The sequence below is a fragment of the Populus trichocarpa genome, chromosome 2 (genome assembly GCF_000002775.5).
Source record: "Populus trichocarpa isolate Nisqually-1 chromosome 2, P.trichocarpa_v4.1, whole genome shotgun sequence".
In the NCBI taxonomy this organism is placed as follows: Eukaryota; Viridiplantae; Streptophyta; class Magnoliopsida; order Malpighiales; family Salicaceae; genus Populus; species Populus trichocarpa.
In genome coordinates, this window is record NC_037286.2 from 4,857,825 (window position 1) to 4,923,260 (window position 65,436).

General features: G+C 33.0%; 5 protein-coding genes across 24 annotated transcripts in view; 3 read left to right on the forward strand and 2 right to left on the reverse strand.

Moving 5' to 3' along the window:
- Positions 1 to 4,154: 4,154 nt before the first annotated feature.
- LOC7467826 (SKP1-interacting partner 15) lies at positions 4,155 to 5,540 on the forward strand. The gene has a single exon (XM_024596169.2). The coding sequence runs from the start codon at positions 4,156 to 4,158 to the stop codon at positions 5,413 to 5,415; it is 1,260 nt and encodes a 419-aa protein (XP_024451937.1). The 5' UTR covers position 4,155; the 3' UTR covers positions 5,416 to 5,540.
- Positions 5,541 to 17,826: 12,286 nt separating this feature from the next.
- Positions 17,827 to 29,821, forward strand: LOC7466405 (serine/threonine-protein kinase STY46). 3 transcript variants are annotated; one of them, XM_024596144.1, is made up of 16 exons: positions 17,827 to 18,314; positions 18,445 to 18,559; positions 19,465 to 19,577; positions 19,738 to 19,857; positions 20,506 to 20,578; positions 21,423 to 21,533; positions 21,905 to 21,955; positions 23,364 to 23,503; positions 23,597 to 23,704; positions 25,229 to 25,302; positions 27,246 to 27,421; positions 27,901 to 27,996; positions 28,553 to 28,633; positions 28,765 to 28,815; positions 29,260 to 29,400; positions 29,468 to 29,821. In XM_024596144.1, the coding sequence occupies exons 1-16, from the start codon at positions 18,130 to 18,132 to the stop codon at positions 29,504 to 29,506; spliced, it is 1,674 nt and encodes a 557-aa protein (XP_024451912.1). In that variant the 5' UTR covers positions 17,827 to 18,129; the 3' UTR covers positions 29,507 to 29,821. The 3 variants fall into 3 exon arrangements, with proteins under 3 accessions (XP_024451912.1, XP_024451913.1, XP_024451914.1); XM_024596145.1 differs by having other exon boundaries at positions 29,477 to 29,821; XM_024596146.2 differs by lacking the exon at positions 17,827 to 18,314 and having other exon boundaries at positions 18,446 to 18,559; positions 19,407 to 19,577.
- Positions 29,822 to 36,781: 6,960 nt separating this feature from the next.
- On the reverse strand, positions 36,782 to 38,445 carry LOC127905000 (extensin-3). 17 transcript variants are annotated; one of them, XM_052450590.1, is made up of 5 exons: positions 38,085 to 38,445; positions 37,947 to 38,015; positions 37,752 to 37,877; positions 37,307 to 37,682; positions 36,782 to 37,097 (listed from the first exon to the last, which is right to left on the reverse strand). In XM_052450590.1, the coding sequence occupies exons 1-4, from the start codon at positions 38,443 to 38,445 to the stop codon at positions 37,330 to 37,332; spliced, it is 909 nt and encodes a 302-aa protein (XP_052306550.1). In that variant the 3' UTR covers positions 36,782 to 37,097; positions 37,307 to 37,329. The 17 variants fall into 17 exon arrangements, with proteins under 17 accessions (XP_052306550.1, XP_052306546.1, XP_052306545.1 ...); XM_052450586.1 differs by having other exon boundaries at positions 37,307 to 37,919; positions 37,989 to 38,057; positions 38,193 to 38,445; XM_052450585.1 differs by having other exon boundaries at positions 37,307 to 37,877; positions 37,947 to 38,057; positions 38,193 to 38,445.
- Positions 38,446 to 47,039: 8,594 nt separating this feature from the next.
- LOC7466407 (RNA-binding protein 1) lies at positions 47,040 to 49,262 on the reverse strand. 2 transcript variants are annotated; one of them, XM_002302151.4, is made up of 6 exons: positions 49,001 to 49,261; positions 48,605 to 48,732; positions 48,228 to 48,522; positions 48,045 to 48,106; positions 47,864 to 47,945; positions 47,040 to 47,467 (listed from the first exon to the last, which is right to left on the reverse strand). In XM_002302151.4, exons 1-6 carry the CDS (start codon positions 49,080 to 49,082, stop codon positions 47,364 to 47,366), a joined length of 753 nt encoding a protein of 250 aa, XP_002302187.1. In that variant the 5' UTR covers positions 49,083 to 49,261; the 3' UTR covers positions 47,040 to 47,363. The 2 variants fall into 2 exon arrangements, with proteins under 2 accessions (XP_002302187.1, XP_006386322.1); XM_006386260.3 differs by having other exon boundaries at positions 47,304 to 47,467; positions 47,864 to 47,962; positions 49,001 to 49,262.
- Positions 49,263 to 64,288: 15,026 nt separating this feature from the next.
- LOC7467827 (PH, RCC1 and FYVE domains-containing protein 1) overlaps positions 64,289 to 65,436 on the forward strand; it is a 6,917-nt gene continuing 5,769 nt past the window's right edge. The window contains exon 1 of the mRNA XM_002300895.4: positions 64,289 to 64,823. Coding sequence (XP_002300931.3) covers positions 64,776 to 64,823 — 48 coding nt within the window. The 5' untranslated portion in view covers positions 64,289 to 64,775. The remainder of the gene's footprint in view (positions 64,824 to 65,436) is intronic.

Sequence of the window (65,436 nt, forward strand, 5' to 3'; positions counted from 1 at the left end):
TAGATATGAATTGAAATATGTTTTGATTTTGATAAATTGACGTGTATTTTTAAATTAATTTTACTTGATATGAATTAATATATATGTTTTGAATTGATTTCCAATGCATGTCTATATAATATAGTATTTGTTAATAATTTGTCCTCTCATTTAAAAAACTTTGGCTCCGCCACTGCATATCTTCGAGATCTTTCTAGTGCTATTAGTGATATCGTTATCGGAGCTTCGATTTGCCTTAAAGATTTTTTTTTTCTTTTCTCTCCTTTAAAGAACAGTGAAGGATACTTACAACCTGTGAATCACGTATGTTATATATAACTTTTTAAAATATTTTTTATATTGTATTATTTTATTAAAAAAATTTAGCATGCTATAGTCCAGAAATATTTTTTTTTGTTAATCGTTTGTCGTTGAAGGGCAGGAAGGTCCCAAGTGGCTTGTTCGATGTGGAGCGAACAAGGTGGCATTGACAATGTTGTCTCCTTGTTTATCTTCGCATTTTAATTGCTTATGTGTCACATTGCCGACGCCAAAATTATGCGTACTGTAGCGTAGAAGGAGACGCTAGCCAATGAGCATCCAATGGAAAATCTTCTTCGTCTATTATTCTTCTTCCTCCTTTTGCACGGACCAACAACACCTTGATAAGACAGCATTCTCTATGGTGTTTTTCGGAAATTCCCTTCTCTTTTCTAAAGAGTTTCCCCTCTTTTCAGACTAGTTTTTATTTCTCTCCCAAAACAATGTATTGACTAGACAATTAATTGGAAAGACTTGAGCACTAAACAGAGATGGCTTGAATCATGATTGAGTTTCACAAAGACAATATAAACAATGATTAAATATTTTATCTAAAAAATAGATCAAAGTCGAGTAAGAAGAATCTAACTCAATTTGCTTTCTTGTTTTATGATTGTTTTTTTAGGTGTTTTAGATTGATAAATTGATTTATTGATGTTTGTGAGATGTTCTTTAGTTAAAATGGGTTACAAAATAGGTTTCTAGGGGAAAAAAAGTCTATTTTAATTTTTCACTCACCACTGTGATGATCAAAATTTAAGCAGATAGATGACATGTTGCATGATTATTTTATTTTAAAAAAAAATAGGGGTGGATGACATGTTTTCCACCTCTTAAAAAGACAAGAGAAAATATATAATACCTGAACACGCAAACCTAGCACTTTTTTTATAGGCCTAGACACGCTAGTCTATTTTTTAGAGCTTTTTTTGTAATTTTTTTCATATTTTGTTTTGGTGCATAATAAATTCAAGGAAAATAAATTATTATACCTGATTTTGTCCTTGGCATGGATCAAATTTTTTATGGGTTGAGACACGGCACCTATGTTTTTTTAATGCATTTCCCCCTTTAATTTAAAGAAAAAAAAATATAGTTTGACTCTTTCTATCATTGATCTTTTATTAAACTTAGAATAAGAACAATTTCATATTTTTTATATCATTTAGCTTGAAAAAATTGCGTCTGATTGAGCTGGTTAATAATTTTGTATATTAATTCAAGTTGACCAGAGTTGATATAATATAATATATTTTTGTAAATTTCATCTTCAATTCTTTTATAACTCTTCAATTTACTTTCAGATTTAATCTAATTCATGGTCAATTAAAACTCAATCAAGGGCTAGCCAGGAAGGGGATAAGAAAAGAAAAAGAAAAGAGACAATTTATCCAACTGGGTTAACTTATTTTGATCGTATCTTTTACCTGTATTATAAATTTTGCATGTTAACCCGGGTCAATATAATGTCTTTTCATTTCACTCCCTTGATTTTTTTTATTTAATCATTTGGCATTTTGTTGTTTCACTTTTTAATTAGGGTTAGACAAGGTTAAAATGATGTATGCATGATTTTTTTTATTTAATCCTTTAATATTTTATTTTACTATTTTCACATGTCATATTAGTAATTATTGATTTGTTTGGGGTATTTTTGTCTATTCAACATTTTAATTAACAATAAATAACCAAAATACCCCTAAGAGTAAAACAAATAAACAGTTTCAGGTAGGGGTATTTATGTATTTTTCTTTTTTATACATAATAGGATTACACGTGTACACTTGGATCAAAGAAATTTGATTCATTGGAGTCAGGGGTATTATGATCTTTTAACATCGGTTTTTTATTGATTGTTAGTTTGGTTAAGAGTGATAATATAATTTAGCATTAAAATAATATTTTTTATTTGAAAAAGTTATTGGCACATTGGAGCTGTCACACACTTTGGACGACGCAAATGGCGGCTCATGATGGTAAAAACTGGGCTTCCATCATATCATTTTATTCCTTTTCGCCTTCTCTTCCATTACGAGTGGCACATGTTATCCAAATATGACCGGTTTATCGTTGATGACCCTTTTTTTTCTCATTCGTTTTTCTCTCCTACCCTAATAAATACACTATGGTCCTCATTATTATTGATATTTCAGATTTAATCATTTTACATTTGATTTCTGTATTTTTATTATTTTTCTCTTTTGTTAAAGTTTTATTTGTTTTCAATTTAACCCTTGGTTTTTAATTTTTTATATACAATTTTTTCGATTTGGTCCTTCAAATTTTAATTTCTTCTTTTTTTCCTTTGCTCTTTTATCGAAGTTTTCATAGCTTTCAATTTTATTCTTCAAATCAATTTTTTGATTTTTGTTTTTTCAATGATAATACTGATTTCAATCGAGTCCCTCTTCTTTTGATTTCTTTTTGTCTTCTTTGTCTTTTTTATCAAAATTTTTATAGTTTTCAATTCTATTCTTTAAATCAAGTTCATGGTTTTTATTTGCAATAATAGTGGTGGTGGTAATAACAAAAATAGTAATGACAGTGATGGTAATATTAATAATAGTAATAGCAATAATAAAAATAATAGTAATGTTAGTTATGAAAATATTAATGATAAAAATAAAAATAAAAATAAAAATAGCAATGAAAATAATATTATTATTGATGGTCATAGCAATAATAATAGTAATAATAATAATAATAATAATAATAATACCAATGATAATAATAACAACAACAATAATCAAATTAGTATTGTTATTAATAACAATAGCAACAACTAAAATAGTGATGATAATAACAATAATAGTAGCGGTAGCAACATTAATACCACCACCACTACTAATAATAGCGACAGTGGTGGTGATGATAACAGTAATGGTAACAATAACATTGATGATGATAATTTATTATGATGGTGTAATGGTAGCAATTTTGATAATAATAATAATAATGATAGCGATAGTTGTGATAATAATAATAATAATAATAATAATAATAATAATAACAACAATGATAGTAGTAGCAGCAGCAGCAATAATAATAATAATAATAATGCTAATGATAATACTAATAGTGATGATAGTGATGATGATAGTGATGATAGTGATGATAGCAGTGGTTTGCTATAATGATAATAGTAGCGGTGACAATAATAATTGTAATGATAATAATGAAAAATATGGTTATGATATTAGTAATAATGGTATTAACAGCACAATAACAATACTAATGATTTTGATCATCATTATTTGAATTGCTATTTTTCTTAAATCCTTTTGCATGGTTTATTTTTTTTTAATTTCATATTTTAATATTTAATTTATTAAAAATTAAACTTTATGGTTTTTCTAGATTGGATGTTTCAAGTTTATTGACTCAGATCACGTGATGAAAAAGTTAATACATTTTTTTAAGGCTTTATAATTCTTTTTGTATGATTAAAATCCCTAATTATTGTTATTATATATTAATCATAACTGATTTTTTATATTCTTTTATTACCTCATTTTAATATGTAAATATTAATTTTTTGTATAAAAAAATAATTCAATTCCGCTGCGAAACGAAGGCTAGCTGGTATTTAATCCTCAACACGCTTCTTCTTATATGATAATCAAATCTAACCAGCTTCTGTTTAGTTGGTTGGCAAATTCATCAAGCATCAATCTCTATAATTAATCAAATCTCGAACATTTTGAGCTACAAGCCCAAAGCTTGCCTGAACATAGTTTCGGGATCCAACCCGGTTAGATAGATTCGGACTTAAAACTGGATCCATCAAGTACCTGGCCCATTACCAGCTACAGCGTCGACTCTTCTTGACTCTGGAGCAGTCAACAAAGGCATCGCATGTGGCCGGTGGCCTGCCCCAGACTGTACTTTAACAACAAAACAAAACAAAAATCTCCATTCAATCCCCTCTGTCATCTCTTCTTTTTCTCTCCCCCTGTTCTCTGCGTCGCCGGTCCACCTGATACCATGGACGACTCACCAATCAACCGTCTACCACAAGACACACTCCACCAGATTTTCTCATCTCTCCCACTTCGTCAAATCATGATTTGCAGATCCGTCTGTAAGTTCTTCAATCAAATGTTGACCTCACCATCCTTCGTGGACCTAATTTCCACCCAGCCCCCGCTGCGCTTCCTCGCTCTCCGCCCTCCACATCACCACCACCACCTCCACCATCAAAGACAAAACAGTCACGTCTCCTCTGTACCTTACCTCCACGTGTTCGATCCAGACCAGAATCAATGGCTCAGGTTCAGTCTCAGCTTTTTACCTTTCAGGTCACCTCACCCGGTGGCGTCAGCGAGTGGACTCATTTACCTCTGGGGTGAATCACCGACCTCGATCGAGTCGAACAGGTCACTCGTTGTCTGTAACCCCTTGACCCGCCAATTTCAGGTGCTCCCTCAACTTGGCTCGGCCTGGTCACGACACGGATCTGTCCTGGTTGACTCCGTTAACCACCGAGTCATGGTATTAACTGAACTCGCTGCTTTATATTTCTCAAACACAAACAAGACAAACTCGTGGTTAACTTTCTCCGCGAATTTACCATCAAAACCCAGAAGCCCAATTCTAATATCGGACTCTGTTTTCGCTTTATGCGATGTTGGGTCTCCATGGAGATCTCAATGGAAGCTTTTTACATGTATACTGTCGAAACTTAATAACAATTATAACAACTGGGTTTGTTTAGAAAGGCAAGAATGGGGAGATATTTTTGATATTATAAAACGACCACGTTTGGTTCGAGGAAAGGGGAATAAATTGTTGATGATTGGAGGGTTAAAGTCGAATTTCTCGTTGAATACATCGTGTTCGACGATTTTGATATTGAGGCTGGATTTAGAGAGATTGGAATGGGAGGAGGCAGGGAGAATGCCGGTGGACATGTATAGGAGTTTTCAGGAATCGAGTAAGTTGAAGGTTTTTGGTGGCGGGGATAGGGTTTGTTTCTCGGCCAAGAGAATGAGGAAATTGGCTTTGTGGGATGATTGTGATGGTGTTGTTTGGAGGTGGATTGAAGGAGTGCCTGTAGGTGGAGATGGGCTTTGTAGAGGGTTTGTGTTTGAGGCTGGTCGTACTGCATTGCCTTGAACTGGTATGTTTGGTTATTAAATTAGAGTTGGATTTTATTGCCACTATTGTATTTGAGAAACTTATTGGCTTATTTATGCTGTACCATGTATTTGGTTTATCAATGAAATGTTGTTTTTGCTTTATGGTACCAGTTGCGTATGAGATATTCTCTGGTTGTCTTGCTTCTACTCTGTTTCATCGGCTGAAATTAGTTTGTGTCCTTAGGTCTGAGGCCTTTAACGAGTTCAGATTTGATTTTGATACACCTGTGAGCAAGAAATTGCTGTTAAGAGCATTATGCTGATGGGAATTTGATATTGCATTTACTGGAAACGTGAATGCGATTCTTGTGATGGGACTTCTCGTCCCGTTTCATTTCTTGTTCTGGCTAGCTTAATGTTTTCCTATGCTTTCCTTTTGGTTGAGTTATGCTCATTTCGGAGCCCTTTTTCTATATTGTTCATTTATTGTGTTTACTTGATTACATATGGTTCGTGTCTTCATGTTGGGTCTTCAGATACAGGGATTGGCTAAATGATCATTGTGTTTGTAAGTGAACTGTGTGTATTACGTTCACTTCATTTTTATTTACGAGAGGACAGCAATGGGCATGTGAATCCCTGACATCCTTGTTATGACGTAATTGCGGTTGCAAACATACTTCAAGGCAAGAAGATATGTTTCCGGGAGTAAATCTTCTGAATTTTAAATTTCAACGAGTGTAAAGAATGGATCCATGGAAGGTTTGTCGGAGAAGATTTCTGCCTGCAAAAAGTTTTCTTCGGTTGATTCACCTGTTTCTCGAGAACCCTATATGTGGTTGAATCATGGGGAGATGAGGTTCCAATTACAGCCACAGCTGTTTTCAACCTAGGATGATCCTAAGGTCCTTGTTTTCCGAAATTTTAACCAATCCCTCCTGCTACAACTCATAGGAGTTGAACGATCCATCTCTTGTTTCAGTTTAGTGGCATTCACAATGATTCTCGTTTATTGTCCAGCCAGAAATAAGCCCTTTAAATTTATCCCTTTTCTATTTAGAAAAAAAAGAAAAGATTTCTTATATTGGACAAGTGCAATGCATCTGGTTGGTTGTGGATTATGATGGTGGCTATACAACTTGCATTTGTCTTTACTTAGATTATTTATGAACTCAAAGCCTGTACCTAATGCCTAATTATTGACCTTTTGTTTAATTGTTTCCGGGTTAACCCTTTTGGCCGTTGCTTGATACAAGGATGCATCGATGGTTTTTATGTATTTGTTTATTCGTACCTTGGTTTGTTCCTTTCCGATACACATGTTAGAGAACTATTTATTGAGCATTGAAGCCATCAGATGGTGGCTGCTAATATTCCCGTTTAATCTTTTATACAAACTATTGTGTTGAAATATTGATCACTGTGATGGAAACAAAGTTTGCTACAATGGTCAAAGAAACTAAGCGCCGGATAGAGACTTTTTCTAAGATGTTGTATACACTTGAGAACTGGTAACTTTCTGAAAGCTTGTCCAAGATCATCGAGTCCCATTCTTTGTATAAATCCCTCTTCACTCTCTTCAGCTAAAAGAGTAATATAGAGGAAGAGCTCGTCTGTATAAGTTTGTTTTATATGTACGTTGAAATATTACTTTTTAATAATTTTAAAATAAGAAGTATTTTAAAAAATAACTGCCATTACCTATTATAATATCAAACAGACGATTAATCTTTTTTCCAACTGGAACGTGGAATCGATTTCAGAGAGGAGATTAACCTGTCATTGGATTTTATTATATTGCAAATCCAGAAGCTCCTATGGTCTTTTTCTCGGCCGACTTCCTAGTGCATGCCTGGGAATCCATGAGGAAGCAGTTGTTAAAGTCCTTGATTTCCAACATAGACAAACCTTAGAATTTTCATTCTGCACCCAACACCCTCTGCCAAGGAAACCTGCCAATAACTGGGCTTGATTAACATCTGTGGCACTCGAGGGAGTTGGTTTGAAACCCTTTAGCATCGGAAACTTGTCCCTCCCACGACGATCACTTCTCTCTCCCAATCGGAAGAGTCCAAACACCATCCATCCATAATCGTAATCCCCATGTTCTCCTTTTGAAAGAGTGCAAATCCCACACTTTCATAGCTATGTGCGAGTGAATATCAGAAAATGCAGTTTATGATTGTCGATAGTGGAACATATAAGCGAATGACACTAGACATACATGATAAGAATGAACAATTATTTGCCTACTTAATTATTAGTCTAGATTTCAAGGAGCAGTTATTCTGTGAAGCCTATAAATAGGTAATGTCAGTGCTTGTATATAGTTTTTGCAGAGACATTCAACAATCAATGAAAGCATTAAGCTCCTTCCTTTACTTTTTTGACTAATTTTATTTAAATAGAAATTTTACTTCAATTACATATCTTTTCTTAGTTAATTTTTGTGAATCCTACTTTTTTTTCTAATATATGATTAAAAAGAACAGATCGTGGTCGCTTGGTCTGGATTATTGTTTGACACCCAACAAATGCTAATGCTGGAGTATCTCTGCATTTGTAGGAGAGCTCTTTAGTATCACTGAACAGACTCTCGTCAGCTTTACTTAGAAGTACTTCGCTGATTCCTGCGATTATATTTGAAGCAAGATGCCAGTTCGATACTTCAACAGAACAGAAGATCAGTGAAGGTATTGCTACCATTACTTGCCTAAAAGCCATCGAAATGCATGGTGTCATCTATGGAAGTATCCAAGTCCACACTTTCTTGATTCACAGGAATAGTCAATGTGTAGTTGTGAAATCATAATAAGCTTTCGATAAACTGATCATTGGTAAAATCATCTAGCATGTTGTCTAGGTTGTTTTTTACTGTTGGGAAGCTGAAGAAATTTCGAGATTGCATTCTAGTTCATTACTGTTGTTGATAAGAGCAGTTCGCTCATGGTTCATGACATTCATGGCTAGAGACTGATAACCAAATTCACAAGAATGATGGAAAACTTTGGCCGCGAATACTCCATATGCAAATACTTTCGTTCCCAGATTATTAGTTGGAGACAAAGGAAGCTTCATATCACAGCACTCTTCAAAGATCATGTTCTAAAGATAACGTACAACTAAACAAAGTGATTGTTTTGTGATCTTAATTCGTCTAGAAAGGTGGCCCCATCTTAGTCAAGCTTTGATTTGAAGCTGGTCAGAGCAGAGAGCTTGAATTTCCAGTTCAATCACTTCGGATCAATCTTATGTGTTTGTATAATGTAGCGTGCCAACAAGAGATCCCCCAGTTGGAGGAAATTTTCTTGCACAAGGATATAAGAAAATGAAAGAATAGAATTAGTTTTACATGATTTATAAACAATTTATGACAAAAATAGGTTAAAAGTGACTTTAAGTTGAGTGTATTTGATAAAAATCATTTAAAGCAACTTTCTTGAAGAATGCATGTTAGAATTAAATAAAACGACTTAAATGAACTTGAAAAAGTCATGTCAAATAAAATTAATGTGTTTTTGAAGCAGCACTGCAACCATCACTGTTCATGGATTTTTGAATTTCTTTTTTCTTTGAATTATTATTTTTTGTTTTAGATTGTTTTGATGTTAAAAATAAATTTTAAAAAATAAAAAAATTATTCTAATGTATTTTAAAATAAAAAATACTTTGAAAAGTAATATCAATTAATTGGTTGAAAACTATCTTAAACTGGTCGATAGTGCTTTAACTTATTTTATTCTAATTTAAACCCTAAATTTTTTTTAAAAAACTTTTAACAACATAGTTTTCTGTTTATTTTTTAGGGGTGTTAGGGAATATAGTAGCGGTTGCTTTTTAAAATGTTTTTCGCTAAAAAATACATCAAAATAATATATTTTTATTTTTAAAAATTATTCCTGACATGAGCAGATCAAAATAATTTAAAAATAAAAAAATAAAAAAATATATATCTTTTTTAAACACTTTTAAAACAAGTCAACAACAAATGGGTTGAAGACAAAATGAACATGTACGGTCACATCACATGGCTATGTAAAAGGATGTCACGTTGCAATACAACTTGACCGAAGGACACTATTGCTGGCCAAAAAATAAGGTCACCATTGCTCACATGTTCACTACTGGGATGGATCCCTTGAAAGATTCCCGAACCCCTTTTCTTTCTTAGATGTCGTTTTGCAGAATATTGAATAAAAATTGATTGAGACCATCTTATCTTGTGCGCGAATGTTTTAACTCTCGCGAACTTGACCTGTGCTGGCTTGGGAGCATGTAGGCAGCTAGTATCAGCAATCGAATCTCATGCTTCTCTGTAAAGGACAGTCTGCAAGGTTGGCATTGATTTTGAACGGACCTGGACCATTTTTCTGGTGGTGTTCTCTGCAAAGACAGCACAACTAGAAGAAACAATATATAATGTTTTTTTTTAAAAAAATTATTTTTATTATCAGCATATTCGATCTAATAAAATTAATTTAAAACTAAAATATTTTAAAATCATGATAAAAATTAATTTAAAACTAAAATATTTCAAAAACATAATTAAACCGCAATACAAGACGGTAGGTAAAGGCATTATAAGACTTTCTCTCTTTGGTGCATCAGAATTTCCCTACTTTTGTTTCGCTGCTTGGGCAAGCTAAGAATAAGGAATCTTGCATTTTAATTTTTTAATCTTAAGCTAGACAGTGTCCAACACGTATATAGTATACTTTCCCATGGAGATATATATGAACTGTTGAAGATTTAATATAAACTGTTGCTACCATTAAAATTATGTTCTAACCACCACATGCGTTAAATAAGTTATCAGAGATCATGCACTGGACCTTGAAATCCATGCAGTTTTTATTCAGTGCTGTTTAATAATCTAACATTCAAGTAAACTGTGCACATGTCTGTGTAGTGATTACGAGATGCAAAAATAATTTAAGAATATTAGAAAACTAAGCACGTTTATCACAATAAACAAGCAACTTAATCATGTAATTTTTTATACCACTGCTCTTGATTACGCTCTGATTCTTTGTTGTTGCTTTTGAATCTGTTCTTGAGTTGCGTTAGTTCCCTGTTGAGGCATCACTACCGGGACTTCAAGGAATTAAAAGGATAAAAAAATTTAGCCTTCTTGAAAAAACAACAACGAAAAAAGTCTCAGGCTTGGCTCCCGCAAGCTGCACGACTGCGAATTGAAAAGGAAAGGCGCCTGGCTACTGACAAAGGAAAGAAGGCCATGCCTGTGAATTTTATGACAGCAGTTCTATTAAGGGTTGCTTCAGTGTCTGTGTTTTGAGCATGGGGACGATGCCATGCGCTCTAGACCACCCGATCAATGCACCTCTACCTCTGTTAAGGAGTCTAAACCTGCTGGGACTTGTGCTTCTAATCCCAGCAGAACTTCAAACTTTTTCAACACAAAAAGAAGCCGTCAACGTTGTCGACGTACAATTAATAGGTCTCTTTCGGCTACATAGTTATAGTGTATCTGATATCATAAACAGTAATGAAAACCGAACCTAGGATTGAGATTGAAAAACACAGCTAGCTAGGCTTCCTTCTAAACTCTTATGATATTTAAGTATTATAAAATTGGTTTTAAAACATTTTTTAATAGATATATATTTGAAGTCAATTTAAATACAGATTCACTTGTAATTTGGTTTAAAATATTATTGGAAATTGTTTTTCAACACAAATACTTTAACATACATGTTTAAAATTAATTATCAATAAATAAAAAATTGCTTAACAAACTTCTACAAACCCAAATTACTTCAATCAAACATTGAAAGACTATAATAGTTTCTTGTATGCTGTACAGTACGAAGTTGAAAAGTTAATTCTTTAATCATGCACTAGAAATTATGAGCCATTTAGGTTTTGGACTTAAATCATGCACGAATTCTCTACTCGAGTTTGGATTAAAATAATTATTTAATCCAGATAATTGTAAGCTTATGAGTTAATTTGTTAGAATAATCTTTATTTTATTTTTTTTACTAAAAATATCAAGTTATTTAAAGTAATGCTTTTTTATTGTCATTGAAGAGGAGGGATTAATTCTAGAAATTTATAGAATTAATTCTTGCATCAATTTTCGCCCAAAAAAATCGTGTATAAATAGGGTCGGAGAGGGTTGTTGAGAGAGAGATATGAGAAGACCTTTTTTCTATCGAAAACCCTCTGCCTCCTTCTATTTTCCTTCGGTTTTCTAGTGTTTTTTAGTTCACTATCTATTCTAAAGCTTTAGATTATTGTTGTAGAGAAAACTTGAGTATATTTTTCAAATGTATTTGTAGGCCTTGATGGAAAGTATAATCTTTCAAAATAATATTGTTTAAATTATTGTGAGGTTACTTACATTAAGACTATTTGCACGCATTTTTGCTTTAAAAATAAAGGTTTGAATCCTTAACAATAACACAATTTACTTTCGTAGTTCACATATAATTCTTCAACGAGTAAGTAAATCTATTTTGATTATATAATTTAGTGTTTATTTGACATGGAAGGTGTTACTGTTATTTTTTTAAAAAATCAACCTTGATAGAATATAAATCTATCCTGATTGATTGATTATAATTGATTATCTAATTTTAAGGAGTATAACTCAACTAGTAAAGTTATAAATTTACTCTCAAGAGATCACCAGTTCGAGAACCACAAACCTCAGGGCCACTGGATGCTTATATGGTCGTTAACTTCAGGGCCTCGGGGGATTAGTCGAGGTACGCATAAACTGGCCCGAACACCCACGGTTAAAAAAAAAAATTGACAATAATCTATCATGATTAATCAATTACACACGTACTAAATTTAAGTAGAATTTGTTATATGTTTTCATATTAATTCTGCTAGTTAAGAAACATTTACATATTATATATCATCAATTGAGCTAAACAATTTTTGACACAGTTGATAAACTATATTAAGAGCGTGTTTGGAAACGCGGTTTGCACCGTGTTCCCTTAAAATTTAAATTTATTTTTGTTTAAAATTAAATTTTCTTATATTTTCATATCATTTTGATGTGCTGATATAAAAAATATTTTAATATATTTTTAAATAAAAATAATAATTAAATCAACCGCTACTATATTTGAGAACACCTTAGTTATCTCAAACACATGCATTCTAGATTCACTATTTATTAAGTTAATAAGTTAGGAAGAAGTCACCTCCTATGAAGTAAAAGCTACAATGCTGTAGTTCTTTAAGTGCACTTCTTTTCTAACCCATTATTTCCCAGTTTTGTTTGGTATTATGATGCTTTGAAATTGATGCAATGGAACCTAAAGAATAAAATTATAAAAACAAGAAAAATAAGATTTTAAAAAACTATAGAATCTTTTTTTAAAAATTAAATCTGATTTAATGATGGAATCTAAAATTATCTTTAGTTAGGCATATTGTTTGACACGACTACATCTTTTTCAGGATCTAATCTAAATAGACACTTGTTAAATCATTCACGTGATTTTAATATAATAAATTCACATGCAATTGATTAGAACCATCATAGCTGTTGTGCAAAATACTCCTCTTAGATGCTTTTAGCTCCAATTATATATTCTTTCCAACTCATCTTGCATTTTGACTCTGGTGAGTATCTATAACAAACCACCTTGAAGAATTGTTGCCTTTTGAAATGTGTGTAAATCGTGACTGGTAGATGCCTATTTCATCACTTAGAATTCTAAGAAAGATAAATTATTATACAAATGATTAATTCACGAATAAATTTTTGATTTATCAAATTAAAAAAAACTAATTGTTTTTGGGAAGACAGTGTAAACACAAACTCATGGATATTCACTCTAACAATAAAAATGATGATTTTGCTCTTCTCACTGCAAACAATTTTTGCACATATTTTCAGAAGATTTATTAATTATTATCCAATTAAATTAACTAGAAATCAATATTTTTTTTTATTTGACGAGTCGTCACAAAATACCGGGCTTACTTACTTGCGGGTCGCTCATGTGATTCATTCCGGTTGCATTCTAGTGTCATTAGATTTGTTTTATCGATATCTTTTTAGTAATATTACTGGTATTATTATTGAAGTCTTGGTGTGTTTCCAGATAAAAAATTTCTTTTATTTTTTCTTCTTACCTTCTCTCTTCTTATTAAATCCTTGTTTTGTTTTCTAGATGATACTTGAAACTGGGGAATCACTGATATTATCTCCGATTTACTAAATCATATTATTTTCTTAAATATTTTTTGCACGTGTTATTTTATCACCGAATTTTTTATACTGTAGCCCAAAAATATGCCGCATTTTAGGGTGTAAAGGTGGTCCGGACCACGCTAACCGGCGTTCGGACTCGGGCAGTAGAAGTTCTTTCTGATTGACGTATTCTATTTTTGTCGTCTGGTAGCAGACATGCTAAATAAATTAAAATACAATCACACTTGTCAGGAGAAAACAATTGAATAAACACAGTGTTCCTAAGTGCAGACCGGAGTGATTGGATGTTTGAGATTATAATACTCGTTATATTTTAAAATAATATTTTTTTTTAAAAAAATAATTTTAATTTTAATAGTAACATGTTAAAACAATATAAAATTATAAAAAAGAATTAATTTAAAGTAAAAAAATCAGTTTTTTTTAAAACAGTGTTTTCAAAACACGTCCGAAAACAAATAACAACGTCCCTCCCTCTCTCTCCTTTTACTCTTCCTTTTCCTCTTGAAGGGGCTGGGATAATCGAAACTAATGTCTTACCTTTCTTGTGCTATCAGTTTATGTTTTTCTCCTTTTTCATTTCTTAAAGGGAAGACTCACCTTTTTGACATGCATGCATCTTCCTGCGTCGCCATCATAACTAGGCGTTGGGGGTAGCCCCGCCGTCTCCTTCCCCTGTCTTCAGATCTTGAAGATCAGGACAGGACCCACCTGTCACCAAACTCACCCCACCATCCCATGTAATGTGAAATGGACGGCCAGCCCAATGGACTGCCATGGGCGGTGGGGCCTTTGATACACAAGCGGTATATACTTTGTATATATATGATCAATAATTACTCCAAATATTTATGGATATTTTTACATTTATGCACCAAACTAACAACCCAGAATCCAAATACAGACATCATGGATCACAGACACTATGGGACATGAAACAACATATGGCATCTATCAATAATTCAGAAAACAGAAACCATATATGCGGGAACTTAAGTTCTGCTTTAAGATTATTCCAAGCTTTATGTATACAATTTGAACGGCACAGGCACTTTCTTTCCGGTGGTTACTTCTGTTGCAGTGCTTCTCTGCCCTTCCACTTCTTTGCATGTAGCTCTCATTTAGTTTTTATGGGTTGGCCGAGGGGATTGGAAAAAAATAAATTTAAAATCTCGGCGCCTGATCACCAATGAAAGGAGGTGATTGACATACGTGTCAAATGTCATCTATATTCACTCGTTAATTCAGATACATCGGCCAAAGAGATATTATTGATGGTAGTTTTGATTTTTTGTAACCAAGATTATTGTATTTTTGTAGCATATTTGCTTTATATATATATATATATATATATTATAAAAGCAGTGTTTAATTGAGTTATTTATTTATTTATTTTTGAAATCAAACATGTGGCTTTTTAAAAATAATATGTTTTGATTTTGAATCAAGGTAAGATATTTTGTTTTTAACCAAGAATAAACAGTTTATTATTATGAAGTTTAATTTATTACTTGATGAGATTAAAATATAAAAATATTAAAAGAATAATAATTAATTACCAAACAATACTTTATTTTATGCTACCTTTGACTAATATATCATAACAGAAGTTAAAGTATAACACGATATAGAACATATCATTGTTTTTAGAATCACTGCAATAGCTAGAATCGAGTTCATGTTTTAGCTAGATTTTACACGCTAGGATTATCGGATTTGTTAGGATTTTAATGCTGGTAGTTAGACCTGATATATATCTAATAGGTACACTTCTTTAATTATCACACTGATTTGAATGAGTATGCTCATTTAATTAGTAGGCCACTCCCCCATATAATAATGGATGCAATCCTCCATCGTCGATGTCGAAATCTTACCAAATGATGCTATAAACCGGTGCGATGAGTGATGACGGGACGGGGTTAGGTTTTTTGTTTTGATGAAATAATTATATATTTTTATTTTTTTTATTTGATGTTATTATAGTTTTCTAGTTTTTTCCACACAAATAATTGTTATAACTTTATGGTAAGTGCAAATATGAGTGAATAAAGGATTTAACTTGTAACAGTTTTTTTTTCTTTTGTGAAAAATAGAAATCTTTCTTAATTCATTTTATGTTTCGATATTTTTTTCTATTTAGTATTATTATACTTTTCTAGTTTTTTTTCTTTGAAGTGAATAGTTTTCCTAGTTGTTTTTTTATATTTTGTATTAATAGGGTTTTATCGTTTATTTTCATATGAAAAGTTGTGTTTGTCTTTTTACAATTGAAGATTTAGATGGATAAAAATTAAATATTTTAGATGTTTCTTTTTTGGTTTTTGAGAGTTATGACTTTTAACAAATCCTATTATCCTTCGCTCCTATATACATAAATTGCTTTCAAAGCCCAATAATTCCTAGTAATTTTGAATGGAGGTGGTATAAGACATGTATCAATTCCTTGTGGTTAATTTTTGTATATTGTTAAATAATCATAGTTGAAAGAGATCACAGAATATGACGTGTTTATATAAAAAAGGACATAGAGGTTACTGTTCCATAAATAATATGTTGTTTTTGTTTTTGTCTGCTGCTATTATTAAAAATCCTGGTATTAAGATCCTCGATGCGCCAACCCATACAAAAGTGTTGTGCGAGGGATCTATAATGGGACGACATACATGTATATAGTATTAAGGACCCATGATGAGGTGACATACATAAAGATGCTAGAAACCCACCACGAGATGAACCACACATAAAAGGATTTTTATGGTGGATGATAGTTTCCGATTGAGGTATGAACTCGAGGACGAGTTCTTTCAAACCTGGAAAGACAAACGTGTGAGTTTTTTTTTATAGAAAAATAGATTTTTTTAAGTTAATTTTATATTTTTATATTACGTATTATTATAACTTTGTAGTTTTTTTTTATTTGAAGTGAACAATTTTTCTACTTTATTTTCTACATTCAATATTACTATGATTTTATAGCTTTTTTTTTTATATAAAAAGTTGTTATAGCCTTTTGTAAATTGAGAATCGTAACAAACTTCATTACTTCTCAAGATAAAGGTTTTATCTGACATTGTAGTTCAACCATGTTTTTAATTTTTTTTTCTTAGTTTTAAATTATTATTTTTCTGGGTGTTTTTGGATCATTTTTATATGACGATGTCAAAAATAAAAAAATATTATTTTAATATATTACTAAAAAAAAAAAACCCTTCAAAAAGCAAATTCCACCGCACTCAAAAACATTTCTAAAGACGCTCACCAACTATGGAGTTGTTATAGAAGGAGAAGGGAATCATCACAAGAGAAGGCTAAGGGAATAAGGTCAAGGAATAGTGAATAAGAAAGACTTTGAGCTCATCGTTAACTCCTATGCTCAAAGCAGTCGTTTAATGTGTGTGTGTGTGTGTGTGTGTGTGTGTGTATATATATATATATTGCCAGGTGAAATGCTCTATTTATTCGCACAGAACGGCATTAATCTGGGACTGGGAAGACTTCAGAGACGGACAGCATAAACTTACAGTACATTCCATATTCCTTCTGGAAAGATCGCACGGGCGGGGCGGGATTTGAATTGTATATTGTTGTTGCAATAGGAGGGCGACAGACAACTCGGCTATAAAGAAACAGGGCATGTTATCTGACGAATGTAGATTGCATCTTGGATGTGACTCGGACTACTATAAAATTGTGGTATTCTGCAAATCTTTCAAATAAAAATGGCCTGCTGGATGGCTTTGAAATGGTCGAACAAAGATGATCAGCTGGGAGTGGATGAAATATATATATTTTTTAATGAATTGAATCCTAGTCCCACCCAAAACCCAGGAGCAAACCATTTCACTCGCAACAAACACGCATATGACTCCAATGCCATCACTTTCTTTTGCATTCTGTCACGAAATCATGTGTTTGGTAAATTGTAAGATATTCAAGAATTAACTATCTATACTTACTTTCCCAAGAAATTAAAGAGAAAAATATATTTTAATGTAGTTAAAATATTCTTATTATTTCTTGGACTTCAAATTTATTTATTTTGTCTTTGTTTTTAAAATAAAAGTATCGTACAATTTTCCGTGGCCCCGTCCTTTTTTTACCCGGAATGGCTTTTTTCGCGATATACTCAAATCCAACGGCACCATTTCCAAATCCCATAATTACTCTAAACCATCAAGGGCACTCTAGTAATTCAGTAACTTTATCCAGTTCCCTTGACAAATAAAAATGCAGTACAAGCACCGAAGGCTAATAAAAAGTATAAAAATTGAATTGAAAAAACTGGAAAGAAAACCATACAGTCTCCCTGCTCTGTTCTTCCAGACGTCGAGTAGAGTCTCCGTTTTCTGCTACAGATTTTTTCATTGGACGAAACTGTCCTTGGCATGCCTTCAAAACCCCAAATTCATCCATTTCACTTGTCCTTCTAGATTCTACCAACAGTCAAAGATCCTGTCCTCTCCACTCACAAAGAAAATCTCCCCTCTCCATGGAACCAGTTGGAGTTGAAGAAGCTTGCTTATAGCGCCAAAGAAGAAAGAAAATCGAATGGATTTAACGGAAGGAGTTGGAGAGAGCTCTTCACCGCCGAGAAGCTTTGGTAGTTTTAGTAACCACGATGTGCGAAACGACGTGTATAATCGCTTCATAGAGAGTGGTCATGAAGAAGCCGTTTCTAATCCTGAGTTGTTTCGTGAACACATCGACTCTCACTTCAATCGCTTGCCTGCTAGGTTTTCTGAATTCTATTCACTTCATATTTGCTCCTGCTTCTGTTCTCTTTGTGAATCTGTTAATTTTATTCTAGTGAACTTATTGTTGCTGTATTTGCTTGCTTTTTGTTGTTGTTGTTGTTGTTATCAGTTACGGACTGGATGTTAACATGGATAAAGTGGAAGACGTTTTGTTACATCAAAAACTACTTGCTATGGCAAAGGATCCAGAAAGGCGTCCTGTTTACCATATCCGTTTCTTAGAGGTACTGCCTCGATTTTGCTCTTCCCACTATCAATGGCTTTTGATACTTCTTATTTTGTTGAATCACATGGTTAGCTAAGCTCCAATCTGCTTTATAATTTCGACGGAACTTTCATGGAGAATTAGCTGAAAATGAAGCAAGATATGAAATGATGAATAAGGTAGTAGTCATTTTCTTAAATGACATTGCCGAGAGGATTAATGACATTGTACTAGTCATTTGGTAAATTTAGTGGAGTGATTAATGATAGGGATTGAAATCAACTGTACTCGGTGGGATACTTCGGGTTCTAGTTTCTTGGATCGATGTTGTTAACATATATAGTTGTAAAACAACGAATTTGACTCTATGTTCCTGGTGAGAAACTTTTATCAAAAACTGATAGCTTTCTGGTGTGTGTGTGTGTGTATATATATATATATCATCTAAAATTTATCTCACGCCTCATTTCCATTTGTCTAATTTACACAATACGTTTATTACATATCTGACTCTCTTCATGCCTCAAAATGTTGGGACTTTTTTTTTCTTGGTTGGCCATCATCCTGGTTGTTTGGGGGCTAGGGTCAACAGAACACATGGGAGTTTGAACCAAGAAGATATTCCCTCACCTCTTTGAAGCATATGGGCATTAAACTATAAATCACTTGCACACAGAGCTCTACAAGTTAATTGGCTGCTAACTTTTAGCTTAAGATTCTATTTACTAGGATAATATATCTTGTAGCAATTATTAAGGCCATCTTTCTAGTTCCAAATCCTAAAATTGATACTGAATATTAAAGAACTTACTATATATTTAAAATGATTGTATTACTTATGATTTTGTCCTGCTATTTTGTTTCAGTAACACATCTTACATTCTATGCTCTGTCTGCTTATTTTCTGCTTTTGCTTCTGGGAAGAAACTTCGCACTAAAACAGAGGTCAATGGTGAACAACAGTTCATAACTATGACTCCTATCCCAAGGCCAGCGTGTGATACAGATGATGAAGGAGTTGTGCCATCACAGAAGAGGTTTTGCATCCTTGAAGATCTTATTTATGTGCACATATCAATGAGCTTTGAACTTTTATTTTCTAGATTTAGTGAGCATTTAAACCTCATGACCGTACTATATTGCTGGTTTGTCAATGCATTTTTCTTTATTTGTTATTTTTGCCTTTTCTGCAAGTAGAATCAAGGATTGTACGATTGAATTTGAGCCTTGCTCTAAGCTTGAGGATCTGAATTTGGATGTTAGAAAAAGTTCCAAGGACATGGAAGAGAGGTATCATTCAGGGGATGTTTCCAGAAGGTACTTTCTCAATGAAACTTTGTCACCATTTTTTTTTTAACGTTTTTTTTTTAATCCTGAAGAGCAAAATATTTGTTATATTGGATATTTTTTTAAAATTAGGGAATTTCAAGAGTTTGCTTTTAGTGCTGTGGGTTCACTCTGTAGATTAGTATAATTGCCAATATTTGTGCTGTTTTGTTCCCTGTGTTTTTCCTGTAGGAACTAGAACTTTTCCCTCATTACCAACCCATATAATTGAAATGACAAGCCTAAATGGAAGTGGCAGCAATGCTCTATGTTGTTCCATATTGATCAAATTCAAAAAGAGTTGTTATTTTCTTTCTGATCTTATCCTCTATCATAATTGTCTGGGTGTTGTAAAAGGAGTATAGATTTTAATCACAATAATCCTATTTTTTTTTCTTTTTTCTTTGGATGCATTTTTTAAAATTAGTTAAATTAAGATGTCTTTGTTCTATTTGTAAAAGGAAGACAGATTTGTTGCTCGGCCATAGATCTGTTTGCTATATTTATGAAATCAGGCGAAATTAACATGAATTATACCTATATATGCGTGAAAAGGACGAATTATACCTAGATCACTAATGTGTTCTTTATATATTTTTCTATACTGGAATTAAGTTGGTTGCTTGGAACTTATTGCAGGCAAGAAGTTTCACATGTTCCAATTCATGAATTCATATTTTCTACTGTAGACAAGCCTAAGCTTCTTAGTCAGGTATGTTTGGGAAGACTTTTTTTTTAAAAAAAATGTTTTGTTATTCTTATGAGTTACACCAGTCCATTTCCATGATCGGAATCCTTCATTAACTTAAACCACAATTTTTTGACATTTGCATTTGTAGAAGTTGAGCTCAAATATAAGTTTATTAAACTGCATTGCATTTCTTGCAATGAGTTTTGAGTGGATATCAGATTACCTCAGTAAAAGGGTGCAAAAAAAAAGCTTGGAATTTGCTACCATAGTATTTATTTCTCCCATAAAAGTAAAATGAAGCTTGAAGTTAGTTGCATTGGTTTTTTCTCTTCTATATTCACAAAATAACCATAATTTTATGTATGCTATTTGAATTTAATGAAAGGATTATTTTATTGCCCTGGTTTCATTTCCAATTGCAACTTTTAAAAACACTATGGGGCCCCTTTGCTTTTTATTCATCAGCTGTTGGATTCACTGTGTGTAGTATGAATAAGACTTCAACTTGTGCAGCTTGTTGGGATTTGCTATTATTCTTCATTGGGATGGAGAACATGGCATAATTCTTCATATTTACCTGTAGACCCTTAAGTTATGATATTCTCAACATGCCCCTTGCCAGATTTTATGTGAGCTTTGCTAATGCATCATGAAGTCTTATTTTCCAATCTAAAGCATATTAATAAGATGGAAGTTATAACTTATCTAAGCTAATGATGTTCAGAGAATCATATATATGCTCTACTACAAGGTAAAAGCAATGCAAAACTCAGTTGAACCAATGAAACACAAGACTTGGGTTAATTTTGGTGGTTTAAAATTGAAAAATGTGAATTTCTTCTGATGATGTTTTGTTTTCTTCTAGCTTTCTGCTTTGCTTTCTGATATAGGGCTCAACATCCGCGAAGCTCACGTGTTTTCAACTACTGATGGTTACTCTCTGGATGTATTTGTGGTGGATGGATGGCCTTTTGAGGTACTTGATACTCATTAAGATCTTGTGTTCATATTCCCAATATATTTTTTCCTTACTTAGAGAGTCAGTGTGACTCATTATTGCCACTGAAGGATCTTAATAGTATGGGGGCTATCTCTTTACTCCTGTTGGTCGTCTTGAATGTTAATCCATCTCTCATATCTTGCATCATAAATATCATATTGACGTTAGTGATGAATCTCTATGTTTTCCTTTTTGTTTAGAAAATTTGCCAGTTGGTTTCTTAAACAAATGTGCTTATCCCCGGACAGTGGCCTCATATTATATTAAGGAGCATTGTGATTATATCTCTTTATGACAGGAATCTGTGCTGAGTCCAAATGTTGCTGACTTTGCAATGTTGTGGCCAGGATACAGATGGTTTGTATAAGGCTATGGAAGAAGCAATTGCAAGAAGCGAGGTAATTCGTGTCTCAGTATGAACCTTTTGTTTGTTTTTTTGGGTTACAGTTTTGCTTTAATCACACTGCTGCCTATAGAAATATCTTGATAAATTCGTGGCATCATCATTTTAGATTTTTTTTTTCTTGATCATGATCATGATAATTGTTTCGGATTTACTATGCCTTTTCAATGGAAAATAAAAAGATCCTGAAAATTGTATGTGTATTTTATGATCACCTTTTTTTACCTTTACATATTGTACCTAGTGGAAGATATTCCATGCATGCTTGTGGAAGGGAATTTAGCCATCCCTGGTAATGGAGGACACAGAAAATGAAAAGCAAATGAGAGTTGCAATTGATATGTGCTGTGAACAAACATTTAGAAATTTTCTCATCTTGCTGGGTAGTTCCAAGTTGTGCTGCTTTTATTGGGGTTATCTGCTGAATTTTCTAGAAAAAGAATGGCTAATTTAGGGGAGAGTTTGTCTTTTGTGTGTATTCTTCTTTTCATTCCCCAGCTAGCTAATGTTGGCATTGTGGCATAATGGAAAGTGAATGTAGACATGCTAAAAATGTCTCTTATCTGAAAACTGTTGCCTTATAACTAGAATTAACTTGCAGCAATTTGAGTAACCATTACAGGATATAGTATATATCAACTAAGGCTTTGTATATTATTGCAGCATATGTCTCATTTTTTAGCTGCACAAAAATGTTGCAGATCACTTGACCGTTCACTTTCTTGTCAATTCAGTAAATTTGAGTGTCAGATGCGGTTTGTGCATGTGTATCCACTTAATTTTTTTTTTAAGAGATAAAACATATATTCTAATGAGCTTTGCAATGCATGATTGTTGCTTTGTTCCACCAAGCAATCCTTCATAAACAATTTACTTTTGGACCTCGTTGTTCAGACTTGTGGTGTTCCATTAAGAAGATGTAGCAACCCTCTCAATTCTTGAATGCTGACTTCTGATACTTCTTGGTACTGCTGATGCATTTGGTGTTTATGATGGAACTAAATATCTTAGTGTAAAACCCACAATCTGATAGTCAGATGAAGTTGCTGGCTGTTACTGAATGTAGAAGCTGTGCTGATTTACTATATTAAAGGTTAACGTAATTTAGTTTAGAGAAGCTTAGTTTAGAGCTTCTCTTTGCAGTGCTTGTAGGAATATATTTTTTTTAAAAATCATATCAATGGAGTTTTTGAAATTAAATTCCTCTCCATGCCTGACTTATTGAGGAGATCTTGCTCCTCTTCTTGTCTCTAAGCTTTTGCTTTGCTGTCACCATTTGACTACTGTAGACTCCCAAATCTTAAACTTGCCCAATCCTTTTCTATTGCACGGGTTTCTATTCTCTGCATTTGTTTCACTAAACAATGAATAAAATATTCTGACTATTCTCTCTGGAAACACAGGGTTCATGGTCTGGTTCTTCACATCCTCGTTCATCTATAGATAAAGCATTAGCAGCTGGTGCAAAACCTGGAGATTGGGAAATAGATAGAAGGTTATTGAAGATAGGAGAAAGCATTGCATCTGGTTCTTCTGGAGATTTGTGAGTTGGGCTTTTCAGATTTAACTACTTTTCTTCAAGTCTATTTTTTGGTTGTCGTCTCTTTCTCATATGTTATCTTCTGATAATTTGAAGGTACCGTGGAGTTTACTTTGGTCAAGATGTTGCCATTAAAATTTTTAGATCTGAGCAATTAAATGATACTCAAGAAGAAGAGTTTGCACAAGAAGTGGCAATTCTAAGGTGAATAGGTGGAAACTGTAATATTGAAGTTCACTTTGTGCCTTTTAAATTGATTCTTGCTAAATACATCATGTAAAAATGCTTAAGAATTTGACTTCACACTTCAATCATGCCAACTCAATTATCTTCCTTAAAGATTCTTTAAATCAAGTTTTATTAATAGAGAGAGCGAAGGTCATTGAACTTTGCTGTATGGGTTGTCCACTCATTCATCAACTCTCATGTGTCTGTCATGTTAACCTTTATATTTACAAGGATACCTGAGAATGACATAATCTGACACCAATGAAGCTGCCAATAATATTACACTTGGTTTTATGTAATGTGCTTGAGAGCACATCTTTGCAAGTCTGTCTTAGTAATTAAAATTTGGCTTATGTATTATTGTTTTTTAATAATTTATTCACTGAGAAATTTGCAAAACAAAATCCAGTGGAACTTTTCTGATTTTTTTTCTTTTTGCATTATTTTTTTTCAATGCTAGATATGCTGGAGGCAAAATGTCATTGACAATTAAAATAGAGTATATATCATGCGCTTTGAAGTCTCCATTTTCTTTTCCTCTTTCCTTTTCTTAAACATACATTTCCTAGTGAAGTGCATTTTTTTGATGCAAGCATTGCACTATGCTGCCGATATAGAAAACAGATTTTGTAGTTAATGTGCCCTACTGTATGATTTTGACTTAATTGACACTTAAAACGCTTGCATATTTCCTGGAAGAACCCTACTTTCTATACCAAGTTTGACTTGATCACATAAAGGAATATTTTGGCGAGAACATTTTTTTCCAGGAGAAGATTTTTTCCAGAATTGACTTGTCCATTATAGCTTTGTTTTTGGATTCTAAAAATTTTGTTTTCTTTGTTAAGGGGTTTGAGATTGTGGTTTTTTACATTAGCGACTCTTTAAACTTTCTTTTTGTCGAATGCATTCTTTTTCCGTACAAAGGGCTATTCATATCCTTTTACTCAAAATGCTTTTATTTTATTTGAACTAAAACAAATTATACCAGAAGCATTGGTTCAATCCAGGGATTTTGATCTTCTTCCTGTTCTCATTTTGACTAATCTCTGTTATTTGATTAACCTGTATTTATTTGTCCTTCAAGCAGCCATGGAATCGACTTTTGTTTGACCTTTTCATTCATTTCTTTATTCATTCAATGCTGTTTTATACAATTTGAACAGTATTGGGGAAAACCATGAAAAAGAGGGATGGCATTTAACCCTGTTCCGTGTCCAAAGACATGGCTCTTATTTATACATCCACGTGGTAGTTAAGAATTCCTCTTTTCTTTGTAGTGGAAATCTCTTCCCTTTCAGTTTAGTAATGTAATTTAATAGTGTAGTCTGAAAGTTCTGGCACTTCATTGAGCATGAATTTCTTTTCAACTTGTCCATTTGAGTTAATATTCTGGTTGTTCTACCTTACCGTCATTCAAAGCATTTTTATTGTGTTTTACATTTGTACCTGAATAGCTATCCAAATTAAATATCTTCTTTTGGGATTTTCTTGATGCAGGGAAGTCCAGCATAGAAATGTTGTTCGTTTTATTGGTGCATGCACAAAATCTCCGCGTTTGTGTATAGTAACAGGTACAGAACTCTACAGGAAGCAATATTCCCTTCACCTTTCGTTCCTTTTTCCAGTTTTATTTGATCATGAAAACATTGGAGAAGAAAACAAATATTATCTCTTACTTTTACATTGATCAATCTATCCCTTGTATACAAGATAGGAACCCTATATAGGAAAGTAGACTAATTAGAATCCTTACAATTAGGACCCTATATTAGGAAAGTAGACTAATTAGAATCCCTACAATTAGGCTCTACATTACTTCCTAATTATGTGCTATTTACAACCTGTAACACTCCCCCTCAAGCTGGAGCATAGATATTTATCATGCCCTGTTTAGAGCTTTCATGAAAATATCTCTCAATTGTTCTTCAGTCTTCATATACCCTGTGGAAATCAAACCTTGCTGTATTTTCTCACGGATGAAATGACAATCAATTTCAATGTGCTTAGTTCGTTCATGGAAAACAGGATTAGATGCAATAGAGCTGTTTGGTTATCACACCACAATTTTGCTGGTACTGAAGCCTTGAGGCCTACTTCAGTCAAGAGCTGATATATCCACATTATTTCACACAGATTGTGCCATGGCACTATATTCTGATTTTGCACTTGATCGTGACACGACATTTTGCTTCTTACTTTTCCACGAAACCAAATCGCCTCCAACAAAGACACAATAACCTGATGTGGATCTTCTATCTACCTTGGAACCTGCCCATTCTGCATCTGAAAAATATTCAATATGAGTGTGTTCATGATTTTCATACAAGATACCACGTCCAGGTGCTCTTTTTAAGTAACACAAAATCTGTTCTAAAGCTGCCCCATGGTGAACTGTTGGGGATGACATAAATTGACTTACAACACTGACAAAATAAGCAATATCTGGACGAGTCACTGTAAGATAATTCAACTTCCCAACCAGTCTTTTATATTTCTCTAGATCTTCAAATAATTCACCATCTTTTGTAAGTTGCGAATTAGGAATCATCGGGACACTACATGGTTTTGCCTCTAATTTCCCTGTCTCGGTTAATAAGTCAAGCACATATTTACTCTGAGATAGGAAAATACCCCCTTTTGCTCCTATTTACTTCAACACCCAAGAAATACTTTAGCATCCCTAAATCTTTCGTGTGAAACTGAGGGTGAAGAAAGGACTTAAGAGACGAGATTCCTGTAATATCACTTCCAGTTATGACAATGTCATTTACATACACAACTAAAAGAATGATGCCAGCTTTAGATTGTTTGTAGAAAACAGAGTGGTCAGACTTACTTTTTGTCATGCCAAACTTTTCAACTGCCTGACTAAATTTTCCAAACCAAGCACGGGGACTTTGTTTCAAACCATACAAAGATTTGCGAAGATGAAATTGAGGGGAAGATACACTGCCCTAAAGAGAACTTAAGGCTTTGCTCTTCTATTTAATGACTGTGCTTCTTTATGGTGCTCTCTCTTTTAAGTAATTGATACGAATCTCTCTGTCATTTTCCTCTGGGGCTTATTATGAGCATCAAGTATCAATGCAAATCTATTTTTGACTATTAGTAGTTGATGAGACCACGAAGTGGATCGTGGAGGATTTGCTTTCGTGGCATACATACAATATTATGTATGGTTGTGAAATGATAGGTTTTATGCTAGGGTTTAAGTTCCTCAAGTTATTTTGGTTGGGAATATTTTTACTGTCATTTCATTAAGTTAATATCTAAGGCATTGGCCTCTGTACCTATCTCTCTTTGTGGGAGTCTACTAAAGTTGAAGATCGTGCTTATACTTGTGTTAATATCTAACATGGGATACAAAATATCCATTTTCATCTTTGTTCCTTTGGCATACATGACTTCATTTTTGTAATTGAGTCAAATTCAAATGTAATTGGGTCTGTATTTGTTTGTTTGCCTGTTTTCTGTTTCATTGAATCCTCTGTAAGGATGATGTTCTTGCTTGCAGAGTTTATGCCTGGAGGAAGTCTCTATGATTACTTGCATAAGAAGCATAATATATTGGAGCTCCCTCAATTGCTGAAGTTTGTGATTGATGTTTGCAAAGGAATGGAGTATTTGCATCAAAACAACATCATTCATAGGGATTTGAAGACAGCAAATTTGCTCATGGATACGCAAAACGTATGAGTTCTTATTTTGATTGATTGAAGTGAGATCATATTGTTGTGGACCTCGTAAACATAAATTATTTAAAAATGTTAATCATATTCTGATGTTATTAATTATTCTTCTTCTTCCCTTCTGTTTGGCTGCGATTGAAGAGTTTGCTTTTCAATCCTTTTTAGTTTAAGGAGTTCAAGTTTGTTTTAAAAATGTTATTAATCTGTATGTGGCACCATCTAGAAACTCCTTTTATGTATGGGTCACACAGTTAATGGATGGAGCATGAAGATCCGATGTTGTTATATTTTCTTCTGCTCAGTAGTGGCTGGTTTGGGTTATAAATCATCAATGTAGTCGACTATAAATGTGATAGGCTGTCATTCCAGTTTGCATCTTTATTCAGCTTGTATTATTCAGGATAGATTGACAGTCTTGCGTTAATAATTCAAATTCAATATAAAAATCTTAATTCAACTTATTGTCATTTTTTCCTCAAGGTTGTCAAGGTAGCAGATTTTGGGGTTGCCCGGTTCCAGAATCAAGGGGGAGTAATGACAGCAGAGACTGGAACCTACAGATGGATGGCACCTGAGGTTTGAATTTTTTAACTTGGCTGTGTGGTCTTGCTTCCTTACTATAAAGAGATACAAGCTGTCGATTGCCACCGGTTCTTCTTTGCACCACCCTAGAGTTATCCCTATTCAAAACTCAGTTCAGGATCTTCAACTCAACTCCTTAATTGATTAGCTGCTTATTAAAAAGAACTGTCACTATCTGCAATTCTTTGGTAGAGATCGTGTTGTAATTTTTCTTTTAGGTGAATTGTTGAGAATTCAGAATTTGTAAAATCTGACAGCCATAACTAAAGATCAGTGTTTTCCCTTCCAGGAAGAAAGGCAAATGTTCTTTTTCTAAACTTTCCAGTTACTGTACTCTCGCTCCTCAGCTGTACTGAACATTAGATTGAAAGATATACATCCACTTTTTCATCCTCTTTTAAGACAAAAGAAATGGACCCGGGTTTTGTATGTTTTTCTTAAGTTCATGTTCCTTGTGAACTTTTTCATCTTCTGTGCAACATCATGGGCTCTATTCTTTTTGAACTTGCATCTGATTGTTTTTCTTATACTGTAATTTGTCTGATACAAGGTCATAAACCATCTGCCATATGATCAGAAAGCAGATGTATTCAGCTTTGCTATTGTGTTGTGGGAGCTAGTAACTGCAAAGGTATTTCCTGAACTTACTCCTAGCCCTCGTGCTTTTACAAAAAAGAATCAAAGTTACAAATAGATAAAAACAAAAAAAAATAATTTAGCAGTGAAGATAATCCTCACGAGACATTTTTATTGGTGTTGTAGGTTCCATATGATAGCATGACTCCACTACAAGCTGCCCTGGGAGTGAGACAGGCATGAATTCTACATACTGTTTTATATTCGAAATATATTAATCTAGGCTGCCTTTGAATTGGATGTAGAAGGACACAGTAATCGTCTTTGTATCCTTGTTCTGTGATGTGTCCCATCTTGCGCATTTTTACACTGTAATTGCGAGTGTCAGTGTTCTGGAAAGGAGTGTGGCATTAGGAGCCTTCTGGATTGCGTAACAGATTTGCTGCATTCAATTCGAGTATGATGAAAGCTGCTTCTCAGTGTTTATGTCCTGTTACTGAAATTGCCAGTTACAAAGTAACTTAAAATAGTTTCAAGATTGCGTTTCCAAGTCACAGAGTAACTAGTTTGTGCCAGATAGACAGTGCTTTCTCTATTGCATTGTTAAAGCATTCAAGGGTTGACATGCAATAAAAGCTTGTGTAGTTAATAGTTCCACAAATTTTGCGTAATATTTTCCAGGGGCTGCGTCCTGATCTCCCTCAGAATGCACATCCGAAACTATTAGACTTGATGCAAAGATGTTGGGAAACAGTTCCAGACAAGCGGCCATCCTTTTCTGAGATAACAGTTGAACTTGAAACACTTCTGCAAGAAAGTCAGGTGGGTTTCTAAACACTTCTTTTCCTCCTTGGTTAATACAGAAAACCATTGCCTAACTCAATGATAGACCTGTCAGGAATCTGCGGAGGCAGATAACAGGAACTGACCATTTCCGCACGCAACATTCTAACAGGCGCGTTTTGATGATTTGCTCATTTGTTGTTCCTTCTTCAACATAGTTGTGGTAAAGATTAAAAAAAAAACATAGCTATTGAGGTTTTATTGTACAACCGAGGGAAAATGATTTTAGGCTATCCGTTACAACACAAAAGAAACAAAGAGTAAGGTAGTTATTCTTCTGGGTCCAATTTTTATAGAAGGATTACACCTGAGTTTGTAAAGCATTTAAGTAGCAAAATGTGTATACTTTCCTCCATATATCTGTTAGTTCTTATTAACCATGCTTGATATTTGTTGTCTATGTCGATACGCCATTTTTTTTTAATTTCCAAAACATGAATTACGAAGATTGTAGCCATTATACATTATACAAAACTCTAAAACGCTTATGGAAATTACTGTGAACGCTCACGGATCACTAGATTTTAACAGTGAAATTATTTTTGTCCTTGATAGATAAAATTTAATGCCTTTGGTTTGAGAGACTTTTTCAATGAGGATTATTCAAGATATATATGTTGTTTCAGTAAAATGTCTAATTTATCTTATAATTTTAAAAAATAGAACTGTTCTGAAATTTTATATTTTTTCAAAACAATCAAATGGCATTTTTGCCTCTTGAATCATAAAAAAAGTGCCATGCACGCAAGGATATTTTTGTCCTTTCATGAAGTTCTTTTTAATATAAATTCTAGATCAATTAAGGGTATTTTAGTATATTTTTGCTAGATAAATTAATATTTAATTTTAAAAAACTAATGGTGTGTGGGGTTTACGCGGCGTGTTTAGTTCGACAAAATTTGTTTTACCATCGAGTTTTTGGAAGTGTCACCATGTGTTTCTTTATTCTAGACGATGCATGTCGGTAGATGATAGCTTGTTTATTGTCAGTGGTTATTTATTTATTTTTTTCTTTCTTTTCTCTCCCCAATCAAAAATGCATGTTGATCCTCTTTGTTTTTTGAGTTTCAATTTTAATTTTTATTGATTTGTAATTTTTTTCTTGGTCATTTTAAAAAAGTTATGTTTGTTTTTTATTTAGTTCTCCAATTACAATTTGTCTTATGTTATCTTTTTCAAATCGTTTTTTATTTTTTTGATTCATAATTTATTTTCTTTACTTTTTTGTTAAAGTTTTATTGGTTTTCAATTTCATAATTCAATCAAAGTTATGGTTTATTTTTCTTTAATTTTTTTCTTGTTTTTTTTTGTTTTTTTTGTTAAAGTTATTTTTCTTTTTAATTTAACTTTCTAATTAAAAAAATTTGAGTTCCCTCTCAATTATTATTTTTATTTTATTTTCACCCCATTCTTTAAATTAAATATATTTTAAAATGACCAATAGATTATGTGGGAAATATTGCACTGCCCCTTATAGAAAGGTTGTTGATTTTTTTATGAAATATCATACCAAACCTTTATAGCAGGGTTGATGGGGTGAAATTAAAAAAAAAAAAGACACACAACACTATTCTAATGAGTTGTGTTTTATGGGTGTGATGACAATGACTTAACCATACCTTTAGTGTTTTGTAGATTCAAGAAATAACATATACTTATCTTTCTTTTTTTACTTGAATTGATGACGTAATTGTATGAGTTTTAAATTTAAAGATCAAACTGTATCTAATTACTTCTTTAAAGGTTGCACGAGTAAAGCATAACAATATGGTAAATTTCTTGTTTATTGAAGGACTTGTTTGCATAATTATAAACTCTTAGGACCAAAATGTACTCATATGCGTTGGTGTCATAAGCGTGTGTAGGGGTGAGCAAAAACACCGAAAAACCGGAAAAAGAATAACCAAAAAAACCAAACCGTGAAAAAAACCGATTAAACCGATTAAAATTTCAAAAAAAACCGACCGGTTCGATTCGGTTTCGGTTTTATACGCCTGAAACCAAAAAAACCGAACCCAAACCGAAAAAAACTGATCCAAACCGGTTTGAACTGGTTTTTATCCTAAATAAACCGAACCAAAACCGGTCGGTTTGAACCGGTTTCGGTTTTTTAAAAAAAAAATTCAATTTGATTAATTTTTTTGATAAAAACCAAACAAAATCGAAAATGACTATCTCATATAAGTCCTATGCGAAAAATGATTTAATTACGTTTGTGTAACAAAAACGTTGAAGTTAGTCATTGCTCCATACTATGCTAACAACGACCCAACTTTTTCATCTCCTTTCTAGCAGCAATCACAGACCATGCATAACAGAATAAAGAATCTAAGGGGCGGCTAATGATGTGTTTCATAGTGAGGCGCGCAGTGGTTTTTTTTTAAGTGTTTTTTTTATTTAAAATTATATTAAAATAATATAATATTTTATCTTTTAAAAATTATTTTTAATATTAATATATTAAAACAATTTAAAAACATAAAAAAATTATAAAATATTATTTGAACCGGGTTTACCAACGGTGCAAAAAATAATATATCCAAGCGACACGAAGTCAATATGTTGCCATAGTTGACGGATGCTATTCATATGATTAAAGACAGCGTATATTATGTACGTCGACGACGACGATGATGAGGCTACATTCCCCGGGGAAAGGAATAGAAAACCAGAAAGACACGTGATCAAGTGACGCGGAAAGTTGAAAAACTTGTGTGTGTTCCCCCACCACTCACCCCTCCAGCGAAAAATCTGTCTTGTTCGTAATTTCCATTTTATGTTTTAATTGTATAATTAATTAAATGGGACCATTTTCTTTTTTTCCGTCGTTACGTGTGCCATTTCAACGGAGACCCAGCAGTCAGACACTTGCATGTGGGAGCCAGTTCACTGATTACACGTCGGGGATTAACGGGAACAAAGGCAAAAACAAAATCCACCTATGTTTTATTATATTTTTTATTTTTTAAATTTTATTTTTTATATTAATCTGTTAAAACGATTCAAAAAAATATTTATTTTTTAATTTAAAATAAAAAAATTATTTTCATACAAGACAAAATCTCACAATGTGCTGAGGAATACTGTACGTATAACCATGTCAACCAAAAAAAAAAAAAAAAGGTTATATGTATCCTATATATCATTATTCGGTCTAGATTCAGTTTTGTATATAAAAACGAAGGCCATTCCAATACGCATCTTATCGTCTATTATCCTACCAATTTCATAATCTTCATTATTTCCCTCACATTCCACGGTAGTGTTTGTTTCTTTGTGTGTCACCGTGCTATTAAAATAACTAGATTTTTTTTAATTTATATTTTTAAATTACTTTAATATGTTAATTGTCAAAATAAATTTTATAACGTAAAAAATAATATTTCAATACATTTTAAAATAAAAAATATTATAAATAACAATCTTACTCACAATTCTGAGCTAAATAATATTGGTAATTGCGATATAATAAAGTTAACAGACATTGACCTGATCTGATCTTAACAAAATCTCGATCTACCTAATCCACGTTATAATATAATAGAATAATACATCTTGTAATATTTTAATTAAATTACGCAATAGATTCTCGAATGCTATGCATTGAGAGGCTGCTACACGAATATTTAAGTAACGTCTTGTCATATTGTCATATTTCAGGGATATTTATAGGTGAAATAATAGTTTTTTTAAAAAATTTATTTTTAATACCAATATATTAAAATATCTAAAAATATAAAAAATTTAATTTGAAGTAAAAAAAATAAAAAAAATAATTTATTTAGAAAATACTTTTAATATACAAAAATAAACAAACAATAATAGAAAATTGATAGGAAACCCGGCCTTCATTTGGGAAATTATATTAACCCAGAGGGGTATAGCTCACTGGTCGGGTCCTAGGTTTGCTTCCTAGAGGTCACCAGTTCGAGTCTCACAAACCTCAGGGTCACTGAAGGCTTATATGGTCGTTAACTTCAGGGCCCATGAGATTAGTCGAGATGCACGCAAGCTGGCCCGGACATCCACATTAATAAAAAAAAATTGAAAATTAATTACATTGGGCGAATTAACCTCAAATTGGAATTAAAAAAAAAAAAATCGAGTCTTCGTTCGACCTCTTTACAAAACTTTATGAAATTATCAACGAAATTTAATTTGCGGCTTGGATCCACCAGCTTCATAAGCTTTTATGTTTGCGCTTATTTTTCTTTATCCATGGTTTATTAATTTGTGGCCATTCTACCATCTATTAATCTTAAGTTAATAGCGTTAAAATTAAGCACATTCATCAATGAATAAATAGCTCAAATGGGTTACAATTAATGAGACGATTTGAATGGTTATCTCATAATTTCTCAACCTTAATTCATACATGGAAGAGATGACAATTAAGAAACAATGTCAAACAAGGAAACAAATTGTAATGGACAACTAAAAAGAAGATTGACAAAGTATGATGATGACAAATTTTCTTTGAATATTTGTGGGGAAGCTGCTGGGGATTGCGAAATTAGCTTTTCGCTATTTACGCGCAATATAATCAAGGTGGTGATATCGAGTACAGATAAAATAAATAAATAAATAAAATTTGGGGGACGGCTAGCTGAAAAGAATTTTTGTCAAATATGACAGCCAGCATAGAGTTAATTAAGTTGGTACATGTGGAGTTGGAGGGGGCACTGATATTCAATCAGTTTGTCTCTGATTTAAGGATTTATTTATTTCTGGATCCGTCCATCGTCTTTTCTTCATATTTCCAGGATTTTGCTTTTAGGTGAAGAAACCAGACCAGATATACGATTATCTTCTTCTTTTTTTATTTCTTTTTCAGTGGATATTAGAATAGATTCCCAACAAGGCCACCATATCGAGTCTTCTCCTGCGCACCTGCCTTTATCATTGCAAGTTGCTGAAGAGACAGTGACTAATGCCGGAAGAAAAGTTTGAACCTGCTGTCTGGCCCATTCAAGATCGTACGGTTTTTTACTTATTTCATTTAGCATTGCTACTGGTATTAATCGGATTTAATTATACGTCTTTTCTTCAATTATCTGGCTAGAAAAACTCGTAATCTTCCCAAAAAAAACTGAGCAGAGGTAGCTATCTGATTTCAGTGACTGAGATTAGTTAGTTAATTCTGAGAGAGAGAGAGAGAGATTTGATAATCTGCATGCATATTCTTTAAGAAAATAATTCATTTCAAGTATACTCTTAAAACCCTTTTAACAGTATTGCCGCTCTAAAACTTCGTTCCTGTATATAATTTGGTGGAACATCGCTCTCATGCTTTAATCAATGATTCGAGGTTGAACCCCACTATATCAGATAATGTCCTCATTCCATGCTTCATGATTACAAGCTTTTTTATATCAGAAAAGAAAAAATAGAGCAGAAGCAGGAAGGGTTTACCAACTTAACGTACTTTTTGCATTATGGATCCCATCCCTATACGTAATATATTAGGTGGTCTCTCTATTGTCTTATTATATTATAGCAGGTAACCAGAGCTCGTCCTTTCCGAGGCATTCAATATATAGTGGACCAACAGTACTATCAATAGTTGTGTTCTGTCGGCACATAGCTCGGATTCCACGCCATGGTCCTTGATTAAGGCAATACATATATGACCAATTCATTTCGGCATTGACCCGAGCTACTTTATTCTATCTAACATTCCAACCATGTTTGCTGGTCATTATAGACAGTTTGATTCATGGCATGATTCACTCTCCCTTTCAGTTTAGCTTATGCTTATCGTGCAATCCATAGTTCTTTCCATATGTATCGCTTATGAATAAATTACGTTGTTGCAAAGCATAATGTATACAGAACAGATAGCTGAATCTACGCTGCAAATCAACGCCAAGAAACTAAACCTAAAATAAAGATGTCAATATTATATGCATAGCTGTGCGAGAGAGCAGAAATAAAATGAAATCTCACTAGACTATATATCTAGCTGAATGATAATGGCTGATACCATCAATGATCTGTCATGATCTTCAACTTCAGTGACATGCATATAGTGTTTTAGGGTGTAAGAGGTCGATTTTTATTGCTCTTGAAATTATGGCATGCATGCCTCTTTAGAAACCTGCAGTTTTAGCCGATTTTAGTGATACGAAATAAGACCATAGGGCATTAGGTTACTTACTGCATTTCAGAAATCGAAGAAAGGTTCATAGCTCATACACGGGGGAAAAATGAAAGAAAGAAAGAGAAGAAAGATATGTACACATCTATATTAATGTAAAAGCAACATATTAGCACTTGGTAGCATTACTAAACAGAGTATTTGCGATGAAGAGCATTAATTAGAAGACAAAATTAAAATTCAGGGTGACATATGCCATTAATTAACTAGAAGCAAGACATGATAAATGCATCAGATAAGAATCAGTAGATTGCAAAACTTCTCCCTGTGTGGGCGAATATCCGTTTTTATCTTTCCGTAATTTGGGCTGTTGCAAGTTGCAAACAAGGAAGTCTACTAATGGTTGCTTTATTTGCTAGCTAGACAGCACTTGCCTTTCCAGCTTACCCCTTTCATCTTGTCTTGCTTACCAAAAAAGATAATGACATTAGTTAATATAATCTTCATCGATCCTTGTAAGAAAAAGATGTATGAAGAGATCAGGAAAAACTCCTTAAAAAGAGAAACGGTAACCCGATGAATTATTTGGGAACTCTTACTCTTGCATCATCAAATAGCATGTGAACGCATATAGAGAAGAGTGTGCGCAAAATTTGTCCTTTTGCGCTTCCCAGTTTTGACATTTTTATTCCTTCAGTGCGGACTTTCTAGAACTAAATCACTGGTTTTATTTATTAAATATTTTCCATAACTTTCCATTCATATTTTGGCAACGTTCACACTACATATAAAAAGAAAAGAAAAGAAAATCACTATACTGAGATTCTTATTACTGAATGCAAGTCTGGGATAACATAAATATTTGCTGTCAATTAGTAGTGGGGAATTGCTGGCAAGAGGTATTGTTATGAAAAATGAAAAGCTACTGCAGAAAGATTATTTAGCAACATATACGTAACTGAAACAAGTGATCAAAATAATAGCAAGCTGGATGAATCTAATTTATATCCAGAAAATGCTTGTCAGATGTCCAGCTAGTGAACCAAAAATAACTCCACCGCGTACCTAACGGGGCCTAGGCGAGTCCATGAATTGTTCAAGAATTCTACCAAGGGTCCTGGGAAAAATAACGGTTTCGTTTGCTTTTTGGCCTTTTTTTGTTTTTTCATGCAGCAAATCTGCAAAGCGTAGTAGATGTTTGTTACACCGAAACTGCAGTGACTAAAATAAAAATATGCTAATAAAAAGAAGTGAAGCGTAACCTTCTGTTTTGGTTAAAGATTATTTTATTAAGTTTACTACTTCATATGAACAACCATGCATGCAACAGCACACAAAAGGTTGAAAATCACATACATATATATAAGCTACTTTTCGACAAACCAAATAAGCAAACCGATCACCAGAACTCTGTAATAGTAAATGAAAATGAGGAAATTCTACTACACGTATTTTTATTCATCTTCTAAATAAAACACAGATTGCTCCGTTATACGCATTAGCTATCCTTTCCTTCCTTGCAAGGCTAGCTCCTGCTCGCAATATCCTTTTCCTTATTGCATGATACTCTTCCCTTTACCTGTAAAAACATATACATTGGATCTCTGTCAATACTGGTGCATCTTTAAATGATAAATATTAATTTTTGTGTGAAAAAAAAAACCAAGTAATCAATTAATTCAATGCAATGCTGCACTGAAATATTTTGACCTGACATTATGTTTTCAGAGACTTATTAATTAAGAGATATATACTTGGCATTGTCAAAATAATCGTACGTGCATGTACCTTGAAACTATGAGCGCCATGATCTAGTAATGGTGAGGTGGAGGGGGTGATTTGTAAATGTAATGAGGTGGTGGTGGAGACTTGTGTACTGGTGGTGGTGGTGGTGGAGGAGACTTGTACTTGTAAACTGGAGTAGGAGGTGGTGGGGATTTATATTTGTATGGCTTCTTGTGAGGAGGAGGTGGAGGGGACTTGTAAACTGGAGGAGGTGGTGGAGGAGATTTGTATTTATATGGCTTCTTGTGAGGAGGAGGAGGTGGTGACTTGTAAACTGGCGGTGGAGGAGGAGGGGACTTGTAAACTGGAGGTGGTGGGGGAGACTTATACTTGTAGGGTTTCTTGGGTGGTAGGGGTGGTGACTTGTGAACTGGTGGAGGTGGTGGTGGAGACTTATACTTGTAGGGCTTCTTGGGTGGTAGGGGTGGTGACTTGTGAACTGGCGGAGGTGGTGGGGGAGACTTGTACTTGTAAACTGGCGATGGAGGAGGGGGTGGAGAATGCACTGGAGGAGGCGGTGGAGACTTGTACTTGTAAGGGTGCGTTGGTGGTGGTGGAGAATGCACTGGAGGAGGTGGTGGGGACTTGTACTTGTAAGGGTGCGTTGGTGGTGGTGGTGGAGGAGAATGCACTGGTGGAGGAGGTGGTGGGGACTTGTACTTGTAAGGGTGCGTTGGTGGTGAAGGTAGAGGCTTATGCACTGGTGGAGGAGGTGGTGGGGACTTGTACTTGTAAGGGTGCGTTGGTGGTGGTGGTGGAGGAGAATGCACTGGTGGAGGAGGTGGTGGGGACTTGTACTTGTAAGGGTGTGTTGGTGGTGAAGGTAGAGGCTTGTGCACTGGTGGAGGAGGTGGTGGGGACTTGTGCTTGTAAGGGTGCGTTGGTGAAGGTGGAGGTTTATGCACTGGTGGAGGAGGTGGTGGTGACTTGTACTTGTAAGGGTGCACAGGTGGTGGTGGAGAATGCACTGGAGGAGGAGGTGGTGGGGATTTGTAGTGATAAGGAGGAGGTGGTGGTGGAGGGGATTTCTTAGGAGGTGGAGGAGAGGAGTACTTGTAGGTTGCTGTGCTTTCTGATGGCAAGCTGAGAGAGATTGTCGCCACTAAAAGAGTGACAAGGAGAGAGGCCATTGGAGACCCCATTTTTGCCAACTTCACTACAAAATTGATCTTGTTCTGCTTCTTAGGCAATCCTCGCTTCTCTTTATATAGATTTGGTTTTTACCCTTGAACACGTAGCAAACCAATCATGGTAAAATATACTTTGGAGAAGTTTATAACCTTAGTGAAAGTAATGGAAATAGAATAACTAATTCATGTACTATGTATGCTCGCTTGAAACAATGTTACTATATATAAATAGATTTTGTTTAATTATTATTGTATTTGCCTTCACTGAGGTTACAACTCAGCAGGAATATTTAAGTGAAGACTACGTACATTGGCTTGCTGCGGACCAACCAGATAATTTACCACCTCAGAATAAAAGGTTAACTCTTGATGACTAGCTAGCTCGGGACTTCACCTAAAATCATGGGTAAATGGAAAGACATGTTTTTTTTTATCAAAACAATGTAGTTTTAGTTTTATTTTTTTTTTTTAAAAAAAGGACAGAGTGTAACCACTGATATATGACTCAGATCTTGAGCCAAATTAATCTTGAATAGAGTCTTATAATTGTACTATATCCATATGTCCTTTGTTTCTTAGCCATTGTAACTTCTAAATCAATTTCTCAACCAGAAGCTAGCTATAAAATAGAAAAAAAAATGGCCTAACTTCTCATGACTTTTTTTTTCTTCTCACTGAGGGACCAGGCGGCTACATTAGATCGCTCTCTCTCTCTCGTAGTTGGAAGTAAAAAAAAGGGTACTTTCTCCAGTCTAATCTGTCCCCACATTTTGATTTTTGCATGCCTTTAATGAGCTTAGAAATTACTAGAGAGTTCCTCTACTTCACGCTGTATCGTTTGCCGCCTCGGTTTTTTTTAGCCTAAAAAAAAATATTAAGGCGATGCAGTCATTTTAGAAAAAGCAAAAATATAAAATAAAATTTGAATTATTAATTTAATAATTTCAGTTAATTTAATAATATAAATAAAAAATATAACAATGGTAAATAAAGTGAAAAACAATGACAACAAAAAAAACACGACTCGATCTTATCCGAGTTAGCATAACAAATATGTGGTTTAGTTATGATACCAGTATAACATCGTCAAAAGCAAATTGAATAAAATCATGAATTTTAATTATTAAACAATCCAATATTGAAGAGTGAAAATGAAAAAAAAATATTTTCTTTAAAAAAACAACGAAAAAATAAACTTGAGTCAAATCATATTAACACATTAACCCCGCAATCATCGGTATAAGATTTAGATAATCCTGTATAAAAAAGAGCAAAAACTAATGTACAAAGATTAATTTTCAATCAATCAAATACTGAAAAATAAAATTAAAAAAAAATCAATTTTTTTAAAATCAAATATTGAAGTATCTTATCTGATAATGATGGAAAAAAATTAAATGAAAATGCGATAACCACATACAAAGTAAAATGAAAGAAATTTAAAGCTTAATTTATAGCAATAAAATATTGAAAGATGAAATTGAAGAGAAAAATACAATCCAAAAAAATAAAAATAAAAACCCAATCTGAGTCCCACCTGGGTCAGCATCAAAAATATTGCAATTTAGCTGTGATATTAGAGTAACCCAGTAAAAAACAAATTGAATAAAACTATAAAGGTTAAATAAGAAAAACTCAACGTTAAAGGGTAAGATAACCTGGATAATTTTCTAAATCAACAAAAAATCTAATGGAAAACAAAAAGAAAATTACAGAGCTTAATCTCTAATAAAATAATTTTTTAATAATGAAATTGAAAAAATATGAGTTTTAAAAAATAATAAAAAAAAAACCGAGAAGGATGAAATCGCAAAAAAAACTAAAAAATAGTAATAAGAATAATGGGAACCAAATATGATATATATAAAAAATAAAGGGTGAAATTTAAAAAAAAATCAATTTTTATAAATTATTTTATACAAAATAAATAACAATTAAAAAATAGATACAAGAAAAAATCAATTTCATACAATCTTGAATCGTGCTGGAAAATGTGATAAGATTTATTCATCCAAATATATTTAAAAATGATCAATAAATTATATGAAAAATATCATATTACCTCTTATACCAAGCCAAGGTTGTCGGGTTTTTTAAAAAAGAAAATAATCATTTTATTTTTGTAATCCATGTCTTGGTGTATAATAAAAGATTATTTTTTTTTAATTTCACATTACAATAGCTACCCAGAGAATAAACACGCGTTCCCTTCCGATCAGGTTTCATACTTGTGCTAAATTTCAATTCATCTAAAAGTCATATCTAGTATCATTGCTTTGTGTGTGTGTGTGTGTTGTGTGTGTGTGTGTGTGTGTGTGTGTGTGAGAGAGAGAGAGAGAGAGAGAGAGAGAGATCAATGGGTAAATGCAAAAGTAAAACCCCTTCTGGATTAATTAATGTGTTACCAAACTGTAACCCAATTTAAAATTCTTGCTATGACCATGTTCAAGATTTGATTAGTCTCGTTCAGTTCTCTACTTGAATTATTTTAATCACCGACTCTTAAAATACTACTCGATCCAAATACCTAATCAAGAAAAAAAGTATTAACTTCGGATTAGATAAAGTCGCAATTTTGACCATTTTAATATATTGGAGTCCAAAATTAAAGATAATTAAAGACCCCTTTCAATTAATTTTATCTCTCAAATAACAACAACAACATGCAATATTATTGTTATTCTATGTACCCATAACACCATTCTATGTAAAATATTTTTTAATATTTATTTTAAAAATTACATTCTTATAAAATATTTTTTTAATGATAATAAATGAAAAGAAGATAGTGATGAAACAACAGTAATGATGGAAAAAAAGAGTGATAATCATGATGAATTAGAAGGCTCTGGAGAAGGAAGAGGTGGTGGTTTTGATGTTGATAAAAATAATTAAATGATATTATAAGTAAATTATTATTTGTGAAATATTTTATAGCATTTTATAAACTAAAATTATTTTTATGAAAACTGATTATAAAATATTTTTAATTGATTTTTTTTTGTAAAATATTTCAAGAGAAATAAATATAAAAAAAATTGAACAAAATATTTTAAAAGAATACATGTAGAAAATGTCTACCTTTAAAAGATGCGTGAATTAAAGGAGGCCCGATACATGTGTGATGGTCCTTCGCGAGGAAAGTTATTAAACTCCACGACTTCATCTCACGTGCCTTTGAGCAAGTAAACACCAGATCTGTACGGAAGAGTTGGTGAAAGAGTAAACGCCTGTGGAGGAGAAATGGAGCGCATGACGTTTTGTGAATAAAAAATAAATAAAAGTTCAAAATGTACGTTCGTGTTATGGGAAGATGAAACGCAGATTACCCACAAATTGGTATTGCGTTTTCAAACAGTTAAGTAAAATTTAAAATTTATTTTTGATTAATTTTTTTATATTTTTGAATTATTTCAATATACTAATATTAAAAATAATTTTTAAATAATAATAAAAATATTATTTTAATATATTTCTGAATAAAACACCCGATATAAATCACAGTTTAATTAAATTGTGTTTAATTATTATTATTATTATTATTATTATTATTATTTATAGAAAAGATAAAGACAATTAAGATGAAAGGGATATACACTACAAAATTATTTCAAAAGCATATTTATTTTAATATTTTTATTTCTACGTACTATCCTCTTTCTATCTTTTTTATTTTAAAATACCAACGAAGCACGTTTCTTGTGTTCATAATATGATAAATGCCTTCTATGCCAAGACTTTTCTTCTCCTCCTATTTTCTTTCTCTTGAGAATAATGTCGAGACTTTAACGGGTTATTGAACGAGTCAATATTCATTTTCAAATTAAGAATGAAATTAATTTCATCTTATCCATGCAGCTTGTAATTAAATATAATATCGAGATTGTTAATGATTCACAGCACATTACCTAAACCATGACTATTTCGTTATTTAGACCATTATGACTAAAAAGGACTCCACAAAACAGCCTGGAGTCTATCTTGAAACCTAATTAAGTTCAGACTCCAAAACTCCAAATTCGCACCAAATTAAAGGGTCGTGGAAATTAAACTCTATGAAAGTGTTAATTGCCAATTAATTAATCAAATACCTTGAATTATTTCAACTAATGCGCTCATCGTCATAATATAGATATAATAGTAATAATTACGATCACCCTGTAGTTCAACATGAAAGCGATCGATTGTGACTTTGTGAGCAATTGAGTCCATAACGTAACTTAATGGGGATCAGTTTCTGGCTTGGTACTTGGCCATAATTTGCCAGCAAGGCTCCTTTTTATTGCTGGTAGACATAGCAGTTCGAACTCCTCGATATAGGACTTGATATTGCAATTACATTGTTCTAAACCAGTGAAATAATACAACCACATGCCCATAGATTGCTCCCAAAAAGAAAAACAAGAAGAAGAAAAGGGCATGCATAGAATCAAGCGTAGATAATTAAGCACCACAGGAGGCGGAAAAAATCAAGTGTTTTTGAGAAAATTATTTTCCTTTATAAGCTTGTAAAAGAACTTTTACCAATGAAAAGAGCTATGATCATCTTCTATAACAAGACTCTTCTTCTTCTGTAAAAATAGACTGCATGATGGAACTAGGTTGCTGCTGCACCCTCTAAAAATAGAATAAGAAACGAACAAATTAAGCATACTGTTAATTTCTCCTTGTTAATTTGTAATTTCTTCTTCGCATAGAGACGTCCCCTTATAGGCAGACACGTAAAGTGATTACGAAAGAACAATTAATGGATTGATTCTCTTTATCTGATTGCCATGTCGACCCTTTGGGATAGAGAGAGAGCATTTTCATTCACCCGTTTAGGTTTAACCACCAGAGTTCGAACAGAGATACAGTACTGTCATGACATGAAACCAATTTAATCGCTCTCGTTTTTCTCTCGCAAGGAAAGAAAACTTATCCGTTGATGTAACACATGCATTTAATATAATATTTTTGATTAATCAACAGATTTAACACCTGGTTAGGCATATATGCTTTCGAAAAATGAAGATTCAATGCATGCATGGAAACGTGTCTTTGTTTTATTGTTGATGGGTTACGTATTTTGGCGCTTTATATGAAAATTCAATTTTGAGCATTATTCATTGTAAAGGCAAGGGTGATAAATCATTAATCGGTGGGAAGGGATTGATTGTATCCGTATCCATTTGGATTTTAAGATTTTTTCTCTTGTTTATTGTATTATTACTGATTTTATTATTTAAAGATCTCTGAATCCTACCAAACTACTATTAATCATCCACTCTCTTAATTAAGAAGAATAAAATATTAACATGAAAATATAATTATTCATTATTCAAATAGAAAAAACTTCATTCTAACATATTGTATTTTAGAACATCGTAATTATGTATTTGTAATACTCTTACCAAATTATCCTTTCGAGGCCGAGGATTAATTGGAAGGTTAAGATAATGCCTGGTTAGGCAAATAGCTGGGAATACACCTTCACTAGATGGATTAATTTGATTAATTAACTAAATTCCCAAGATACCCAAATCCTAAACCACATTAACGTTATCTTGAAAGTGGATTTTTTCTCCTTTCATACACTAATACAAACCCGAGGGTGGTAATTAATTGTCGACTCAGAAAAAAAAAAACGCAAACCATTTTTATTTTTACTTCCTGGCCTCTCCTTTCAGCATACAGACCTCGGTCTTTTGTACGTCGGTTTATTGGATCCCAATAAACGAGGATGGGCCTGGGAGGCAAAATCGGCAATATTTGGGTAATGGGTTCCATTGCTTAGGTGAACGCAAGCCCTGAGTGGGGACTAAGACTTGCAATTGAGTTGAAATTTTGGAATTTACAAACATGAAATAGAGATGGACTAGTACATTGGCTCGGTTCGTAGATCGGATAACTAAAAAGAAATATAACCATTAGCAACGTATTTCTTTAGCAATAATTTTTAATTTTTCATTATGAGTAAAAAAAAATTATTAGGAGCCAAAAGCATTATGAAGGGCTGCAAAAACATCGGATAAAAGAAATAATTTTCATCAAACAAGAAAGAAAATAGTGATAGAATAAAATCTAAAAAGAATAATCACGAAGAGTTGTAAAAATGAGCGCTTGCTAATATAAAGAAAAAAAATAGGATTTCAATGATATTCAATAAAAAAAAAAATCAAACTATTTTTTAGTCAATATGTAAACATTTAGGGGGAGAATAGGAAAAAAAACAAACAAAATAGGTTGGGCAGAGGCGTGCCGTGTGGCCCTACGCGCATGGCCTATATTTGTATGCCAAGCCTTTTAATTTTATCATACTAACAGGAAAATGCTGCGCCATGCACCCTTAATTTGTTTTTTAAAAAAAAGGTGTAAATGATGCATCCTTAATTTGTTTTTTAAAAAAAAGGTGTAAATGATGCATCCTTAATTTGTTTTTTAAAAAAAAGGTGTAAATGATGCATCGTTTGCTGGCACAGTTTTTAACTACTGAAGGATCATTGGAAAGTCAGATCATGAATATTTTTTGACCTAAAAATTTGATTTTCAACCAACTTTGACTCAAAAACACTTGGAAAACATATTATATACTTTGATAAACCAATTTATAACCTTAAATAACCTTAAAATTGGTTTAAAATCTCAAAATCAATCAAAATTCAAAAATCTTTTCAAGCTCATATCTACAATCTCAAGCGATAAAAATGCTAAAAAACACCATAGTGAAACTTCTCTTGTCAAATGAATTTCACCAACACAAAGATTAAAACTTTTTCATGGCCAGAATCAATGCTAATCGAGATTTTTTTTTAATTGAAATCTAGCGACTCTCTCTCCACTCTCAAATGGAAGACTGAAGAATAATGAAAATGAAGTCTTAGATCAAAATTGAATTTTTAAAAACCAAAGGAACTAAAAAAAAATCAATTGGAAAAGTAAGAGGATCAAAGTGAACTTTCCATGAAAATTTAGAAATAGCCACCCATTTTCTATGCTTTTTTCTCCACTTTAATCCTCTATCTTTGAATCTTACCCTCTCTAAAGAAATTGAATTAAATCAGCCATCAATTCGGTCCTATAAAGGGCGAAATAAAAAATAAAATTTGGAGAAGAAAAAAAACAGAGCACTATTGTAATCCATATCCATAGTGCTATGGGACTTGTAAAAACATGTCTTCTAGTTTTTGTTAACGAGCAAGTGGTCAATAATCCTGATGAGGGCGTTGGCTGTGTAAGTTATATTGCTCGGACTCATATATGGATATCAGATATTTGGACTTGTCAAATTTAAGATTTTAGAAGAGAGACACAGCTTGGAAGTATTTAAATTATGGATGCAGCAGCGATAACAGGGGTTCGTAAGGTTGAAGTGGAGCAATCCCTAATGATAGGGTCTAAACTACCGATTGGCTGCTGCCATTACAGGGGAGGAGAGGGAAGCGAACCCTTTAGATGACGGGGGGGAAAAGAAGTTCTCATTTCAAGTGAAAAGGGCGAAAGGGAAGTTCTCATAGCGGGGAGGAAAAGGCAAGCTGCAAAGCAGGTAAGGCCAACCTAGCAGGAGATCTAGATTATTTCACTTCACACAAAAATATTCAGAAATTCTTGGAGACTAGTTCTTTTTCTTGATATTAAGCTAGCCCACAATTCCCACTCCAAATATCTTTAATTCATGGCCCAATTAATTCTAAAAGTAAACCCAAATTCATTTCAATAAGGTTTTAGATGAAATTAATCCAACGGGATGGCGTTAAAAATTTTGCGGCCAGTTGTTTCTTCTTCTCGTTCCTCATTTTTTCATCTACGGCGTAGACATTAAAACACACACACAATCCCGCGACGGCACAGGTAACTGCGAACCAAAACTGCCGTGTTCAGAGTTCTGGCGGAGTCGGACTTTATTTCATACTCGTACCCATGCAGACACCACAGGTACTTGGGGAAAGCCATAGGAGTCCGAGCATCATAGGGTATCAGTTCTGAATCATTCCATCTCTGCCGGATGCAAAATGCTCTAATTATTGAAGCGAAGTGACAGTGTAGACAGGAAGGCGAAAAAGCGTGTGCTTAACTGTCCAGGGAAAGATAGCGAACCTATAATGCAATGCCGGTCAATGCAGTTCCAAACGAACAGATGAACAAAGTTCATCAGTCTGTCATGCAGATAAACATGAAGAGAGATGAAACACAAACAGAAAAGATCTCTCTTCCACAACTTGCTAGACGAGCTTGTCCAAAGCAAGGGCCAGCAGATCAAGCATAAAAAGAAGAATGCAAACAGTAAATAGCCTTACCAAAAAAAAAAAAGATGCTTAAACTTACCCAAACGACTGCACCGATAAGATAGGATAGCTATGCAACGGTTGCAACTTCTCAGCAAACAATGCATTTATCGTAAAAACACAGCAAATTAGCAGCCATGAAACCTGAAACCACATTCATGCAAGTCTCTAGAAGTTCTAAAGTTAATTATTTTTTTAAAAAAAGATTTTAGTTAAAGCATTTCCTAATTGAACACTCGTCATCTTTTGTCACATGAGTAGCATGCTTAAATTATCCCCAGAAGGATCTTCAATCAATTGCACCACACAAGGATTACATGGAATCATAAAGCAAAAGCCAAGTATTTAAACATTCCAAATATTAGATTCAAAACGCTAGAAAATAACTCCCAACACCAAAGGTAAATGACTTGAGATTCAACAATCATCACACAACATTTTCTGCTAAATAAAATCGGTAAACTACCAAGTCATTTCCTGCAATTAATTGAACCCTCATTATTTTGGTAGATCAAGATTATACATAACTAGTACAGCCAGGATGAGCAATCTAGCTTGCAAGTTCTAGATTATAGATTGTTAAATAAACACTCTGAAAAGGTGGGATGAATGCAAACTAAGAAACTGTTTTGCATTGAAAGCTAGGTGTTCCTGCAACAAGGATTTTCACCTCCTTCCACGGCTTATAGGGCCAGATCTTGGGCCTGGGTGTCGAGAAAACTGCAGCCTCAAATACCTAGAATCAGGATCATGTTCATCAACTTTATAACCTGCGGATTACATCCATGTAGTTAGCATCTCCAGACATTTCAAACAAGTACGGGTAAATTGCTATCATGGAATGACTTTTATTTGCAATTCCAAATCTTATTGTGGCAAGATGGATGCTGAAAAGCCCCCCCCCAACCCATCTACAGGAAGGAGAAAAAAAGCAAAGCCATGGTACATATCATTCTCGTGCAAGAATTTCTTCAGAACCAACTTAGTGATAGGAATATGTAAATTGGTGCACAGCCAGAAAAAAATGTTAATAAGATAAGTTTTACACACGCAAACCCATTTACAAAAGTGTAAAGTAGAATAGCAGCCGACATTATTGCATTAAGAAAGCCTCCAACCCCTAGCATCAGTTTCACTATAGATAGATAAAAAGACAAAATCATCACCTTGCAAGGCACTCATCGCAGTTGCTGCACATTCTGGATTTACAAAATCAACAAAACAAAGGATGATAGGATCTCCACCACGCTGCATTCAATGAAAGACTAGTCACACTTTCCAACAAGCCAGTTTGAGCATCAGATTACTAAACCAAGTATGAGAAAGTACTCTAACTCATCCACTTACTTGTCTTGCTTCTTTGCTCACAAGTCTAACTTCTTTATATCCCACAAAAGGTCGAAATATATCTATCACATCCAGTAAAGGAACATAAATAATAGTTGGAAAAAATGCCTTGGTAACTATTAAAAAGAGCAAGACAAAGGGTATCATCATTGTTCAACATCACTACAACATTAAAAAGGATACGTGCTACTTCCCTCCTTGAGCAGTCAGGAGGAAATCCTTCAACATATAAAGTGTTGGAAGCATCTGGAGGTAGATGTGCCATTTCACGATCTGACCTAGCAATTCTATCCTCTGGTCGCTGACGAACAAAACCAACATCTCTACCATTCGATGCCAGGTCCAGACCAGCAGACCGAGGGCGAGTCATTACAGCAGAATCAGCTATCGGAAGACCACTCATTCCACCACCAATACCCCTTCCAAACCCAGCTCCTCCCAATGCACTGGCTTCTCTAGAAGCAAAAGTAGGAGCTTGCTTCACAAAAAGGACGAGTAGATCAGCAAATACACAGAGGGGTAACAAAACAACAATATATAGGGTTTGAAAAGAAGCATACCGCATTCTGAAGGTAGCGGTCATATGCTGATCCTATAGACTTGCTGTCCTTGACAGTTTCATACCTAGTGCGATCATCATCAACATCTCGCGGATAATAGTTCTGCATCTCATAGCTTGAAGGCATATCTGCAAGACCCCCAAAATCAAATCCGTTGAGACTTCTTTCTATATCTTACTTCTCAACAACATACAAATTATCGAACCAAACAACCAAGCAGTAGCAACAGCAGGCACCACCTCTATTAATTTATTTATTTTTAAATTCAACCAATAGTTCCAACATACTTCATTGTAACAGTAATTTATGGATCTAATTCCAACAAAAAGATACAGTAATCCTAATCTGCCGCTCTAAATTTTGCATATTACAAAAGGAAGGGAGAGCAGAACGTACCGTAGTCGGAACGAGGTCGTTTTAGCATGCCGCTGGAAGGGACATTGGAAGGCTGTTGCCGATTCCAGTAACCGTCTGTCATTGTTAATGTGCAGAAAGTGAGAAAGAGAAGAGTTCTTGTGGTTTTCTTAATCAGACAGGGTAGGTTTTGGCTTGGATTTCTTTGGAGTTTTGAGATTTTTGTCAAAACCCTACAATTGGTCTCGAGGGGGAGAGAAAAAAAATATACAGAATTAACTTCGTCTGTCTTTCCTTTTGTTTTGTTTTTTTTTTTTATATATTCACTAGGTCTCTCTGTCTGGTGGGGGAACGTGGATCATTAATCCTACCTACGGGGCCCAACGATTGTAGATTCGGGCCGACTATCCCAATAGCCCGCTACATGTGCTGTGGCCGGGCCTTACTTGTCCAAAGATTATTAAGTATTAATTAAGTATTATTAAGTAAAACTCCAAAGATGTGTTTGAAAATGTAGTAGCGATTGCGGTTTAAAATATTTTTTATTTATAAATGCATTAAAATAATATATATATATATATTTTTTAAATTATTTTTGACATCAGCATATCAAAACGATATAAAAATATTAAAAATATATAATTTTAAGCAAAAATAAATCTCAAATTGTAGTGGAACACGATTTGAACCGTTTTTCTAGACAGGGCCAAACATTGTGGTATTTATATTGTATGTGCATTCTGGACCAAGACACAATAGATACATTCTATTGTGGACTTGCACATAGAATTTTGCAACTCTAAGGTTTAGGATGGGTTGTTGTTTTTTTTTTATTAATTTATTTGTTATTTTATAGGGTAATGGGAGGCATTGTAGTAATTTTACATTTATTTTAACAATACAATTATGATGTCGACCATGAAACTTAAATAGTGATAGCTCTCGGTCCAAGGCTTTATAGGTATTTTGTTTCTCGTTAAACAGTATAACAATTCCATTACCATTGACTTTCAAATTTTTATAGCATTGGCTTTAGGAGTCTGGTTGTAATTTCATAATGATTTATTTTTTGTTATTATTGTTTAGTTCTAAGAGCATTTTTGATTTTGTAAAAAAAAAAGATATAGTTGTTGACGCGTACCTCAGAGGCGTTAGCCGCTCCATTGCTTTCAGACGATGTATGTGGCTAACTCTAGTGGTTTTAATCGTGCTCCCGTCATGTCATTTGATTCGTCTCAACGTCCTCTTCCTCTCTTAGCGGCATGTGTATGGTGGTTCGGCTGGGTTGGGTTTGACGCTAATTTGCTTTTCTTTTCCTTTTCTTTCTTCTTTCGGGTTGCGTGCTGGCCATGCAAAAAATTAAACCAACACCCTATTTCCCTTTTATTTTTATTCATTCCATTTTCTTTTAATTGTAACTGTTTCAATTACATTGATTTTTTTTTCATCTCATCCCTAATAATTCTTTTAATTGCTATTTTTTTTATTAATTTTCTTAATTGATTTGTTTTTTTTCAATTCTATCCCCAAACTTTTAATTTCATTTCATTTTTCCCTAAACATTTAATTTCAGTTAATTTTTATGTCGAATCCAGTCACGATTCTTTTAATTGTTATTTATTTTGTTTTGCATTTTTTATTTTATTCACCCGGTTTCATATGTGTTTTTATTTTTGTTGTGTTTTATTGATTTTACTAAACAAGTTTAGTTTATACAAATGAGTAAATGTCTTAATTTGTGAGATCAAATATCTTGATCCAAGTCTATCTTTTAATTTTTTCACTTTCTATTTTAGTTATTATTAACGATTTTTTTTTTATCTACATAGATAATTATTAGATGTTTGGATATACTTTTTGATTTACACTTATAATTTTATTATGTAAAAAAACATATCAAAATAGTCTACATACTTAAGTTTTTTTCTTAAAAAAAAAAATTATGGCCCGCTGCAGAGAGCGGGTCAAATAAAATCTTTATTTGCCTTCTAATGAATTGTTTTTCCCCCCTTATTTTTTTGGATGTTTTTATGTAATTGATTTGTTTTTTCATGATTTCATCCTTTGACATTTGATTTGTTGGAGATATGACTTCGTACGATCTTATTATTCTGCATTTTCTTTTTTAAAAGAAAATATTGGTTTTGTGATTATCTTTAATTTTTTTCTATGAGTTTGTCCCGATCTAATGATTCAAGAAATGAGTTTTGCATGTCATTTTTTAATATAAGTTTTTTTAGAATTGTTTGTTTTGTTTGTTGATTTTTCAAGATATTATTCTAATTCATTTATACTATTTTTTTGGTTTTATAAAAATAAATTTTATTTTTCAAAATAAAAATATTCATTTTTAAATAATATTGATGATGTGTTCGGCCTTGTGTAATTGTTTTAAGGCGGTTTATCCAGTCAGTTTCATTTGTGTTTTTCTTTTATGTCATGAGTTTTTAGGGTGTAGATCTATTTTTTATTGTTTTAAGTAAACAAGTTTAATAAACACAATTAGATGAATGTTTCATTTTATATGATTAAATATCTTAATCCGTATTTAGCTTTTAATTTTTTTTAATTTTTCTTTTGCTTATTGCTAACGATTGTTTTTATTTATTTACATAAATGGTTATAAGTGTATTTAACTAGATGTTTTCACAAGCTTTTCATTTTATATTTTAATTTTTTTTTATGTTAAAAAACACATTAAAACAACATGTATATCCAGTATTTTTTTAAAAAAAAACAATATATCCCACAGCAAATCACGAGTTAAATGACTATGTGGTGTTCTAAATACGAACAAACTGGCCTGTGATTAGTTTTTTGCAGTCCTCGGTATGCACGGATATGATAGCAGTCCTCGGTAGGAGGAAATTAATAGGCAAATTTGCGACAACTCCAGAGCGTTTAAGGGTTTAACAAGTAGAAACAAGTTTGGTTCTTTTTGGACAGTTCAATTGGACTAATGTCCAATCCTCGATTCAACCTTACGGTTACTAAGGAGCCAAAATCACGAGGATCTCCATGTTACAGTGAAGTCTGAAAATGGGTCTGCCGCTGATAATAATTCCATCACTGGATTGCATAATGTATATGCAGAGCAAGATTGGCTTTTATCCAATCCATCATTGAACAACTTGCTAGATCTTGTTCGCCATGAGAGACAAAATGGAAGCTATCAATGAGCAGTGATATGTAAGCCCCCTATTGATGTTGCCAACTCAAAGCTAACAAGTTTCTTTTGGTATTTTACAGTGTGAGAGACTCGCTGCTACTCTGCTACCATTTTACTCGTCGGAACAAGAAGCCTAGCCCATGCATGTCGGGATATGATGTAGACCCGACATATACGATCCCACAAACAAACACTGAACTTACCTTTTCTTTTCTTCGTTTCTTTTTTCACTTTATCCATGTTGTGGTATCTGTGTCTCCTGCAACATGCATGCATGTCAGAGTTTATTTCATATATATCTGGGAAAGTTTTTTTTTTCTTTAATTTATTGATTTCAAGTCTTCAATTTAGTATTTTATACTGTAATGTATTATTTTGAACTTATTACCGTTGATGTTGATTTTAAAACTATTTAAAAAATAAATTGAATCTTAAAACGTAAAGAAATAATAATTTGAGATTTATAGTTAATTAAAGAAACATGGAGAAAAGTTAATATAACCAGGAAAATGTAGTTTTCCTCTATAGGTAAAATAACCAGGAAAATGGCATTGCATACAAGGTGTGGTTTCTCACATTTATTTTTAGAAAGTGTTTGGTAATATAGTAATGATTGTTTTTTTAAATGTTTTTAATTGAGAAATATATCAAAATAATATTTTTTTTATTTTTAAAAAATTATTTAAAACACTAAAAAAACAATTTGAAACAAAAAAATAAAAATAAAAAACATTTTTTTCATCAAGAAACATAACATGTGGTTATAGATTTAATTTAATTTAACATGCAATCATTTGTTCACGCTAAAGGACAACTTGTTTATTATTTATTGTCTGATTTTTGGCGAAAACACTTATCAATTTCGGCAATTGAGTATTTTTTTTATCTGCACTGTTACACGTTAAAAATCCTTCTGTTAGAGGTCGAGGTCAATGACAATGAAGGTTGATTTTGACTTTAAAATCACACGTGTCATGTTTCAAGTAGGTAATAGGTTGACATGGATTGAAGAGAATATCACTTGCCACACTCATAATTTTACTGGTCCATCATGGAGGAGGATCATGTGACACTTCGGCAAAGAAATGACATGTCATCCGTCCCCCCATGATCAGAGGTATTAACATTGTTTAATAAAAAATTCTCAGTTTAATATTAAAAATCCCAATTCTCGGTTTAAAAACGAGGGTGGGAAGCCGTCTGGATGTAGGTAATTCAAGTGGGACGATGATGTTATTTGTGGAAGGGCAAGAGATATAATCCATGGTTTGAAAAAATTCAAAGGAGATTGATTAATGTATATTTGATATTGGAGTGCTTTTAAAAAATAATTTTTAATTAAAAATATATTAAAATAATTTTTTTATATCAATACATTAAAATTATCAAAAATACACACCTAAAAATCATTAATTTAATATTTTTTAGACAGAAAACTATTTAAAAGGCAGAAATTAACACAATATCATGCGCCACCCAAGTTTTAAGAGCATACATTGCCAATTTGATAGATAGCTTAAAGAGTGTGTTGGGTGTGCTTGTTATTTTAGGCATATCATTAAATCGTTTAATTTGGAAACATAAAAAAAAAAACTAAGTCAATAGATCCAAAACAAAACAGGTGAATTTGTTTTGTAAAGTATGAGAATTGGCAAATTCATTTAAAAAATAAAAAGAGAAGGAAGAGAAAGAAGGAAAGAAATATGAAATTAAAACTAATACCTTCAATATACCCAGTTTACTTGCGCATGTCCAGCATCTCACGCAAGAATTTAAGTTATCCAGGCCCGTCCACTAGTAGATTCTTCACGGGTCCTTGAATCCCCATTGATGTAGGAGAGGAGACTATCTATCTATATATTGGATCCAAGGTACTTTCGAAATTAGATTTTCCCCTTCGTCTTTGCAGCAGTGAGTGCACAATTTACTATTCCCACGTGAACACCTCGGCTCCTATTCGTACAAGTTTGAGCGATCAGTTCACCTATATGCATGTGTTGTGTAGTTTATATTCCATGAATGCATATTTCCAGCATTTTTTTAATTTAGAAAAAAAAAACGCAAGGAGGACAAGGGAAACGCCAAGCCGGTAACCACGACCCAATTCCAAAATCCGAATTCTCCAATAGTTCGGCTGCGTTTATAAAATATTTAAGCTTATAATAGAATAAATGAGAGAGAATTGGAAGAGAGAATTATCTCCACAAATAATATATATAAATCTGTCTACGTACTTTAAAAGTTATGGCATTTGAGAAATGAAAACTATGTATTTCCCTTGTGATTTGAGAAAAGAGCTATAAGTTATTGTGATTAGATTTGATTCAAGTAACAGTTTCCACAAACTGGGTTGGTGAGATAACTTGTATTTACCTCTTACACTAATTTCCTATGAAGGGAAAAATGACTACGAGTGTGTTAATTAATTTTAGCTTGATATTGTTCATGTTTTTCGACAATGGAATAACGAGTCACATTGTCATCATTAATGATTACAAGCATTATCCATAACTGTGACGGATGGCACTGGTAGCATCGTGGTCTTCTTAAAAGCGCAAGAAAAACACCCTTTGGTTTCCATTAGTGAGTAGAAAAGGTATTCATGCTTCGAATGATATAGACATGACAAATTTCCGGGCCCTGGATAATAATGCTTTGATAACATGTAGGATGACGAGCCCCTTTTTTTATTTTGTTTTGTTCAATCTGCTGGAAAATGTATTTTGTCTTCTCTGCCTATGATTGCAACATGCTCCTCGCCTGCGTGCTCCTAAAGTACCATGCAGGATTAGCAATCAACTGTAGAGAAACTCGAGTGTGGGTTCAGGCTAAAATGGAAGGAGGAAACTCGATCGGCTATTTTCAGTTCATAACACTGAGAAGGGTTTTCAGCTCATAACTCGATCGGCTAAAATGGGAAGTACCGGAAGGAAGGAAGAAGGATAAATAAAAAACAAAAGAAATGATAAATAAAATAAAATAATTTGTTTTCATGAAAGTTGATTAATCAGGCACTTCTTTCACATGGGGAAGAAAAAGATATCGCAAAGTAGGTCCAATCACGTCGAAAAAGCTCTAGCAGCATTTGCCATCGAGCGGGCGGGGGGGGCGGCGCATATTCACCTCCTCTACGAACAATGGAATCCGTTCTGTGACTTCTTTTCCAAAAAACGTTACTTAAATCTGTGTGTGTGAACGTAATAAACGCAGGGGTATGAATTGAATTAATTGGAAACATTAGGTCGCCATGTCAAACAATTTTTTTATATTAAATTTCATAACTTCAAGATGAGGAGGGATTTCACGGCAACAAAAGAAAAAAACATTAGAAGCCAATTAATTAAATTTTGCTTTAGTGGTATGTTAGCCATTTTAGTATTTTGAAAAAAATGAGAAGACTCATAGGTTTCAATACGTCAGTTTAGGTTTTTTGCTTTCAAGGATAGTTAAATAAACCGATTTACCCCAAATTAATTTTATAGTGTCAAATAAATCCAGTAAAAAAACTATTTTACATTCCAAATCTCACTTCATTGGTTGTTACTATGAAGAGCAAATTATTCATTTCATTATGAGAATTAACAGTCAAATCGTGAGTGTTTCTTGTCTCTTTAATATATTTTTTAATAAATATATCAAACCCCTCTACTGTACCTTAAAATGCAAATGGCCCCATATGCAAAACAAGAGGCCGACCAGGCTATGTAGGCTGTGTAATTGTATGAAATCGAGCGGTCCCTCGCTTTACAATTTTGGCTTCTTGTCCCCAAAGTTAGCCTTCGGAAGTAGCCTTCTCTTGTTCAACTTCCCCTTTCTCATCATTTATGCTTCATTTCACTTGCCTCAAGATTCTCACTGCCCCCATCAAAATTATTGCAATAAGGCGGCTTTCAAGGTCTTTATCACGTTGCTACTATAATAAGCGCATCATTAGTAGTTTAGCACCATTATTCTAATCACTAATCCAACCCATCATTACCGAGAAACTTTTTCAACTTTTGACATTTTCTCTAAAATTTGATGTCACCGTATAACCCTTGTATGGAAATGGAGGAATTGGCTTGCTGTTGATTCACAATCATATTTACATTTCGTCTCAAAATGTCTTCTCAGAACAGAAGTGTTTGCAAACTAATGAAAAAAAGAAAATGATGGCAACCGATCAGGACCTAAGGTAGCATGTCTCGTTATTCAAGCTTTTGGAAAGAATTTAGCAGTACAGAATTTCGTGCTGAAAATCTTAGCAGCTTGTGAATGTAAGTGACAGAACACAGAGAAAGAGGGTGAAATGGGATCGCTTCCATGGCAAAACCTGCTTTCTTCTGATACAGAACAAAGCAACAGGTGGCTTAAAAACAAAACATAAAGTGGATTGATTAACTGGGCTAACTACATATTGTTAAGCTGTTTTGTCCTGGAACCATACTTAGTTGATGGAGGGCCATAAAATTAGGTTAACAACTGAATGCGAACGTGCTCGTGGTGGTTAATTCCCAACCACGTCAAAGATTACAATGCAAGCACAGGTGGGATTGATGAAATTTATTTTCATAATTAATTGATTATTGCCGAGCTATGAAACCAACCTCTTGATGCGAGATAATTCTTTGTTATTGCTCCGTGGGAGTCGCTTTTACAAACGATAAGGGGCAACGTTCACCCTTTTGTATAGTTTTGGTGGGCGGAAAGTGTTTTAGTAAGAATTTTAAAAAAAAAAAGGTTTTAAATTAGGTTATTTTATATTTTTAAATTAATTTGATATGTTAATGTTAAAAATAAATTTTAAAAAATAAAAAAAATATTATTTCAATATATTTTTAAGTAAAAGATATTTTAAAAAATAATCATTATTACAATATCAAACTAGCTCTAAATAAAAAAAAAACATGTTAAATATTTTAATGCCATGATTGAATGAAAAACTTTATTTTAACGGTTTTGGCCAACTGCCATAGAAACTCAAGAAATCAACACACACAAATATGCTTATATTTAGACTGGTGGAGTAAATTAGTAAAATATTAATTGTAGGGCAAAGGAGATGCTTTTATCGAATTGAAAATGTAGTCTTCATGAGATTTCAATTCGATGATACCCACGCTAATCACTTATCTTAAAAGTGAGAGTAATCAACCTCCCAATTTTGACATTTTGTGTGTGGCGTAACAAAGGGTTTTCCTGCTACATATCAGCACTTCCTCCGACATGAAAGCCGAATTTCCAACCACTAAGAAAATTAGCGATGGGCAGTGTGTATAGTGTATACTCGTGAGGTCAGAGTCAAATTTGCAATAAGATATTCCACCGGTACTGAAGTTAACGACCATGTAAGCCTCCAGTGACCATCATATAAGCAACCACATGACTCGAACCTGAGATCACAGGAGGAGCAAATCCCTTAGTTCCAAATCCTTATTATTGGAGCACCTACTAGATGATTATAATTTTATTTATACTTATCTAGATCGTTAGTGATTCAGTAGAGAAACAGCCATTCGAAGAAGGCTACCATACCAACTCATCATCATCATCAATCTGAGAATGGACGACGGAAGCAAGTTGTCAAATAAGCTTCACCTCCATTTACCCTGATCAGTAGCAAAGTCCCTAAGACTAAGCATGGATCAGATGAATAGGTTATCAGAGGATCCAAGAGACCATCTATCCAAGAATCAACCCGAAATCGACCCAAGAGAACATCTTCCAAAACACAAGGCTAAACGAAAGCACAAAGCTTTCCACAAAGGAGACGAATTCGGTCTGGCATGGAGAGCAGGAATTATGTCCTCACAAACTTTACACTTACTCCTTAAAACCTCAACCCATAAATCACTTTTCGAGCCAGCAGACCCAACCAAATTTCATCAACATGACAATATTCATAGTGCCTAAATATTTCAGCCAACTCCTTCGCGCCTGTTTGGTTGACAAATTGGAAAAAAAAAAATAAAGGATTTTTCATGATTTTGATATTATCATGAAATTATAGTAGAAACAGGAAATTTTTATGGTACTAGTAATATTATTTTCTGAATTTATTTAAAAAAAAAAAAGCAAAATCAAAGAAAAAGAAAAAATAAAACTTATAACCCAAAAAAAAATAAGGATATTTACATCCATTATTTTTTTATTGTATCTATTTTTTAAAAAATAAATCTAAAAATTAACTAATAAAATAATACTAATTACTCTTTATATATCATAAAATTTCTAAAAAAAATATCTTTAAAATATCTAAACAACATTATCAAGCCGTGAGTAAAATACAACTAGAAGTTGAGAGTTCTTGAAACGGGAACGCCAATGGAGACCGACCGACGTTCCTAGGCCGATTTCATTGTGTATCCCTTCCCATCACATGACAGAAACTTGAATGATGGAAACTTGAACAAGTCTACGGAATAGGCGGCTAAGATAGTCGTCAAATAATCTGCCCTTTTTTTAAGAAAAAAAATTAATAATCGCCGCAAAGAAATAAAAAAAAAAAAAAAGGGAAAGAAATAGGTGATCTCCTTTGAATTACAAGTGTGTTTGAATTTGAATTTGAATTTGAATTTTTTCAACTTCAAATTAATTTTTTTAGATTATTTTAATATGTTGATATTAAAATTTTTTTAAAAATATATAAAAATATTATTTTTATATATTTAAAAACAAAAAATACTCTTAAAAACAAATAGTATTCCACTTAAAAACTAAAAAGACAATCTCCGGTAATCAGACAGTGGGTCCTGTGAGAATGCAGCAAAGACATCATCAAATAAACATGGTCGCTCACCTACCAAATCAAAAGAAATAGAGCTTTGAGAATGCAGCAAAGACATCATCAAATAAACATGGTCGCTCACCTATTTCCTCAGTGATAATAACCTGGGATCAAGAGGTTTGCTTCCTTTGTGATCTCAAATTCGACCCCTGTAGTTGCTCATATAATAACCACTGGAGGCTTACATAGTCGTTAACTTCATGACCCATAAAATTAACCGAGGTACGCGCAAGCTGGCCGGACACTCACGTTAAACTAATAATACAAAAAAAAAGACACGGCTTCGGAGAGGGAGAAGCTAGCCCCAGATGTGAGAGGGTGTTTCTTGTCATTTTAAAAAGGGCCACTCCTCAAAAGCAAAGAAAATGCACACACAGCAACACTAATCCTTTTCATCAGTGTATTATTCATGGGAATACTTCACTAAGCTTTTTAAAAATAAATTTAAAATGTCACCATCCCTCGATTTCCGAGAAGCTTTGAGATGACCAGGAATCAAAATCATGAAGACGATCCATCCACACACGGGTTTTGTCACTTTTTGTTTCGTTCTGGTGTTCCCTTGACTGCCAAGCCTCCTCATCTCTCTTTATAATCAAGTGCTGATTGGACTGTGGTAGATTATCCAATCTGACGTGATTTTCTTTTTCTTTTTCTTGGAATTAAACTCACGTCAATATAAAACAATTTTTTAAAAATCTTAATGTATTTTTTAAAAATATTTTTAAAATATAAAAACAAACAAATAGTTGACATATAATTCAAGTAGAAAAAAAATACTCTAGGTTTTACCCTTATGTTAAAACAAAAAAAATACATCCACACATAAAAAAAAAAAGATTTGACACAATGAGATTTGAATCTTTGTTAGATGTTAAGTTCTTGTTTATTTTTATGTTTCAAAAGTATTTTTAAAAAAATTTAAAATTGTTTTATTTTTTTTACTTCAAATTAATATTTTTTTAGTGTTTTTAGATTATTTTAATGTGCTAGTATCAAAAATAATTTTTAAAAATAAAAAAAATATTATTTTGATATATTATCAAATAAAAAATATTTTAAAAAATAACCATAATTATATTTTTAAATAGATTCTAACTCAAGTTTCTTGACAAATTATTTTATATTAACGTGAGTTTAATTTCTAGAAAAAGAAAAAAAATCATGTTAGATTGGATAATCTACCACAGTCCAATAGCTACGCAAGGGTGTAGGCTTGTTTATGTGTGTTTTTATTAGTTTTCTTAGCATATATATTATTTAATTACTTTTTAAAATATAAAAAATATTTTAAATAAATTTATTTTTTTACTGAATTAAGTTTTCCATGTTTAAATTTTTTGAACGATTCCAATTTCCAAGTGAAAGATTGATTAACTATCATTAAATTGTTTATAATATAAATAACTTTCAACATCACCATACAGGAATGTATGAAAGATATACATTTCAAAAAAAAAATCAATGTTTAATATCAAATTGACACGTATTTATCTTGTAAAAACTCTCCAAAAAAGTACATTAAAAATATGCGATAATATTCTTTAAAATATCCTCTCATGCGATACATAGTGTTTTAATATCTTTATTTCTTAAAAAAGGTATTTTTAAACTGAAATTCCAAAGCAGAATATGTGGTTTATGCTAAATAAGCTGGTGATACGATGGACAGAAAATTTTGTTAAAAAATCACAAAATAAAAATATTCTTTTACGTCTTTTCTGCCACGCAATCACAATTGGAAAACGAAAACGAATAAATTTTGGGAGGAGATAAGCTAATGAGCGATGTCCACGTAGCTATGATCTTATACATTGGATCGATCGAATTTATGTAATCTAAATCAATGTAAATTAGTATATGTTTTTCGATCTGCGAATATAGCTATGATCTTATTCAATTAGTTTGTTTTTGCGGTTTGAGAGGATTTTTATAAAAAAGTATTTTTTTTAATTAATATTTTTTATATTTTTAGAACGTTTTAAAAATAATAAAAAATATTTTAATATATTTTCAAGTAAAAAACACTTTAAAAAACAACAATTAAGATAATAACAATCCGGATCTAATATCAAACTTAGCCATCACCTTCCCACAAAAACAAGAATAGTGGTGTAATAATTTTGAGGGGTGTAACTCAACTGGTCAGGCCTTGGGTTTGCTCCCTAGAAGTCATCAATTCGAGTCCCACAAACCTCAGGGTCACTGGAGACTTACATGGTCGTTAACTTCAGGGTTCGTGGGATTAATCGAGGTACGTGCAAGCTGGCCCGAACACCCACATTAAAAACGATAACAAAAAAAAATAGTGGTGTAACATTTCAGCTCGATGGGACCTAAAAAAGCCCTTAACAGTGCTGCAACCCGACTGCCTTTTCACTATACAATCCCACATGTTGGTATGAATCTCACCTAAAAGAGAGAGTTGATGAAGAACTTTGGTTCAATCCCGGCGGATTGGTCTAAAGATGATCTCAGAAGACTAAGTAAGATGTTATAAAGTTAAGCAACCATTAAAGAACTTGAATTCATTCGTCATTTTCATTTGATGATTGAAGGCATAAAGTGCAGATTGACGGTATTTGCTTACCGAAAAGAAATTTCTGCCATTCGACCCCGAATAAAAGATTTATTACAAGCCAAGCAGCAGCTCACCATACATACACCAGTAAATTCTATTGGGAAAAGAAACGCAGGAGACCAGTCAATGTTTCTCCACATAATAACCATCTCTTCGGCATTTTCTCTACTCGCTCGCTTTTGCCGTGAAAAGTTCATTTGGTAGGCCAAAAAAATTAACCCAGCTTTTCCATCCATGTCTCGGTTAAGGTATTGTCGCTGACAATTTTTGGTGTCCCAATAGTCAAATCATATGCCATCGTTTCCTGAAGAGTAGAAGATTACGATAAAAAGAGAGAGAGAGGGAGAGATCCTAAGCTTTTTTTTAAGGTACGTTTATAAATATAACTTAGAGCCTGTTTGGTTGTACGTTTCAACCTGTGTTTCGCTAAATTTTAAATTTTTTTTTGCTAAAATTGAGTGCAGTTTGTACTTTTTGGATCGTTTTGATGTGTTGATGTTAAAAATGATTTTTAAAAAATAAAAAAAATCATTGATATGTATTTCGGCACGAAAAGCTATTTGAAAAGCAACCACTACCACACTGCCAAACAGACTCTTATAACAGTCCAACTCCTATCATTGATTAAAACTCTTTGACACAAAAAACAAAGAGTTTTGTTATTGAAAAATGGCTAGATAAACCTCTTCCTCCTCCTCACTATTTTTAGATGAATTTGTCTTTTCTTTTTCTAACTTAAAAACTAAAAATTAAGAAAATAAACTTTTTGATCAAAATAGAAATCGTTGCTAATATAGAGCTAGCCATATGTTTTATCTATATATATATATATATATATTAGTCTTTAATTTTTCTATCTTGTATTTTTATTATAATTCCAAGCCTAATTTATTTCAACGAGGTTATAAAAGGGTTTGATTAAAAAAAAAAGATATTAGAATTAAAAAAAACCAAGTTGTTTTCAATGTTCATACTAAAAGCAAACCAATTCTATTTGTTTAGCTGTTTTATTAATAATATTTATTTATTAATTATGAAAAACAAATTTTAAAAACCATGATATAGAATGTAAAATTTTCAAAGAGTTTTTATATAACCCTGCAGTCCATCCCTCTGTCTTCGAACGCGAGAGATCTCTATAACTCAAATCACGATAGTTAATGAAAAGAAGAGTTTTTATGCAAAAGCCTCAAATGACCCGAGCCATTACACTGTTAACCTAACTACCATATGGATTCCCTCTTAACACCTCACAAAGAATCGTTAACTCTCTACTCATGGGACATATCTACAAGACCTCGGCTTTTAGGGACAACCTAAATATCGGTACAACCTAAATATCGGGTATTATCCTAATTCCCTTAGATTTCGTGCATCTAAGCATCTGGTTTAGTCTATAATCGTATTTGAAAATATAAATGTGGTTATTTTTTAAAGTATATTTTATTTAGAAATATATTAAAATAATATATATATTTTTTTAATTTTTTTTTTTTACATCAATACATCAAAATGATCTAAAAATACTAAAAATATTAATTTAAAACAAAAAAAATATTTTTTATTTTTTCAAAACACACATTTAAAACACAAAAACCAACTGTACTAAGCAATTCAATACATTCTCCTCGTTGGTCTCCAAAAATCTGAGCGGCATAAACGGCACCGTATCCTGGGACCCATGCAGTACTTCTCTTTTAATGGCTCGACACAATATCCTTGCTCTCTTTTTCATCGAAACGGAAGTTGCCTACCCTACCCCTGCGCTAGCGTTGGACTAAAGTACACACCGCCGCTTTTTTTACCACCACGTCACTCTCCATCATAGGCATTTTCGTCACTTAAATGTACCAAGGCAAACGTTAACCTTCTCGATGTGTTACGTGTCCGTTACCTTAACACCCCACTACCTCTACGTGCGCCCCCCCCCCCCAGCCTCAAAGCAGAAAGTCCAACATAACACAAGAGCGTGAACTCTTCACAACTCCCGATAACTAGGACCTGTTTGGCTAACTCTCAATCCCTCTCCCCCCGCCTTTTCCTTTATGTTTTCCCCTCTCTTTCTTTTTCTAAAGAAAAAATATTAGGAAGTTCATTACCTTTTATAGGAGGGGCAAGAAAGTTTTAATTTTTATTTATGGAAAAATACCTACATTACATTAATTGTATTGTAAATAGATATAATTAACAAAATAATAAAAATATATCAATGTTACCTAAGATTTGAAATAATAATAATAATAATTACCTAGATTTCAAACCCTCTTTCATGATAACAAATAAATTATACTTATTTTTAAATAATAGTATGAACAATAAGTTTTATTTTCTAGAAAAATCAAGTTTTTATATAAAATCATGCTAATTCAATTCGGCTCGATCTTATAGGTTAATCCATGATCTTGAATCGAGCCAGGTTTTAAATTGAATCAACAAACATATTAACTCGGTGAAATTCATATCAATAAAATTTGATCTTTTTCAAATTCATTTTAAGAAATGATAAAATATAGCATTTCAACATAAATATTAACCCAAATTAATCCAATTACAAAGCAGTCTACTCCCATCACGTTCTTAACACACTTTATTTGAAAGAAATCAAGGGAAGAAGAGAACTATTTTCACGAATCATCTTGGCAACATACCCCTACTCATTGATCTTTCTAAGAACTAATTCAAATGATGCACCAAACAAGTACTTTAGAAAAGTAAAAAATGAAAAAAGAAGAAGTAATACTATCATAGACCTTTTCTAATAACCAAGTAAAATAAAATAAGAAGGGCAATAATGGTGGCTTAGCTTTCTTTTTTTTTTTTCTCTCCGGAGAATTCATGCTCTCACAACAACTAAAACCTCCCCCCTCCCCCATTTTAATTTAATATTAATTTAGTTTTTAACACAAGTTCCCTTTTGTTATCTCGGCTTCGACTCTCTCCGTACTTGTATTTTATTTTTACAAAGACACAACCGAAGAGTCTCTCTTCCCTTCCGTTTCTCTCCCCGACACCACCACTTTCTCTCGCCGGAATCCTCTCAATCTGCCACAAAACCGACTTCTTTCACCGTGGGAACCGCTCTTCGCTCTTTAATCTTCTTAGTCAACAGTGGCGATCACCGGCTTTGACTTGATTTTTTTGGTGGTTTTCGAGAGAATTATAGATCTGTAAAGAGCTGATTTCTTTGCTAGAGAGAGCGAGGGGTATTGATGTGAAGAGGAAGTAGATGGTATATGATGAACGGAGCTCCGGTGAGCGATCGGAGAGGGAGGTTGTGTTTTCGTAAATATCTTCACATGGAATGGCAGATCTTGTTAGCTACGGTAATGCCGAACGTGACATCGAGCAGGTATCATCCTCTCCCTCTACCCACGCGTGCGTTTAATTAGTGTCAAAGTTGGGATTTTTTTTTGAAATTTTTTGGGTTTAATTTTTGTTGTTTTTTTTTTTTAATCTATTTATTTAGGTGGGAAATGCCTTTGAATTTTGCGTGAATTTATTGTTATTGTTATTTGTAATTTTCTTCTATTCGCGGAGAAATGAAATGGAAATTTGTTTCACCTTGACAAATTTTGAAAGAAAAAAGTGCTTAATTTGAGGGGTGTTTTTTTTTTTTTTTAGGTTTTTGAATTCAATTTAAAAAATTGCATGGAATCAGGTTGGCCTATTTGAAAGGAGGAGAAATTAAAGGAAATTGTTTCTCTTGCTTTTAGTTATCCATTCTCCGAGTGAAAATAGGATACATCTTTCTTCTTTATCTTCTTTCTTTTTGGTTATGTCTGGATTGGAGTCTTCACGGTCCATAAAATGCCTTATGTTTTCACTACCATTTTCATCCATTTTTCTTTTTGAAACTTTTAGTTGGCTATGGCTATTTTTAGCAATTGAAGTGGGGGTTTAAAGGTTCATTTTAGAGGGAACAAGTGCATATGCCTCTACTTAATACTTTTGAGTATTAAGTA

Bases quoted from the DNA above. Each gene is read 5' to 3' on its own strand.
- LOC7467826 (XM_024596169.2), top strand. From the start codon at position 4,156: ATGTGGCCGGTGGCCTGCCCCAGACTGTACTTTAACAACAAAACAAAA.
- LOC7466405 (XM_024596144.1), top strand. From the start codon at position 18,130: ATGGATTTAACGGAAGGAGTTGGAGAGAGCTCTTCACCGCCGAGAAGC. The intron at 21,956-23,363 runs GTAATTCGTGTC...CTGGAAACACAG, and splicing joins AAGCAATTGCAAGAAGCGAG to GGTTCATGGTCTGGTTCTTC. The intron at 25,303-27,245 runs GTACAGAACTCT...TCTTGCTTGCAG, and splicing joins GCGTTTGTGTATAGTAACAG to AGTTTATGCCTGGAGGAAGT.
- LOC127905000 (XM_052450574.1), bottom strand. From the start codon at position 38,445: ATGGGGTCTCCAATGGCCTCTCTCCTTGTCACTCTTTTAGTGGCGACA.
- LOC7466407 (XM_002302151.4), bottom strand. From the start codon at position 49,082: ATGACAGACGGTTACTGGAATCGGCAACAGCCTTCCAATGTCCCTTCC. The intron at 48,107-48,227 runs GTATCCTTTTTA...TGGATGTGATAG, and splicing joins CTCAAGGAGGGAAGTAGCAC to ATATATTTCGACCTTTTGTG. The intron at 47,946-48,044 runs GTAAGTGGATGA...CATTGAATGCAG, and splicing joins TGAGCAAAGAAGCAAGACAA to CGTGGTGGAGATCCTATCAT.